This window comes from Onychomys torridus, chromosome 4 (genome assembly GCF_903995425.1).
Source record: "Onychomys torridus chromosome 4, mOncTor1.1, whole genome shotgun sequence".
NCBI classification, from domain to species: Eukaryota; Metazoa; Chordata; class Mammalia; order Rodentia; family Cricetidae; genus Onychomys; species Onychomys torridus.
Window position 1 is genome coordinate 114785594 of NC_050446.1, and position 57848 is coordinate 114843441.

Sequence of the window (57848 nt, forward strand, 5' to 3'; positions counted from 1 at the left end):
ACAAAAGAAATATGGGTTAATTTAAATGTAAGAGCTAACTAGTAATAAGCCTGAGCCATCAGTCAAACATACATAATTAATATAAGTCTCTGAGTGACTGTTTGGAAATGGCTGCAGGATGGGGCAGGACAGAGAAAAGCCTCCAATACACACCAACTCTTTGTTTCACTGATTATTTGCATGTTTTTATTTGTTTGTTTCTACTTTATTGATTTCAGCCCTGAGTTTGATCATTTCTTGCCATCTAATTCGTTTGAGTGTCATTTCTCCATCTTGTTCTAGAGCTTTCCAGTGTGCTGTTATTACTAGCATGAGATCTTTCCAGTTTTTTTTTCTTTTTAATGTAGGCAGTTAGTGCTATGAACTTGCCTTTTAGAACCACCTTAATTTGTTCCATAAGTTTGGGTATGTTGTGTATTCGTTTTCATTCAATTCTAAATAGTTTTAAATTTCTTAATTTCTGCCCTGACCAGTCTTCATTCAGTAGTGAGTTAGTTGTTCAGTTTCCATAGTTTTGCAAGCTTTCTGTTGTTTCTGTTTTTGATATCCAGCTTTAATCTGTGGTGGTCAGCTGAAATGCAGGTTGTTATTTCAATTTTATTGTATCTGTTAAGACTTTCTTTATATCTCAGTATGTGGTCAGTTTTGGAGAAAGTTCCATGAACTGCTAAGGAGGTATATTATTTTGTGTTTGAGTGAAATGTTCTGTAGATATCTGTTAGGTCCATTTGGTTTATGATATTGTTTAGCTCCAGCATTTCTCTGTTTAGTTTTTGTATGGATGACCTGTCTATTAGCAAGAGTGGAGAACTGAATTCATCCACTATCATTATGTGATAGTCAATATGTGATTTAAACTGTAGTGATGTTTCTTTTACAAACTTGGGTTTGGTTCACAGATGTTAAGAATTGTAATGTTCTCTTGGTCGATTTTTCCTTGATGAGTGTGTAGTGTCTTTCCCTATCTCTTCCAATTAGTTTTGTTTTGAAGTCTATTTTGTTGGATATTAAAATGGCTACTTATATCTTGGGTCCATTTGCCTGAATATCTTTTCCATTCTTTTACCTAGAGGTGGTGTCTATCCTTGATGGTAAGGTGTGCTTCTTGGATGCATCAGAAGGATGGATTCTTGTCTTAATTAGGGTTTCTATTGCTGTGAAGAGATACCATGACAACGGCAACTCTTATAAAGGAAAATATTTAATTGTGTGGCTCACTTACAGTTCAGAGGATCAGTCTATTAATGTCATGGTGGGAAGCAAGGCAGCATACAGGCAGACATGGTGCTAGAGAGGTAGCTGAGAGTTCTTACTTTTTGATTCACAGGCAACAGGAAGAGAACTGAGACACTGGGTGGTATCTTGAGCATATCTGAGACCTCAAAGCCTGACTCCACAGTGTCATGCTTTCTCCAACAAGGCTATACTCACTCCAACAAAACTTCACTTTCTAATAGTGCTGCTTCCTTTGGGGGCCATTTTCTTTCAAACTACCACAATTTTGTTTTCACATTCATTCTGTCCATCTGTATCTTTTTATTGGAGTATTGAGACCATTGATGTTGAGAGTTATCAATGAGCAATGTTTGTTAATTCCTGTTGTTTTGTTGTTATAGTATCTCTACCCCCCTCCCCCCTCCCTGATTTTTCTGGTCTGAGAAAAATTATTTATTCCTTGTGTTTTCTTCTGTATGATTAAACTCTTCAGATTGAAGTTTCTTTCTAGCACCTTCTGTAAGCCTTGATCTGTGCATAGATACTGCTTAAATTTGGCTTCATTATAGAATGTATTTCTTTCTGTATCTATGGTGATTGAAAGTTTTGCCAGATGTAGTATTTTTGGCTGGAATCTATGGTCTCTTAAATTTTGCTGAACATCTGTACAGGCCCTTCTGACTTTTAGAGTCTTCTTTGAGAAATCAGATGCTATTCTAATAGAACTGCTTGTATATGTGACTTGATCTTTTTCAAACAAATTTCAAACAAATATTCTTTGTTCTGCATGTTCAGTGTTTTATTATGTGCTGAGGGGACTTTTCTGGTCCAGCCTATATGATGTTCTGTATGCTGCATCTCCTTCATTAGGTTAGGAAAATTTTCTTCAGTGATTTTGTTGAAAACATTTTCTGTGGGTTTGACCTAGGTTTCTTCTCTCTTTATTTGTTTTAGTTTTGGTATTTTCATAGTGTCCTAGATTTCTTGAATGTTTTGTGTCTAGAATTTTTTAGAGTTAACATTTTCTTTGACCGAGGTATCCATTTCTTCTGTCTTTTCTTCAAAGCCTGAGATTCTCTCTTCCATCTCTTGTATTCTGTTGGTGAGGCTTGCCTCTGGGCTTCTTGTTTAAATTCCTAAATTTTTCATTTCTATATTTCTCTCAGTTTGGGTTTTTATTTATTCTATTTCCATTTTTAGGTCTTAAACTGTTTTACTCATTTCCTCCCTTTGTTTGTGTTTTCATAAGTGGATTTATTTTTCCTTGTCTTGTACTTCAGTTGTGCTGCATTTCCCAGGCCTACTGCAGTAGAATTGCTAGGCTCCCCTGGGTACATAATGTCTTGGCTGTTACTGTGTTCTTACACTGGTGTCTAGGCATCTGGTTTGGGATGATTGTAATTCTAGATGCTGATATCTGGCAGATTTTTTTTTTAATGATATACTTTAATGAACTGGCAAATAAATGTTTCACTGACTTTTATAAGCTATTTAACAGCACTGTGCAAAGCCCTGATTTGTAGTTAAGTTGGAGAAAAGTATGGGTAACCTGACTGGTGTCAGATGTGGTAGGCAGACCAGTCCTGTGAGACTGAGTCCTTCAATTTATAGAGTGTCAGGTTAACTCTGGGTGGATGGTCAGGTTAACTCTGGGTGGATGGTGCCAGAATTGAATATAATTGTAGAGCACCTAGAGTTGGAGAGTTTGTTGTTATGGAAAAACTTCCCTCACAATTGGTATCAGGTGTCAGGGACCAAGATGTCAGGAACCAAACATGAACCATGGAAAAGTACTAGCTAGGCCAGGGAACAAGTTATAAGCCCACTGCCCTTCTCCAGAGCAGTAACATCTGTTTACTAACCAGAGGCTCCCAAAGATAAGAAGACATCCCACAGTCAGGTGCCATGACAACCAAACATAAAGAGCATTCCATGGTCAGGTAGCCTAGCAACAGAATAAATGGCCAGTGACCTTAGCCGACATCTTGCAGTTGCACGATCTGCATGTCTCCCATGTCTTGCATCCCTTCCATGTTCTGCATGCCCCTTTTCCCTTCCCTCCTTCCTGCCCTTTCCCCTCCTGTGATATATAAGCCTTGCTGAGGAAAATAAAATTTGCAGCTGGATCAGAATCCTGTCTTGCTGTCGTCCCTTGTGTCCACTGTTCCTTTCATTTGCTCCCACAGGTGGGTCGCCCCTGTTGAAACCCCGCTCGCGGGGCAATCAGGAGTGTTTTGTGGGTAAAGGGAAACAGCTTATTTTACTTATTTTATTTCTATACCTTTTTCATAATCCCAGTTTTTTCTTTGGTATTATTTGGGATAACTGTTATTTTAGTGTTTGAAAGATCTTAGAAGCCAGCTAGGAATCCTATTTACATTTTTGAGAGCAATATACAGGCAGACTCCTGGGTTCTGCAAATACAATGGTGAGCCAGCCAAAAATTGCTCTGTGCTCCCACAAGAGTGTGTGTTATGGTACATATATGAACAGATCTTCCTCTTATTCCCAATTCAGCAATTCTCTCTGTGTCTTCTGAGATGTTTGACATGTTCCTCCTTAAGCTATGTCTTGGTTTATGTCTTTCACACACCAGGGCTTGAGACAAGAATTTGAAGGCCAGTTGGAGACAGAGTACGCAGGAGAGGGAGTGGGAAAGAAGTAGGGAAGGAAGCCAGTAACAATATGTTAATGATAAGACTTCACCAGGTGGACAAACTGAGTTCCTTCCTGTTTAGTACCTCAGTAGATGTTCTACAGAAACTCTCTGTGACACAGCCCACTGAGTGACAAGAAAAGTGAGGCATTTCTGTCCCTTCCTTAGTGGGGGTTGTTTCTGGAATATCATCTCCATGACACTTCTGGTCTGCTCTTCTTGTGACTACCTGTGCCCTCATAAGCAGAGAAGAATATGAGCACAGGAAGGAAAGAAGCCCAGGATGCAAACAGCTGCCCTGTGATGATGCTGAGCCATGCTTAGGGCAGACGGTTAAACCACCGGTGCTTCAGACACCATCCATCTGCAAGAAGAAGAACTCGCACAGAGAATAGCAGCAGAGGAGAAAACAGGAGAGGAAATTGGCATGGAAAGCCTGTGTAGCTCACAGATCACAACAGTATTTGATCACTGTAGGTAGAAGTTTCTGTCCTACAAGCCCAAACTTCCACCTACAAATGGTGCTCAAACATCCTGCACCGACATCCACTTAAAACCCGAGAGAGCTTGGGAAAGGGCTCTAGATACACAGAAATAGAGCCAGGCACAGCTTTCTAGTCTCTCATGCTGGCCACAATGTTGAGAAGCATCTCCCAGCCACTGTCTGCAGACTTGAGCCCTGTCACCAGCCTGAGCCCAGACAGCACGCCATGAGCTAAGTGGCTTAGCAGGTTCCAGCAGTCTCTCACGTGGATGATGGTACAGAGAGGCATCTCCTGGCAGCTGCCTGTAGGAAGAGCCAGCCACCAGGCACTACCACCATACACTAAGCTAAGCTACACTGGCAGTGGCTGGCATAGAAGTTTAAGATTTGTTTCATGGGGTCAAAAAACAATATAGATGCTCATTAAAAACAGATCCAGACAAAAAATCCTCTGAATGGGTTACAGTGTGTTAAAAATATACATAGGCTCAGGAGTGAGAAGTGGGGGGAGTGTGTACAGTCATAGATTACCTTTAAAAGTTTCTATATGTTTAAGGAAGTGTGTTAATGCAGCTCATTAAAAATGTAATACATAAAAACAAAACAAAATAAAATGTAACACATAATTAAGAAATACAGATTAATAAATAGTCATCTATAATAATCAAACTTAGTCATGTTAGATATGTTTTCAAGGTTATACATAGATAGATATATTTAGATAGATAGATGGCCTTCAAACACTTCAAAGACCTACAGAATATGTCATTTAATATGTTTAATAACCTAAGGCTTTTCTGACAGTGAGACACATCTGCTCCTGACAGCATCAGTTTACTTCAGAGTAGATGATGAGCATCCAAGAAAATCCATATGGAGTTTACTTTCCTTGTGGCAAAAGTTAGCCACTGGGCAAGAAACTGCTCTTGCATCAATTGCTGACAGTATGCTGTCCAAACTGGACCAATAGGATGCAAAACAGCAATTGCCAAACTTTGTCAAGATAAGGTAGGACAGTCCTTCAAAATTTCCTACTTCTCAGAAATGTCTTTCAGATATACTAGGCCTGTAGGCCAAAGTTGGATGCCCCAATGTTACAGAAGAACCTAGCATGACTGTCCAAGCAGCCAGATGTCCCTGTCACTAGGTAACATTTCACCCTTCTAGGGTCTTTGACCAAATTAAAGGCTAAACAGTCATCAAAGGTTTTCCTTAGTTATGATAAAAGGTAAATTAAGTATAAAACTTTAGAGTCACAAAGATAAGATAAATTCTCTAAATTTGCCAAATACAAATGGACTGGATATTGTAACTGTAATTCTTACTTAATAACTGTTTTGTTGTATATAATTTTACTATGTTAAAGTTAAAACCTTCCTTTTTAATTAGACTAAAAGCGGGAAATGTGGAATATTTCTTTACACTGTGTGAATATATGTTGCTATAATTGGTTTAATAAAGAAGCTAACTGGCTAGTAGTTGGACAGGATAAGGTTATGAGAAGAACCAAACAGAGAATGCTGGGAAGAAAAAGAGGGTGGAGTCAGAGGAGAATTGAGCAGATGCTGAGAGAAGCAAGATGGATATGCTGTAATGAGGAAAGGTACTCGGCCATGTGACAAACCATAGATAAGAAATATGGGTTAATTTAAATGTAAGAGTTAGCTAGTAACGAGCCCAAGCTATTGGCCGAGCATTTATAATTCATATTAAGTCTCCATGTTGGTTATTTGGAAGCAGCTGCTGGGGCAGGAAAACTCCACTTATAAATCACAATCAAAACTGCACACCCCATTCTAAATTATGAGCAAATCAAGTGGAAAAATGATGCCTTTCTTCCTTCCTCCTTTTATTTTTCTTCTTTTATATTTTAGTCATTTACACTACAATGACTCAAAATGTGATTTCTTTTTTAAGAGCAAGGATTTTCCAAAGAAAGTTGTAAAGTTTAATTTTTGCTCATTTTAATACCTTTGAAAGTGCAAAAGTGAAAACAGAGGAGATAAAGTGAAAACTATTTTCCATGGTAACGTGAGAGGAGGATAGACTAAGAGTAGGAAACAGTTCCTTTAAACACATTCCTTTAAACCTAGCCCTTCAGAGGCTGAGGCATAGGCCACTAAGTCAGCTTGGGATACAAAGCTATAGCCTACCTTAAAAATGAAAACAAGGGAAACAAGAAAGAAAAAAAGAGAATGAGAAAGGGCAGTGGTAAGGTTGCTATCCACTCTCTGAGCCATGGAGTCCTTATCCGGAGGATGCTTAGGTTGAATTCTGGTTTTCCCAGAGAAGCCAGTGAGGCTCAAGATGTGGAAAGCTGGAGGCTTCAGGTGTGTTGTGCTTCTAGAGAGGCCAGCACCTGCTCTTTCCCTCGTCACCTCAGCTGGAATCCATATTTTTAAGTTTCATGTTTTTTTCTTGTTGGTAACATACTATTGTTAGGATAGCACATTTATTTTTAATGTGGGTTGATACTGTTTCTTCAAAAAAAAAAGATGTGTCTAGAGGAGGTGAATAATTTTCTATGTCAATCATTTATAAGCAAAATAACTCTGGGAAAATAATTTCTTCTGGCCAAGCAAGGAATGAAGGGAAGTCAGAATTGGTGGAGAAACTTGTGACTCCTCAGGAAGCAAAACTTAGCATGATACCCCAGTTTCCTTCCCCCATCCAGCCTCCATTTTATTACTGACCCTTCCCCCTCTCCAATGAGTTACTTGTAAATTACAAAAAAAAAAAAATGAATTCTTGATACCTTACACTCCTTTTGTAAATGAAATAGTGTGGCCTAGTTCTGAATTTGTGAACCATTATAAACTTACAGTTAGGTTTTCTTTTCTTCCTTTCTTTCTCCCCCCTCCCCCTTTGGTTTTTCAAGACAGAGTTTCTCTGTGTAGCTTTGGAGCCTGTCCTGGAACTCCATCTGTAGACCAGGCTGGCCTTGAACTCATGGAGATCTGCCTGCTTCTGCCTTCTGAGTGCTTGGATTAAAGGCATGTGCCACCACCGCCCAGCTATCGTTAGGTTTTCAGTTGGGACACAAACACACCGTCTTTGGGCTTCAACAAGAGTTTTCTCTCCACCTACACTTTGAGTAGGGAGGCCTTGTTCATTCAGAGGTGAAGCTGTATCCCTGCACAGTGTTTGTGGCTTCGTAAACTCAGCCAACAGTCTCATTTTCCTAAGCAAACTGGAAAATGGAGAGGCGAAATGACCCAAACCATAACATTGTTCTTGTTTCTAAGGTCAGAGCTACTCAGTACTGCTCAGCCACAGCTCACATCTCAGTCCGAAATTTTCAAGGACTTCCGGGCAATGCAACCGGACAACTCAAGTCTTGGTTTTTGAGGCCTAAGTCAGAATTAAGGAAAGGAGCCAAATGCCCCTAATTTGTAATCTGGGAGTCTGAATGTCCTGGGCTAGAATTGCTGATGAGTGGCAGGGTGTTATGTCCTGAAGTGGGTGGGTGCCACCAAATGTTTTTGGAAGTTTCTGATCATTGTTGCATTTTCCACTGTGATAAGACAGATAGACCTCTCTCCTAAACTTCAGCTAAGGGAGAAAGGGTCCTAAGGGAACCACTGAGGATGCTTAATCTGCCAACTTTATGTTAGAAAACAAAACCAAAACAGAAGAATGCTTAACAGTCTGTAGAAAGGAGCTGACAAAGTTTCCCTTTGAAGTAAGCTTTCTTGAGGTGGTGGTGGGGACCTGGATCTGCGGTATAACGTTTGAAACATAGAGGTCATAATGGATTTGGATGTGACACAGCCTAATGATAGGGAGAGGTGAGGCATGTGCCAGAGGACAGAACAAAAGAAAATGAAAGCAAGCGAGAGAAACCAGACTGCCCTTGGAGTAAAAAACCTGTCTACCGGCAGCAGGGGTAAAGATGCAAACTTCTCCTTTCAGCAAAGAAGCAGGATGAATAACAACATGGAAAGATCGGTAGCTTTTCTAAATACTAGTAACAAATGTTCTAAGAAAGAAATTGGGAAGACACTCCCATTCACAGTATCCCTAAACAATTAAAATCGGAACAACCCTAACCACGGTGGTGAAAGACCTGTATTACACTGACTCCTTGTTTCCGTCTCTGCTTTGGGGAGATGGGAAACAGAAGCTAACGGGGTGGGCCTGGCCATTCGCCACACTCCTGTCCTCTCTGTCAAGGTTCCAAGCTATAGAAGACTAGCCGCATTTTGTTCTAGACACATTGTTCACATTGGTCAGTCCATTCTGCTGAACCCTCCAGAGATAGAACTTGCTCTCTGGGTAGCACCAGAATACAACAGTTCTCCTTTAAACACCCTCTGCTAATGACTGTGAGGATAGAAAGAGGGGTATGGGGACCCACAAAGGTTTCCTAGTGAGATCCGAGCTTGCTTTACCCAGCAGGGCTGCATTAAGGGATGGCTTGACCATGTGTGTGGTTACCAGGTGATTGGAAGGGTTTGCATTTGGCTGTGCTAGGGGGAGGTCTTTTGCCTCACCCCTTGGCATTCCTATAAAAAACCCTTTAGAAGAGCTAGGAGGGGGCTGATAGATATTGATCTGGGCCCTCCCGAAGCTATCCTGTGTTTCTGTTTGTTTCTCTCTTCACTATATTTCTATCTAACGTTTTTTATCCCTCTCTTCTCAAGAGTACCCTGGGGAAAATGTGGGAGCTGGTTTCCCACAGAGGAAATTAAGGAAACATAGGAAAGGAAAGGCTCACTCTCACCAGCTGAAAAATCAAGACTGTCAGCACAATTAGCAACATGTTCTCTGAAGATTTCCTATGTGTAGACGATATTATTCTTATGTAGAGATACTTAACATTAAATAACATTAAAATAGCAATCAGCCATGCTAAGGCCCTAGTGTGTGTGACATTTACTCCTTTTTCTGATATTTTCAAGGAATCTCATAAGACTTTTGTTTACAATAAAAATACCCTTTCCTTTGAACCCAATGCTCTAGGATATCCTTATCAGTAGTAATCCTACCCAACACACCCCAAGAAGGATCCCATGATCCCCTTCAAGCCCTTAGTCACCCTTCAAATATGGGAATTCAGAATCCACCAAAATCATTTATGGGTCTATGTAAAAACAATGAAAGGGGAAGCTCACATCCACCCTCTTAACTCTTGCATTTAAATTTATGTGAAAAATCTATTTTAATAAATTTCCAACTCTGCTGCATACTGGCTCATCCTGAAATCCTTTTCTTTGAAGTTAGGAATCCTGACAGCATCTGAATGGAGGTCTCGGAACTTCTGAGGCTGCAGGTGGCAGCAGCATAGAGCTGGGTCTCAGGCCCTACAGCTATTGATTTGCACTATCTGGAAAAGAAAGCTGATCATTGTTCTATGTCTCCATAAAACAGGAAGAAAAAAAACCATTCACTTCACAGACTGTCTGGGAGGATGTAGGCAACTAAGCCAAGAAAATACAAGTCCTACTGTGGGGGCACCGACAGTTGGATCTTCTCTCCACTACACCATACATTGCAAGCTTCCTGAGGATGAAGACCAGAGAGAACTCATCGATTTCTCATGTTCTTGGCAGGGTACCTGGGACACAGTCAGTGCTCAGTGGATCATTGAGTTGGAGGAGTGAGAAGCACAGAAAGCAGCTGTCCTGCCTCTATCCCCTCAGACCTTTCAGTGCTTTGAAAGTAAACCTGTTGACTTTGACTACCTGCAACCTGTTTGCCCAAGGCAGTGGTTCCAACCTGTGGGTTGAGACCCTTTGGGGGATAGCATGACCCTTCACAGGGGTCACCTACCAGATATCCTATATATCAGATATTTACAATTCATAACTGTAGCAAAATTACAGTTATGAAGTAGCAACAAAATAATTTTCTGGTTCTGTGTGTGTGGGGAGGGTCACCGCAACATGAGGAACTGTACTAAAAGGTTGAAGCATTAGGAAGGTTGAGAACCACTGGCACAAGGGCTTTGTCTAGGGCACCACCTGTGTGTGTGGGAGCTCAGGCAATTAATGTCCCCCAGCAGAGCGAATCTTGTGTTTTCTAGGCACTAAGATGACCTCAGCTTGCTCGGGGCTCATCATCCTGATCAGATTTGCCTGCTGTCATAAAGACAGTGACTGTCTGTCATTACTTTTCTCTTGGATTCTAGTGAGAGTCTCTCTGTACATTGCTTGTGGGGCTGTGTGCTCCCTGCTAAATGATGTGGTGAACAGTACAAAATGCTTTTTTTTTTTTTTTTTTTTTGCCTTGGTGGGAAAACGCCAGTGGCTTTCCAGAGAGAGGCTCTTTCTCCTTGGTCTGTCATCTTGAATCTGCCCTCAGTGGTGGCACCAGAGAAGAGGCCCAGAAATGGACATTTTGATGACTTGTACACTACTAGTTTGTAAAGCCTGTTTTCATGTTCTTCTAGGTTCTCTCGTCTGTACTGTTCTCCACATCGCTTAAAACAACAACAAACTCTTGTTGTAACTGTATTGGATTATAGCATACCAACATGGATCTCCTCTTCCTGGTACTCAGTCTCTTGGCTGGACAGTCACAGGGCACACAAGCCATGCTGATTATCAATTCAGCCTCTGTCACCCCATTACAAAGTCATTTGAGGTTTTGTTTGTGTTTGCTTTTGTCTTTTGAAATAGGCTCTCCTTACGTTGTCAGTGATGACTTTGATCTCACTATTCACAGCAGATAGGCCACAACTTCAATGCCTCAGTTTCCCAAGTGCTATGACCACAGGTTTATACCACTGTGTCTAGCTTCTTCACCATGAATTTTAAAAGGATATTCAAAGCTACCACTTACTCGTTTATTTTTTTAAATTACCTTTATTTTGATGTGTGTGGGTGTTTTGCCTGCATGTATGTCTATGCATCATGTGTATACAGTGCCCATGGAGGACAAAAGAGGGCATCAGGACCCCTGGGACTGTAGCTACAGATAATTGTGGGCTGTCCTGTGGGTACTGGGAATTGAACCAGGGTTCTCTAGAAGAGCATCCAAATGCTCTTAATTGCTGAGCCATTCATCCAGCCCCAATCCTACCATTTATGATGTACCCCATAGGTGCAAGACTCTGCTACTCTGTTTACACACATTATTTCATTTACGCCCATGTCAATTGTCTAAGATAGGTAATATCCCCTTGTCCTATAGATCAGGAAACTAAAGCTAAAGATTTCAAAAGTAGCTAGAAAGTTACAGAGCTAGGATTCAAGCCCAGCCTTCAGCAGAGGTCATGGCCTTCTGCTCACCCACCAACCCCCCTTGCTTGGTCTTAGGCCCCTGGCTTGCCTGTTGGGAGCCAGAGAATTTCCATTGGTGCCCAGGAAGCTGACGCCCTCTTCCATTTGTGCCACACTTCCCCTTCCCAGGCATGGCCTGCTGTGGAGTACAGTTGTTCATTAGAACTTCAGTTTGCTCCCAAGATCATCCCCATGGAATCTATTTGTGTAGTGTCTACCTGTCACCGTCTCAGGCATCTGTAGTCCCACCTTCTCCGAAGTCACCCTTCTCTTTACTTCAGTATGTGTTCTAGAGGCAAGACACCCAGCCTGCTCTCTCAAAAGGGGAGGACATCTTTGTTACCACACGAAGATGGTGACCTTTATGGAGGTCAGAACTAGATGACCAAGATGACAACTTTGTGGCAAGTCTTAGATGACTTGTCCTCAGCATCCCGCTATGGTCCCCTTAACTAAGCAGGAAGTCTGGAGTTGTTTTCTCTGGGGCAGTTCTTAAGCTTTATCCACTCTCCATCAAGCCTGTGGGAAATCTGCGGCAGCTCTTGATCTGGATGAGGAAATTCTTTATTGGGTGAGGATAGCTTGGCATAAACCTGTGAGCAGGTTTCCTGATGGTGCAGAGCCTACCTATGGCGATTTCTAAGCAAGAAGATCAGCACGGCAATGATTAGGCCAATCACAAATAAATCCCAGTATGGTCCAGACGGTGTTGTCCAGTTTCAGCCATTTCCATCTCCTGGTGAACTGCTGGCAAGAGGCATTCAGTCAAAAAAAAAAAAAAAAAAAAAAAAAAAAAAAAGGAAAACAATCCCAGCACCTCACTGTAGTCAGACCATTTCCCCTCACAAACCTACCACTACCACCCTACCCTCAAGCCATCCCCCGGCTCCCTTCCATCTTAGAAGATGTGACATATTTCAGGGTAGCGCCCATACACAGCCTGAATTACCACCATTAAAATAACCACAATGATGCATAAAATGTATCTGGACAAGATGGTGGCACTTGTCTGTAGTCCCTGCACTGGGAAGGCTGAGGCAGAAGGGTCTCAAATCTGAGGTCAACCTGGGTTACATGGTGACTTCCAGGTCAGCCTTGATGATATCATAAGGCCCTGTCTAAAAAAAATTAATTTCTACTCTTAAGAAACACAGCTCTCTGTGGCATCACTTGCCGCCTGCCATCTGCTCAGTCTCAGATTTTGATGGCAAGAGCCGTGTTTTGAACAAGTAGATGTAGCACATCCCTGCTTACTCTGAACATGGAGTGTGCGGAAAGAGTGTCTGCTGAATTAATTCACTGGTTGTACTACATAGTGTCAACACATACTCAACAAGCAGAATTGCTGTGTGGTAAGTACAAGACTTTGCATTCTACTTATCAAAGAAAAGTTAACTAAAAAAAAAAAAAAAAGACTCCCTTGGTAAGCCTCATCACTTTGTCCCAGAGTGTCTTATTCAAAATCTACTTGAGACAAACTTACATTAAAAAACAGAATATCTTGGAGCAAATGCATAGTTTCCAGTTTCAAAAGGGCAAAGAACACAGGAATGTGAGCATCTGGGCTTGTCTGAGCAGCCATGTCATACAATCTTCTGGCCAGGTGAATATCCTAGAAAGGAAGCAGTCCATCCCCATCAGGTACAGATACGTGAGAACCAGAAACTGTTGTTAGAAATGCCACAATTTCTGTTTGGTAGGCAGAATGGGTCCACAAAATTCTCCATACCCTCATACCCTCATCATGCCTGAGCAGGAGAGGGAAATAAATTAAAAGTGTGGGAGGAACTCAACTTGCCATACTAGATGTGGGGGTCACATGGGAAGAATCAGAAGCAGCTCAATGAGCCAGCAAGGCAACAGGGGGTTTGGTCTTAACACTTCAGGGAACTTAATTCACTAACAATCTGAATAAGATTGAAAATGCATTCCTCCTCACTGCCTCCAGTATGGAACTAGTCTTGACTTTAGTCATATGAGATCATAAGCAGAGTCAGGCCATTTAGACTGTTGATCTAAAGAGACCATGAGAAACTAAATGTGCTGTTTTTAGAAAGGACATTTGTGATAGAAAACTAACATAGGCCTCAAAATCCTTTCTTATTATTACCCTGGATTAGTTAGCTCCTACTTGTGAGCAAAGAACTTTAGGTACTTGTAAGTACAGATCCCTGAAATAAGTGTAGTTAGCTAAATGATAATCACATAATTCCATAGTATGAATCATGGAATGTGATAATCTATTTCTCTCCAGGTTCTTGACAGTCTTGGACTATCTGTTCAAAACTAAGTTTACTAAGATGCTTACTGCACAGTAGGGTTTCAATAATTCTTACAGAATGAATGGGTAGGCTATTTTATCTCCCAGGTTGGAATCTGATTCCTGAATGATATGTTACCGTATTCTTTTGGGGCTTTTTCCTCATTGAATTATGCCAAGGTAGAAAATTATTTTCTTTATTTTCCAACTACTTATGGCTTATGTTTTTATTTTTATTTTGCTTGCTTAACATTGATGAAAAGGCTTCTAAGGAGTATACCTTTAAAACATTTTTTTTTGGTTTTTTGCAAGACAGGGTTTCTCTGTAGTTTTGGAGCCTGTCCTGGAACTTACTCTGTAGTCCAGGCTGGCCTGGAACTCACAGAGTTCCCAAGTGCTGGGATTAAAGGTGTGTGCCACCACTGCTCAGACCCTTTAAAACATTTTTACATTTATTTTGTGAGTATGCATGTGTGCGTGCATGCGTGTATGCGTGTGTGTGTGTGTGTGTGTGTGTGTGTGTGTGTGTGTGTGTGTGTGTAGAGAGCTGCGTGTAGCCGCACCCTAAAGATGGCTCTGGCTTCTACCCTCTGCCTTCCCAATGGCAAACACTCTTTATGGTAAACAGCTCCTTATTTGGCTATGGCTGGATTCGTGTGCTGCTGGCATATGTGTGAACCTGTGGACAGTGCCCACGTGGCTGCTTGGGGTTGGCAGCCCAGCCCTACTTAGGTGCTGGGAGAGGCTTGCCCCAGGAGAGAGAAAGAAAGACAATGCAACTAACCAAAGGGTCCTGATTAAACTGTATTAAGAAGAATCCCAGTGTTGCGTCATCCTTGCTGGTCGAGGCGGGCGCGACAAGTGGTGGCCTCCTACGGGGACAATTACCACGTCTCTCTCCGGATTCAGAACTTATTACAGTCAGGCGGTATACCGGTAAGTTCTCAGGAAAAAAAAACTGACAAAAGCGGGTTTTTACGCTCACCTGTAGACAAAAGGGGAGCGGGATAGGGCTGCGACAATAGCGGACGGGTAATTCAATAGAGCCGCGAAAAGAGCGGACGGGTAAGCAAAGTCAACAAGGGAAGCCTGCTGCAGGACTGTAGCGGACGGGTAATTTGCATAACAAAACAAGCAGGTAAAACACAACCAGCAGGTGAAACAAAACAAACAGGGAAACCGGAGGGCTGGAGCAGTTCTACAGAGGCTCCGAGAAACCTCCGAGAAACTTCTCAAATTGAGGAAAGAAAAAAAAAGTATACTAACATGGGCGCTTCTTCCTCGCACCCAATTTTTCTGGCTCTTAACGAGCTGCTTCTCTCTAAGAAATTGAAAATAAAAAGAAGCACTCTAGCACGGTTTCTGCAAGAGTGTGATGTAATTGCTTCTTGGTTTTGCAATTTCAGGAAGCCTTACAGCCTTCCTGGGAGAAATTGGGAAGAGACCTAGGTTTGGATACTGGTGCAGATCGCAGTATCATAGCTAGCAAAGATTGGCCTTGAGGTTGGCCTATACAGGCTTCCTCACAAACTTTGCAGGGACTGGGTTATGCCAGTGTTCCAAATGTTAGTGCAAATTTGTTAAATTGGCAAGATTCTGAAGGTCACTCTGGCGTTATGCAACCCTATGTCCTTGAGCTTCCAGTGTCCCTCTGGGGGAGGGATCTTATGAAATCCATGGGCTTTCAGTTGAGCAATGAATACTCCAAAGAATCTAAAAATATTACGAGAAACATGGGGTGTCATCCTGATTTTGGCCTGGGAAAATTTTTACAAGGCAAAAAGGAGCCAATACAAACAGTACCTAGGAAACCCAAACAAGGGTTGGGTTTTTCCTAGGGGCCGCTGAGGAGGGCATTCCCATATCCTGGGTAACGGAGGAGCCAGTTTGGGTTCCTCAGTGGCCACTCTCCTCTGAGAAATTACATGCTGCATATCAATTAGTGAAAGAGCAATTGGAGGAAGGGCACATTAAACCCTCCCTTTCTCCCTGGAATACACCCATATTTGTCATCAAGAAGAAATCAGGAAAATGGAGATTGTTACATGATCTTAGAGCTATAAATGAGCAAATGAGAATTATGGGACCTGTACAGCATGGTCTTCCATTGCTGTCAGCCTTGCCTGAAAATTGGCCTATTATTGTGGTAGATATTAAGGACTGCTTCTTTTCCATTCCACTGAATAGCAAAGACAGTGAGAGATTCGCTTTCACTTTACCGTCCACTAATCATGAGGAACCTGATAAAAGATATCAGTGGGTTGTATTGCCACAAGACATGGCCAACAGTCCTACAATGTGTCAATTATTTGTAGCAACTGCTTTAGAACCTTTGAGAGCACGTTTTCCTGGCTTGAGATGCCTCCATTATATGGATGATATACTGTTAGCAGCTAAAGAAGAGAGCATTCTTCAAGAAGCATATAGCTCACTTGTAGAACTGCTAAAGCAAAAGGGACTCTATATTGCCCCTGAGTAGGTGCAACAGAGCAAAGTTGTCAATTATCTTGGCTCTAAAATAACTAATCATCATATCATGCCACAAAAGGTAGAGTTAAGGAAGGATCATCTTTGCACATTGAATGATTTTCAAAAATTATTAGGAGATATAAATTGGATAAGAGGAAGTTTAGGAATGGCCAATTATGAATTAAAACCATTATATGATATTCTAATTGGAGATGCAGCCTTGGATTCACCGAGGCAATTAACCAATGCAGCCCGAGAAGCCTTAACAAAATTAGAGGATAGGCTACAAAGAGCTTTTCTTCAAAGAGTGCAAAATAATGATGATATTACCCTGTGCATTCTGCCTACCCAGTTACAACCTACGGGAATTTTATGGCAAAAAGGACCCTTGTTATGGATTTATACTAAAATCTCACCTGCAAAATCAATTGAGTATTATCCTACTGCTGTAGCATTACTTGCGCAACAGGGTATTCAGCAATGTTTACAATATTTTGAGACATCACCACAAATGCTAGTTGTTCCTTATGATTCTACTCAAGTCAAGGTATTATGTGCTGCCATAGATGATTGGGCAATACTACGTTGTACCTATCCAGGACACATAGATTGCCATTATCCTAAACATCCACTATTAACTTTCTTTAAAGAACATCCTGTAGTTTTCCCTAAAGTAACTGCTTCAAAGCCCATTCCAGGAGCAAGTGTTATATTTACAGATGGGTCTAAGACAGGCTGTGGTGCTTATATGGTGGATTCTAATGAACCTGTAAAGCATCAATTCTTGCCAGGTGCACCTCAACAGGTGGAGCTTTCAATAGTTCTTGAAGTTTTCAAGGCTTGTCCATTTGCATTTAATTTAGTGTCAGATTCTAGTTATGTTGTTAATGCTTTGAAAAGCCTTGAATGTGCAGGGCCCATCAAATCTTCTAGCCCAGTTAGCTCATTGTTTGGCCAATTACAGAAACTGATCTGGCAACGTAAGAATCCCTTTTTTGTGCAACACATCCGCGCACATACCAGTCTGCCAGGTCCATTGGCTAAAGGCAATGATATAGTGGACCAATGTACTAGACAGGAATGGATGGATGTTTGTGGCTTCTGCCATACAACGAGCACATGCTTTCCACAAAGAATTTCATGTTAATGCAAGGACATTACAACAAAAGTTTTCTATCTCACGTGCGGATGCACGAAAGGTGGTACTAGATTGTTCCCAATGTGTCATTTTTCATCATCCTTCTAGATTAGGAGTTAACCCTCGTGGTCTGCTCCCCCTAAAAATATGGCAAATGGATGTTACACACATCTCTGAATTTGGACGTGTCAAATATGTACATGTATCTGTTGATACCTATTCTGGAATCATTCATGCCACCCCAATGGCAGGAGAAAAAGCCTCTCATGTCATTGCTCATTGCTTAGAAGCTTGGGCAGCATAGGGTAAGCCTCAACAGTTAAAGACAGACAATGATCCTGCATATACTGGACAGAAGTTCGCTTCCTTCTGTCAACAGATGAATGTGCAACTTGTACATGGCCTACCATATAATCCATAAGGTCAAGGCATTGTGGAGCATGCTCATCACTCCTTGAAGGAGTTGCTTCAAAAACAAAAAGGGGGAATAGGCTATGGCCGTACCCCTAAGGACAGACTTTCTCTTGCATTATTTACTCTGAATTTTTTGAATTTGGATGCTTCCAATTGTTCTGCTGCATATTTATCTAAAAGGTTGTCTAGTTATCTTTTAGGCAATTGGACTGGAGAGTTCGATAACCTGATGGACCAGCTGAGAGTGGCTATTGTCACGGTGAATTCGACCCGAGTGGATACTGGACTGGTGGAGGGACTGTCTTCCTGGATTGCTACAGCCATGGATCACATGAAGGAGTGGGCAGGAATAGGAGCCCTAGTAGGCTTACTGGTGCTCACCTCCCTAGTATGCTTGTGGTGCATTTGTCGCATTAGGATCTCACAGTGTTGCCATGCGGCCATGATTGTCCAAGCCTTTATGGCCATTGATGCAGGACAGTCCCCCCAAGCCTGGTTGGCTACTTTAAAAGATATTTAGGCACAGGATGCGAGGCCTGCGCACTGCACTTGAGGTTATGATACGCTGACCTCAAGAAGAGCAAGTCTGATTGCATGTGGGTTGGTACCCTAACTCCCACCTCTGTGAAAAGGGTATCGGACGGGTCTAGTGTTCTCTGGGTGGACGATGCCTGGACAAACATTAGTACATGTTCCATTTTAGCAGAGATCAGACCTCTACTCTTGCCTGTTGCTTTGTAAAACAAAAAGGGGGAACTGTAGAGAGCTGCGTGTAGCCGCACCCTAAAGATGGTGCTGGCTTTCACCCTCTGCCTTCCCGATGGCAAACACTCTTTGTGGTAAACAGCTCCTTATTTGGCTAAGGCTGGATTCGTGTGCCACTGGCATATGCGTGAACCTGTGGACAGTGCCCACATGGCTGACTGGGGTTGGCAGCCCAGCCCTACTTAGGTGCTGGGAGAGGCTTGCCCCAGGACAGAGAGAGAAAGACAATGCAACTAACCAAAGGGTCCTGATTAAACTGTATTAAGAAGAAGAATCCCAGTGTTGCGTCATCCTTGCTGGTCGAGGCGGGCACGACATGTGTGTGTGTGTGTGTGTGTGTGTGTGTGTGTGTGTGTGTGTGTATGTGTGGTGTGTGTGTATGTGTGGTGTGTGTGTATGTGTGTGTGTGTGTGTGTGTGTGTGTGTGTGTGTATGTGTGTGTGTATGTGTGTATACTATAGTTCCCAAGTGGAGGCTAGAGGCAACTTCCAGAGCTCTCCTTCCACATGTGTGTCACACATTGAACTAGATGTCTTTCTGTACACTGTGAATTTGTGTGGTTCCCATTGGATAGTAAATAAAGCTGCGTTGGCCTATGGCAGGGCAGGATGGAGCCAGGTGGGGAAAATGCAAAAGAGATAGTGAGGGAAGAAGGGTGGAGTCCAGGAGCAACAAGATGCCAGCAGACCGGTAATGCCACGGCCATGTGGCAACGTGTAGATTAATAGGAATGGGTTAAGATGAAAGAGCTAGCTAGGAAGAAGCTGAAGCCATGGGCCATACAGTTTGTAATTAATGTAAACCTCTCAGTAATTATTTTATAAGCAGCTGTGGGACCTGCAGATGGGAGAGATTCCTCTGGACTGCTGGGCAAGGCGGGACCAGAGAAACTTCTGGCTACAGCGATCAGGCTTGGTGGCCAGCTCCTTTACCCACTGAGCTGTCTCCCTGGCTCGGGAGTATTACTTTTAAAGTGTCTTTCCCAGAACTGTGTTTTGTTGGGCATCTATGGATTATGGAGAGTTTTTTCTTTTTTCCCCAGAAATTCACTTTGTTTTTGGTTCTGGGGATTGAATTCAACACCTCATACATGCTAGGCTACCAAGCTGCATCCTCAGACCCTGGTGTCTTGTTTAGGCTTCAATGACGTGTGAGCCCTCGGGCCTCCACTAACCCTTTCCTTGTGTGACGTCCCCTCGGCTGTGTCCTGCTGATCTTTTGTTCCTTTCTCTGCATTCCTTCCCCCCCTCCCTGACCCCCTACCGAAGCAGGGTCTTACTGTATGACTCACGCTTGGCCTTGAACTCACAATCTTCCCAGACAGCAGCCTCCTGAAGGCCGGGATCACAGGTGTGTACCACCATACCTGGCTCATTCCTCAAAGACTTCTAAAGCTTCGAGGTCTGCTAAATAAATTTGTTGGAAGGAAAAAAATGCTCACCTAAAGTACTTAAAATTCAAGATATTGGGACAAATCTTCCTAGCAAGAGAGAAAACAGACATTGTAAACTGTAGTCTATGTCTTTAATTCCAGTCTATTCAGTGTGTGTGTTCATAGGCCAGTGGGGTGCACCTTCTAAAGCCGTATCAGCCCACATGTGGAAGGCATATTAACTCAAATGACATGGTGCTGGGCAGCTTTTGTCAATAATCAAGGTGTTCACTTACTGTTTTTTGGTTTTATTATTATTATGATTTGTGTGTTTGTGAAGGTACGTGTCATGTGTGAAGGCATGTGTGGAGTCATGACAACTGGTGTTGGATCGCCTTATATTTTAATGTGAGTTCCATGTTGCCAGACACAGCAAGTGCATTTACCAACTGAGCCACCTCATTGGCCCTTGTTTTTGATTTTTGAGATAGGATTTCTCGTAGCCTAGGCTGAGGATGACCTTGAAGTCCTGATCTTTCTGCTTCTTACCTCCCAAGTGCTGGAATTACCTGTCTGTGATTCTTAAACTAATCATCATCAATTTAATTAATGATTAATTAAATTAATCATTATTAGTTTATTTCTTGAGGCATAGGAGTCTCCATTCATTTATGTGATCTGGAGTTTAAAAATGGCAAGAAGTGCCTATAAGTAAGATGGGCATACATGCTTTGTTCAACAGACTTTGAAGTTCGGAGAGGGGTGAGATGGGATATGAAAAATCTTCCTTTAAAATTCCAGAAAAAGAAATTTTTGCATGCTTCTAGCTTATAAGGGCAACTCAAATAAAGGAATTTTCATTGCTAAACTCTGGAAATGACTCCTCATTCCTTGAATTTACTTAGCAAAAGGTTCACACCACTTTTTTTTTTTTTTTTGATATATGTTGTTTTGAGGATATCCAGGACTCAGTAAACTAGTCCATATCGAATACCTAATCAACTTAGACATAACTTGTCCTCTGTACATGAGAGTTTACTTTAAAGTCAGTGGTTCAGGTTAGGTGAACCAATCTCTGACTCTTCTCAAAGAAGATGGATGTTCTAACTAAAATATCAGGTGGGCCACAGTACTGCTTAATGTGCTCATATGTTCAAAATGGCTTCTTACAGGCCCAAGAGGCAGACTTCTCTGACAAGGAAGCATGACATACAGGTTCTCCAGGCCCAAATATTTTAATATCACCAAAGATTTCCTATACTAAAATAGACCATGAGAATAGAAAAGTGGTTGCTTGAGTAATTTATTTTCATTTTCTTATGATTGTATTTCTCAGAAATTAGGGGAAACTGATATTATAGAACTGAATAGGAAAAAAAAATCACCATAACCCTCCAGTGAAGTGGGAACTACTGATAATATTTTATACATATTCTTCCAGCAGATGATATGCTTTTCCCAGAGGACATTGCAATCTCTTTGAAGATTATTTTGTTTTGTCCCTGACCCCAGAGCCAAGCCCACTACTTCATAATGTGAACAATCACCTGGTAAATATATAGATGAGTGAATGAAAACCAGGCCATAATATGGCATTCTAGAAGTAGGTATCTTTTAAACCTGGGAATATATTGAAAGAGTTGAGGGGGAGGGATATATTGCTTAGAATATATTTAGAAGGAAAATGGTATATGAGGCTGTTGTTATCAAGAACAGTTAAGTCAAAGAAGGCACTAAATTTAAAGAAAGAAGTCTAGGATTTATAATACCAGTAAGGTATTTTCAGTTTGTGTGTTTGTCTATCTGCATTGCCTTCGGGGGACAGTAAAGGAAGTGGCAGTTTGAAGGAGTTACACTTTATCCACAATAACATAGTAGTGGTAGATGAATTAAGTATTCCTTAAGGTAATGCTAACACTTGTAACAAATACACCCCCCAATTCAGGGACATAATACTGAAATGTTTGTTTTTACTTTTAATCAACACTTAAATGTGGATGTTCCTGGGTGGTGGAGGATTTTCTTCACTGGTAATTAAGGGACTCTTTCCATTAAGTGGTTCTGCATTTCTCCAGAGCCTCTGCTTCTGTTGTGTTCCATCAACAAGGTGCAAAGTGACTAGGAAGAAGCTCCATTTACTTACTGACCGCCTTAGCACAAGTGGCACCTTTCACTTAAGCTGTTGAGGAGGGGGACACATGGATGCAAAGGATGTTGGGAAAAGTACTCTAACAAGGCAGACATTCCTCCAAAATTGTTCTAAAGGCCAGAGATTATAATATCTAGTGGGCAGAGGTATTTCTGGTATAACTGTAATGGGAGAACATCAGAATTGAAGGCACCGCGTAGCCTTTGCAACAGACCAACATGATAAAAAATTCAGATCTGATCCAGAGTAGAGACACTTGGAATAGCCAGTAGGAATGGACAACAAACAGGCTTTGTTCATGGTTAAGCTTCTGAAATAATTTAAAAATATAAACTGCAAAAGAGTCTCATAGTAATTTTTCAGCTGAATGCTTGCGTTTTTTAAGTTCCTATCCTCAGTTCATTTTACTATCCTTCCAGCAAAACAGCCACCATCTTCATCAGGTGAGCTGAGTCTGCTGGCGGACGATCCTTGCATCTGGGCTTGTATTGTTGATACTCCCTCACAGCAGGAGTTGGGGAGGCTCATTGGGCCTTCAATTTCTTATCCAGCTGCTTCTCACAGCCCTTTGTAAGTCTGTCCTATTTGCACGTGGCCACAGGGAGGCGCTAGAGTATACAGGCTTGGGAAGCTCAGGGGAAGGGGTCCATCTTTTCAGCTATGGAGAAGCCAATGTCCATGCTGGATAAAACCTGCCAACGTGGCTGATTTGGGGTCACCCACTGTCCTGTCAGTAACTCCTGACTCACGTTCTGTAAGTGAAGCCCTCCCCCACCCCCGTCCCATTAGTTTCCCAGGGTGAACTTTGGAGGAACCATTCGTTCCTCTGTTCACATCTCTGGCAGAGAAGGGATTTGAGAAACGAGGTGTTGTTCTATCTTCCTACAGCGATGCAGTGAGTCCCGACCCCGAGTTTATTATCAAGCAGCCCAATGAACTGAGGGGCTTCTCAGTGAGGCTGTTAGGATAAGTTGTCTGCCTTACCTTAGGAGCTTAGGACCTTAGGTCCAGCTCCAGCGAATGTTCCCAAAGACAAAAGAGGGCACCAGAGGCTCGTATTTTCACACTGACTCCACAAGAGTTGATGGATACCTCACTTTCATTCCTTGGATTCAAGATTTTACCAAACATGATTCCATCAACCTTCTTATATTCTCAGAGACCCTCTGCAAGTGACTCCTTTTTCTCACTGGTTTGCATGAAGATTTAGGGTAACAAGAACTGGGAAATGCTCTCTGAAGAAATGGGACAGTCTGTGATGATAAACACTAGAAATGCCATGCTCCTAACACCTTTGTAACAAGTTTGGGGCCTGAACTCGCTGGGATGCTTATTTTTGAAAATTAGAGTCACTTCATTAATTTGCCTGAGATGACAAAATTAACAAAGTTTGCCCTAAACACTTGATGATTTTTTCTAATTGCTAAATGAAGAGATTAGTAGGACAGAACAGAGTGATCTCTCATCAGCTAAATCTAAAGTCCTGGTGGAGGTCAAGTGAAGCTCCTGGTTTCTTTCTTTTTTTCTCTCTCTGTGGTTTTTATTTGCACCCCACCCCCACCCCTGCCCCACCCCCACCTCTGGTTTTTAATGGAGATGCTTTCTGTCAAAACAACAACCAGAGGAACAAATGAAGAGATCTGTAAGACCTCCAGTGAGGAAAGTTGATCAGTCTGATCACAGTGAGCCACCTGCGAGGGGACCCTGGCAGGAAAGACCAGAAAAGGGGCCAGAGAGAAGAGCCTGTGGCTCTATTTCTAGTGTGGAAGGGGGGTCCCAACAGCTGCTATCGGAATAGTGAAGAAAGTGCACAGCACAGAGGTTCACTGGGGGTTCTGGGGGGAGCTAAAGCCTCTGGGTGACGTCCAAAAGCTGGGCCCTGGACAGTATGTTGTTCTTTCCTGCCATCTTGGCCGCCTGTCATGAGAAGATGCTCCATTCTGTCTCTGGGGGTGCAAGAGAAAATGGTCTCACTGTGGTGAGGAGGTGGCTGTTAAGAGAGAGTCCTGTTTTGAATCACCCTAGGTAGGAGAGCTGACTTAGTGAACACACTAGGTGGGGTCATCTGTATGTACACTTTCTGTAAACAAGGCCTTTCTTGGGTTTTGGTGTTTTCTAGGAGGAATTATGAATAAAAGCGGGGATCATATTGAAACCTTAGCAGCTGCTCAAATCCCCTTCTGATCTAGATGACATCATTCCACATACTGTTTAACTCCAAGGCCCTTTCACACAGGATGGTTCATTCTCTTCTCTAAACTGGGGGTAGGCAAGGTATCGTTAGTTCTGTTTCACTGACGTGGATGGCAGTGGGAAGTGGAAGGTCAATGAATGACATCCGGAGAAATCCCCAACTGAGCCACTTGCTCCTGTGCCTTTTACAAACAGGTAGCTCACGTCTGTTAGGACTGGGAAACTGGGCTGGATTTGGAGTTGGCAGGAGTTTGGAGGCTGATGAAAAATGATCAGACAAAAGCAGACTGCAGGGAGGTCAAGACAGTGGGGTCTGCATCACTCGTCAGTCGGGCCTGAGAAGCCTTTGGCTGTGGACAGCATGGCTGGGCAGTCCTCAGAGAACTCCCCACCAGTGACTCTCAATCGCTAGTCCTACGGGACGGAAGAAGGGAACACAGAGAGCCATTAGTGTTTTAGGAATATTTAGGAATAGAAACACCATGGAGAGAAACATGCTTTGTTCTAAGAATGACTCCTGTCAGTCCCATTTTTTTTCCTGAAAATGTTGGGGATCAGATATGCTTTGCATAATATTCTATGGAATAGTAGTGTCTCCTCATTTTCAGCTTTGCTTTTCTTTGGTCCAATTTCCACACCATTTCCGGGCTTGGAATAAACGTGCATTTGTTGCAACTGAGCTGATTTGCCATGGGTGAGAGTTTGCTGGCATTGTTTTCTCACTCCAAATAAGGTCTTTATTGCATTTTACAAAACACAGACTTTCTCACGAAAACTGCATTGATGGCTTGCTGCTGTCTAACCAGCTCAGCTGGGGCTGTGAAGGCACCACTGGGGGTTTTCCCTCTGCTTCCTATTAGCATCAGCTGAGAATCATCTTTTATCCTCTTACTTCCGTTAAAAGGGACGATTCAGCCTTAACAGGAGAGGATTTCAGGAAACCTAATTGGAAATCAAATTGCTCTCTCATTGCCGGAGCTCCTCACACATCCGAATGCCGACCGTGACAGCTGTGCACCACCTCTCTGGTTTTAATACTATAATTTTAGGGGGGGAATGGGAAGGGACACGGTGATTCAAATGCCACCTGGCAGCACTGTTCCGAGCAATGAAGGTGTGCATTCCTTACCACACGTGAAACCAATGAGTAGGAAGGCCTTGAGGATGCTGAGAAAGGAGCTTCCCACTTTTTCTTTCTTTTTTTTTTTTTTTAATTTTAACGTATTGATGGTGAAAGTAAAGATCTGAAGTGTGTTGTCAACAGCAGTGTCTCATTTTAGAAGAGGAAAGTCAAACATAATTAGTCGGCACAAAATTAATTTTGCCCATGGACTCATGGAGACACAGGTCCCATCTCAGGCTAGCTCAGTAAACAACTCAGCAAATGAATGACTAAAGCCGGAGGAAGAAAATTGGTTTCTAGAGTAAAATTATCATGTTTCAAACCACAGTTCTGGTACCATGGAGACAGAGACAAATTCCTAGGGCTTGCTAAACTGAGGGACTTTGAGACTAATGAAGAAAATGAATTCTCAGAAATGACCTCTACCAGCAGTATAATTTGAAGTGCCCTCTGCTTGACACCCTGGTACCTCTCTGCCTCTGTACCCAACAACACAACTGAAGCATATCGGATGAATAGTCATGGATATGGTCCAATTATGTGCCTATTTTGATCTGTTTTATACCTTGAATGGCGGCTCGGTTCCATAGTAGAAGTGCCATTGGATACATCTTCTCTTTTCCCAGAATTTTAGCCTTTTCTAAAAGAAAAAGAAAAAAAACTATTCCATTAAAAAGGCTTAAATGAGGACATAGTAAGCCATTTTTGCATATGTATGGTTGGGGAATTTTGAAAATTGTATCTTACTAGATTCCAAAATGAATGCTGAATTGCTTTGAGCTACTTCGTATCCCATTTCTGCAAGCAGTGCATACTGAATAAGAGAAGAGTCTACGTCACCATCCTTATAGGCAAAGTAGGCTGTCAAGAATTTCTCAGCCCAGTGGCCTAGTTCACAGACACCTTTATAGAGCTGAAGATGGAAAGAGAGATCAAACAGGCTTGTTAGCTTCATCCCACACAGTGATCTGTGATCCTTATCCCCAGCTTCCGCTGGCTAAGCAGGCAAGAACTTTTTCTAAGATTGCCTGGCTTTTGAAAATTATTTAGAGTGAAGAATTAATACATCTATAGGCACACAGATTCTCAGGGTAGTTTTGTCTTTAGCAAATTGCTCTCTGGCTCCTTTTAATTTGTGTAATAAACTTTCCTGGCTTGGAGGCTATCTGATGGATAAGAATATCAGTTTGGAGGGCTTTGCTGATGATAGTGTCATTTTACAGGCACTGATGCTCTGCATGGAAGAGGCTACAGCTGGTGTGGAAATGAGAAGGAAGGGAAAGTCAGTGCCTGAGGGTATAGGTGACATAATGGGAGGTGTGCAGAGTTCCATGGGGACAAATGTCAACTTAGCTGAATAGCCCTTATGTAACCAAAAGAGGTTAGCCATACATAATTCATTAGGAAGTTGGCAAAGGAACAAATCTAAAGATAGATTATTAGCTGGCAGCTTTAGAGATGAGTTTCAGAGGGACCAGATTGCAACGTAGAGGTATTTATACTGGTGCAGCGGACATATTTAATAAATCAATGAAGGGCATTACGGTCCTAAAAGCATTCTTTTGAAAAGTACATTACTGGCTCAGGCTGAAAGAACCCACTTTCTCAATTGTCACCCGAATCATCAAAAATCTAAAGACCTGTTTTCTGGGAAGGAGTGGGCTATATTTTCTAGGCTAAATCAAGCCTGCCTTTCCCAAGTAGTGACTCCCAGTCTCACTGGGAGTGCCAGGTTGCTCTGGTGGTTTGACTGAAGGCTGAAATAGAGCTTCTAAACTGAATCCAGGGGCTAACTCTGACTGTGCTGAGGAGCCAAACTCTAGAGAGGAAGGGGTCATTGTTCTCCTTCTCTCTGCCAATTTAAGTCACGCTCCTGTTTTTCCCTTCTGTCAGGTGGTGGTGTTCATTGCCAACTGCGAGAAAAGAGGGCTAAAACAAAGACAACGCCCTACTCCGTGTGACTAATGGAAGAGCTGTAAAGAACCCCGGGTTTACCTCCACGGCTGTTCTGCATGATCTTAGCACCCCTGTTCCAGATGCGTGCATCTCGGCTAGGTAATAGACGGCGAGAGGCTGCCCACTCTAAGAGGCCAAGCAACAATATTTGAAGACGAGTTTATAATCCTTCCATACTCCAGAGCCAGCTGCAAATTAAAATTCCTTTAAGTCACTCACTTAAAAAATGTTCTCTGGATATAATGGTCATAGTGATACCCACAAGTCTAAACAGGATGGGAAAAGACCAAGAACTGTAAGTAAAACTACTTTAGGTTCACTATTTTTGGGACAAGTGGCCGAGTTACTCTATGATTTTAACCCAGTCAGAAAATTAAGAAAGAAGGACTGTTCAGTTTCATATGCATAAGGAGACTACGAAGTGTGTGCTTATGGGAGTTTCTCTGTGATCGTACCATCACTCTGTCTCTGTCTCTGTCTCTAACACACACACACACACACACACACACACACACACACACACACACACACACACACTACATACATGTAGATCTTATCCAGCCACAAACACAAAACAGGCAAATTCCAGGTCCAAGAAGAACAGCCCTGTCTGAGCTCATGATTGGAGGAAGGAAAGGCAGAGGCATTTGGTGCTGGGCAGTCAGTAGATCTCTAACAGGAGAGGTTCTTGGCGCAGTTCTCTTGTTACTGTTATTAGCCTCTTTCTGAGTCATTTCCATGTAGGGACTTTACTTGCAAAAAAGAAGGACCTTCCCTGGATCAGCTTTACATTCCCTTCCAGCCCCAAAGGTTTTTGGCTTTCAACAGCAGTGCCACACAAGAATTAAGCTGGAGCTGTGACTCAGCCTGGCATGGTGGCACACACCTGAAATCACAACACTCTGGAGACTACGGAACGAGGGCCAATGAGTCTAAGGCAGCTCAGACTACATAGTGAGACTCTATGTCTAAACTGATAAGTAAATAAATAAAACTTGAAAAAAATTAAAAAGAGCAAAACTTCTGGTGACAGGTCACTTGGAATTGAGTCTCAGCCTGTCTGTGTAGTCTTGGATAAGATGTGTGGCCTTGGTATGACTCAGTCTGCTTAGCTGTAAGCTGTGGGATTCCCATAAGTTGAGAGAGTACAATGACCTGGAACATGTAAAGCCATTACTATTACTTTTTCCTAGACACTCCAGCAATAGGACAGATCTAAACTGAGGGCTTGGAGTGAATTAGGAGAACACGATGTCAAACATATAATACAAAACAGGCCCTCTAGAGCTGGACCACAGTGGCAAATGTCAGCAGACTTCTTGACTAGATGAGATCTACTTGAGAGAGTTGGCTGTTGTCCAGGCTCCATCTCTGCCATGATGGACTTGATGAAGGCATGTTCAGATGTCTGCGATTTGTCCTGACCACTCACTCTTTCAATCAATGTCCATCACTGTCTGAGGCCCCTTCCCTGGACTTCCTTGCTTTTGCTCTAAGAAGGCAGTATTTTTTGCCTGTGAGCTACCTGAGGGCGGCTCCACCTTATCTTCCCTCACTTGTCCCTCCTCCTCACCATCCTACCCCAAGTTTATGTACCTGTATTTTCACTTGCCTTCCAGTGCTGCAAGATGAGAAATCCCACTTCTCTATCAAGACGCTGAGGCCTCCACCTACCTGGGATCAATCCTATCTTAATGCCACCAACTTTTCCCAGAACCTCCTCTTATCAATTATAATTATGTTCATGTCCCTCATCATGTTTTAAAAATTCCTTCTTGTATGTTGTTCCCTTCAGTTCCTTTTCTCTCTTAGAGATACATTTTGGAAATAATATTTTTCTTCTTTCTCATCTTGCATTCACACCCTAACCCACTGCCAACCGGTCCTCATTCCAATAAATACAATAATCTCACCAAGATTCTCCATATTGACCAAGCAATAAGGGTACTGAATCATTTTTCTTTCCTTCCCTCCTCATTCCCCTCTCTTCCTTCTCTCCTCTCCCTCCTGCCTTTTCACTTCCTCCTCCTCTTCTTTCTGCCCTTCCCCCAACTCTCTTCCTCCACCTCCACTACTCTACCATGAGACTTTGTGCTACATTATCAGTAAAATGTACACAGTATCTGCAAAGTTCTGTCTTTTTGCCCTTTTGGATCCCTGTCAACCCTTCTCCCCTTCCAGGATTTTGTTCTTTTTGACAGCCATGCTTTTTTGGCTTATCCTTTCAAGATGCCAAAAGGGATCACCAGATTTATGAGCATAGCCATATCTCCTTTTTCTCACAGTCTTTCTTTTCCCTTTGCAAGCTCAACTACTCTCAACTTACACCTATACGTTTATGTGTCAGATCTTTCTCCTCAGCCTTGACCTCTCTTGTGAGTGCCATCGTTACTTCTGCATGTGTATGTATGCTGCTATCACAAGAACCTCAAAGTTATATAGATATAATTTTATGTGCATTGATGTGGAGGTGTCAGATCCCCTGGAACTGGAGTTATGACAGGTGTGTGCTGCCATGTGGGTGCTGGGAATTGAATCCAGGTTCTCTGGAAGAGTAGCCCATGCTCTTAACACTGAGCCATCTCTCTAGCCCTCGAACCTCAAAGTTAACTTAGTCAAAGGTGGGCATCCTGCCTCTGTATCTCCTCAGCCTTTCAACTAATGTCCAAGTCTTTAGGTTTCATTAAAGCTCTCTTTAAACTGATGCCTTAATGTTCTTTGCAAGCCACTCACAGCAACCATTTGATGCTTGTTCTATGAGAAGATTTACTAATGCATCCATCCTTCTAAGTAAAGTAGCCATATTTGTGGTACCTACAGTAGCACATGTAGCCTAGCTGGAACTGTGCATTAGGCCAGCCCTTCTCTGCAGCTTTCTGGAAGTATTTAAGTGCTTCACAATAATTCTTCAAGATAATTACACTTACTACTCAAAGTTATATGCATAACTCCATGGTAACAACCACTTTCCAGCTTAAGAGTACTGTCAGTGTCCTATAGGCTAGTTAAAATAGCACCAGAAATATAATACATTTTCATTATTATATTAGATTCCTAAAGAAATCATTATGTTATTTCATTATAAATTGTATTTTTCTATATTGGTAGTTGGTTTTTTTTTTAGATGAGGGAAGGTCACTCAAAAGACATATTAAGCTAAGAAGATAAATTTCTCTATCAGTCAAATCTTCAGGAGGCAGCTGTTTCGAAAGCTGGTTTGACCCTGTGAGTCTCAGACACAACGTGGATGCTGTTCTCGTCACAGGTTTGTTCCTCTGTCTCTTTGGCAAAGATTTTACTGAATCATTTCATTCTCTGTCAGATATACTAGTTTGTCTAATCAAACAATAAAAACGAATTCCTGTACATGAATGCACAATCATTAATGTTAAAACTGCAAAAATGCTAGAAATATGTTGAAGGGATGGCAAGGTTATTGAACTTACCACAGGAACACCTTTTTCATGAAAGTAAGGAGACCAAGTCCATGAAGACCAATTGCATTGCCCTAGAAGAATTGTAAAAATCTGTGATAAGGAAAATTACTGCAAAATCAATTCAAGTATTTCAAATGCACCCAGTAAGAAATGGCCAAGGCCATCATTGAGGAGGATGGCAAGTCATTCGGCCTCTCTAGGCCCTTTCACACCTACCTTTAGTCACCCCTCTGACTAGAAGAACAAAACAGAAGGAAATGGAAGTCAGGTTTTTATTTCATTCTTTCATTGAGCACTTAGTGTTTGCTTTGTGGGTGATTCCATAAGAGGGACTGGGCAGAGTAAAGGTAAACTCTGTCTTGGGGGTCATGGACTCTTGGGTTCCGAGCCATATCAAAGAAGTGGGTCACCCTTCCTTCCTTCCTTCCTTCCTTCCTTCCTTCCTTCCTTCCTTCCTTCCTTTCCCTCATTTCAGTTGGTTTTGTTTGTTTTAGAGTTCTTACCAAATAGCCCAGGCTGTACTCAAACCTACAATCATCCTGCTTCAGTGTCCCAAGTGCTAGGATTATAGGCCAACACCGCCAAGCCCCGTTATGTGAGTCTTATTCCGTAGTCATGCTGAATGTAGTGAGTCTTGAAGTAAAATAAGTTGAGAATGTTGTGGACAGATAAAAAGGGGGGTACTTGACTGTTTGGTTGAGTCTAGGAACATGGGAGAATCAAGGTACCATGGTAGTGACATTTGAGCCGAGACTTGAATGATGGATTCATTTTCTAGAATGGGAAGGTCTATTCAAATGATTGTTACCTAATTTGTCCAAAGGGAGTTGACATCAATAGCCAAATAACATTTCAGGACATTGTATTTCAGTGCAACCACTGCTAACAGTTAATAATTTATTATTATTTGCATATATTCTGTTATGTGGTGTATGTTTATTCAAATTCAACTGCTCATGACATGACAAATATCTGCCTGATGCTAAATTACTATTTCTTTTTCTAATTTATACTTAGAACTCTAAAAATGGGGTGCTGTCAATATGGGGAAGGCAGTGCTCCATGAGCACATGTTCTGGTATATCGATATTTAGTGTATCAGTACTAGGTGAAGGGTGAGCCTTAAAATGACAGGCCATATGGCTCATGGTAAAGCTCTTTGGTGTGCAAGTACAACAACCTGAGTCATAGCCCTGGGACCTGTGGAAGCCATAGTTTCCTGAAAGTGGTTCTCTGATCTCCATATGTTGTGGGATGCATACACATGCATGCACGCATGCATGCACACACACACACAGTGACTTTCCAACACAGTTCCATCTTTTCTTCTCTCCCCTCATGTCTTTTGCCCTCTGGTGGCTGTGTAAGAAGCCAGAGCTTGGCCACTTGGCCTTTGTTCAGCAGATCTGTTCATCGATCTGTTTTATAGGCTAACAGTTTCCTCAGGAAGTTAATTCTGATAAAAAGCTCTCCAGTGTCTCCTCACAACCTAAATTTAGTTCTGTGGATGCAGCCAGAGCACGCCCCCATGTCCTGGGAGAAGCACAGAAGGAGAGAAGGCATATTTTAAATACCATCTCAAGAATCCCAGCTTTGAGCCTGTGCATTTCAAAGGACTGAATATTATAAAAAAGTCCTTTGGATATTCCATCAATATTAACTACATGGCATAAAAGCCCTCCCTGTTTGTTTTGTGTTGGGCATTAATCCTGAGGCCTGGAACCACACAAACATTCTGTAACTGGGCTACATCCCAGCCCTTTTTTCTCTCTTCCATCCACCTGTGGTTTCTAGTGGTCACCATTACTCTGCTCTGGAAACAATAAGACCTATTGTGATGGATGTGGCAAAGTCGAGTGAGTCTATTATCTAAGAAGCGTCATTTAAACGTTAAAAAAAAATGAGAGGGCAGGGAAAGAGAGGAAGGACAAAGGGAAAGGACTGTAACAGCCAGAGCAAACTTGCTTTCTCTCACTGGTAACTCAATGGTGGTGAGCCCAGAGCACCTATTTAGAATCTTAGCACGGAGTGGCCCACTCTGACTTCTCCATGCTCTGTGCTGGTGACGTAAGGAGTCGTGGTAGGATGCTGCCCTCTGAGTGTGACAGCCGTTACCTTCATCAGAATGGCTGTGGTTGCTTGCAAGAGACCCTCACAATCGGGCCTATTGATGTTTCATCATAGAAGAAGGAGGAGTCAGTAGACTCTGTGAGATTCCAGATGTTTCCTTTGACACCCTTCTTTCTGATGTATGGAATTCTGCTTCATTTGCAGATCTTGTGGTTTGGGGTCTCCCTGGAGTGTATAGCTTATGCAGCTATGATGAAGCCATTGTCTGTGCTGCACTGAGGTTTCCAGTGGGGTGGCAGCTCTGGGGTCATCCATGTTCCTCTAAGTCAGTGGATCTCAACCTCTAAGTCATGACCCCTTTTGGGAGTTGAACAACCCTTTCACAGGGGTCACCTAAGGCCAACTGGCATATCAGATATTTACATTACGGTTCATAACAGTAGCAAAATTACAGTTCTGAAGTAGCAATGAAATGATTTTATGGTTGGGGGTCAGCACAGCATGAGGAACTATATTAAAGGGTCACAGCATTAGGAAGCTTGAGAACCACTGCTCTAAGTCACCCTTGCCCATGCTCTATAGGTAAGCCAGTAAACTTGCTGGTGTGCCAAGCTGGATGTGGTGGAAGCATCCTTCGCTCTGTCATTGAGTCCTACCTGAGGTGACTTGACTGGGACAAGTGTAGAACAGAGGAGAGGGAGGCAAGCCAGAGGGGACCTGCCTTGTCTCGGGACAGCAGCCGCTGGCTAGTTCTCTGCTCCTGTTGTTACCACATAGGACAGTAATCCTGCTCAGCTCTTGCCATTTTAAAAGCAAATTCAAAATTATATTTTCACTTGCCAACATGGTAACAAGGTTTAAGGGAGGTAGATCTCACATGGATTATCACGATCATGAACCACAGAAAGATTTGACTCTCTGTGGTTTGATGCGACATTTACTGATTTGAAAAGCACTTTGTGGGCTGACCAAAACATATGTGTAGCCATCTTCCCAGTACACAACTTCCATGTTAGGGCTTAGTGTCCTTGATTAGTTAAGGGACATGAACCTCGGGAGCAGATGGTCATTTAGCTGACATTTAATGAGCCTTAGCAAGAGGCTAGGACCTTGTCCTCCTCAAGTTGAGGGGACATAGATTCCAGACCGTAGAAAAGAAGCCAGAGGGCAGAAAGCTCTAGATGCTAGAGTAGAGAATACAACACTAATCCAAAAGAAAGAGTTTTGTGAGCAAGAGGATGTAGGGAGGCTTAGTGGAGGGAACAAGGATCGAGCCCTGCTCAGGATGAGTAGAACTTAGAATGAGGACTACAGGACAGAAGGGTGTGATAAATGTATGAAGACAGGGTGGGGCCTGGTGTGTCCTGTGTGAGAGAACTGAGACAAAGGAGTTTGTGAACGGTACTTTTATGTCCTGGTACTGACAGAACTTTAAAGCAAATTAAATAGTACCCCCTCCCCACCCCCCCCCCCTTATTTTGGAGACAGGTTGCTCAGGTTAGCCTTGAACTTGATATGTAACTCCTGATTCTCCTGCTTCCACCTCTGGAGTGCTAGGATCATAGGCATGTAACACCACATCTGCTTTATTCAATGTAAAGATCAAACCCAGGATTTTGTGCACATCAGACAAGCAGTCTACTGACTGAGCTATAGCTAAATACCAAGAACATTATTTTATTTTTAAGTTGCAAAACAAAAACATGTACGAGAACTCTAACAAGTTGTTCGGGCAAAAGCTATGGAGTATGGTTGTGATCACCTAATGCTATCGAGAAGAATTACCTTCAGTATAGTTTTAGACTTCCTTCATAAAGAAGAATGCTAAGGTTAAAGTATAACTAGCCTGGTCACTGCTGGTTACAAATCCTTTAGCATTTGGGGAGCAGAGTTAATTTATGCCCAGCTTCCTGGCATTATTCCTTCAGGGTGACAAGTCCATATTATTTGCCAGATTATAAAAGATTGTCCTCAGTTACCTCCTTTAAGCCTGCCCTCCCTTGTCTCCCTAATCTAGTGGTGTTTCAGGTAACTGTCTCCTTGAGCAGTGATTTCATACAAATTACAAGGGAGAGGTGCCAAGGACCAGCCTCTCAGTCAATTTACCACAAGAGCAGCAGCCACGGGCTGCTTGTCATTCCTAAACAGGCTCCTAAGGCAGTGTACAGCTTGTAAAAACAGAGAACAGTTGAAAATATTCTTGATCCAAATGCTTCTTGGTTTTGCCAGTTTATAGAATAAAATCATAAGACAGGAAAAAAAAAATGCTTCCTATTGTGGGTGCCAGAGAGTTAATCTGAGCATTTCCCAAGACTAGGCCAATGGGTGTGGGATGAGGTCTTTCTTTGTATAGAAAAGGGATTCTGGGTAGCCTACTGAGTTTGCTCCAACAGACACCAGCTTCACTGAGCCTACAGCAAAGATATTTTCTTGGGTTTTGTTTAGTTTTTTTTTTTTTTCTTTCCCTTTGACATAGGGTCTCATTACGTAGCCCTGTATGGTCTTGAATTCACAGTGATCTGCCTGCCTTTACTTCCTGAATGCTATGATTAAAGCCATGTTCGGCAGCAGGAGATAGATCATGGATGTCCTCAGGTACTGGGGTGGGAAGAGATGAGCTTCAGGACCTTCAAAGACACTAAAGTCCTCAGATTCTGGACCTCTCACATGTGATCACAGACTATTGCATGTAGCCTATGCACATCCCTATACTTTGAATCATCTCTATATAACACAACAAATACAACCTCAAGGTGATGTAAATGGTTTTTATACTGTTTAGAGAATAAGAAATGGCAAGAAAATGTCTGTACGCATTCTGTTATAATTTTTGGATTTATGATTAGTTGAATGCATGCATATGGAACATGGTATACAGAGGGTCAACTGTCACACCCTTTCTGTATTCCCTCATAGCTGCAAGCTATTCTGCCTTGGCTATGCTTTGAGGTTTACTCTACCTAACTAGATCCAGCTTACAAAAGACAACTGTTAATGTCCAGCAACTGTTATATGCCAGGCAATGCTTTCATGGTTTGTAATAGGACAACATCAGGCAAATCTTATATTCTGAACTTACTGATAGGGAAAGTGAGGCACAGAAAAGTTACATAACTTATCATGTCCACACTTGGAGAAAGTTGCAGGAATGATGCTCAAGCCAGAGAATCGTGTTCTTCATCACCTTTCCTTGGCCACTGCCCCAGCAACCTTCCACATGGGCTGCTGGGGCTCTAGCCTTTAGATAAACTGTCCCCGAGGAAAGCTGGATGGTGACTACATTTGTCTTAACCTTACTGCAGTTAGTGATTAGTGTGTCCTCTCCACTCCTACCCTACATTTCCTGTTCCCAAGACATGGCTTCCTCTACTGCTCAGGGGAGAGGGAAGCTGCATTTCTGTCTAGCTTCCTGCTGGCTCCAGCAAGGGTGGCTGAGTCACTGCCCTTTTCATTTACCAAAAGACAGAAGACAGGCCATATCCCTCCATGCTCCACCTCAGTACTTTATTGCTGATGATATACTCCTCTAGGACACGAAAGTCCTTTCTTAGGCTTATTGTCAGGTCCAAAAGAAACTCTGGACCAATGGCTACCCGTGGTGCCTAATAGTATACCAAAGGGAGTGTATTAGGTTCTCTCAGTTTATTGCAAATACCCATTGCAGAGTCCATGCTGGCACCCTGACTCCTCCCAGCTCTTCTCACCCCACCCCTACCCTAAACTTCTCCAGCTCATGGCTTCCCTCCCCACCGCTTCTCATTCCCATATAACCCTGCCATTCTGGCCACATGCTTGCTCTCTTGATCTCCTTTTGTCTTCCTGTCTTTGGTCTCTTTCTAGGTTCTCCTCGCTCGCTCGCTTGCTCTCCCCTCCTCCATGTCTGCTCTGGACTCTTCCAGATGCCTCTGGCTGTACTCTCCCTCATATCTACAGTAAAAACTTTCCCCTCAACCGGATCTTGGAGTGGTCATGTCCTCACTTTATACACTTATCGTAGGGGCTTAGGATTTTGAAGTCAATTCTTGGGCATCAGTCTGCTTGAAATAGAAGCCAGTTATCTTATATGTTCAAGGTGGTGGGCTGAGAGTGTACCTTGCTGGCCGCCATGGAGAAGTATTTGAAGGCAGTGGCATTATTTTGTGGTGCAGCAGTATTTCCCTCTAAGTACATCTATGGATAAAAAGAGGATATCAATAGGAAAATCATTTAAAAGTGATGCACTTATTTAAAAACTAAACAGCAATAATGATCGCCAGAGCATTGTGAGTACAATAAATATCACTGAATTATACATTTTAAAGTAGTACCCATTATCTTAGTTTTATGTCAAGTAAGAAAGCAGAAGAAACCAATGTCACCTACTACACACATACTAGAGTGATGTTGCCCCAGGACAAATGGACCCTATTTATGTTTTCTCATATTTCTTGCATCTAAATTACAGTCTGTAGCATTTCTAGAAGCAGGGTACTCATTCCCATGGTAACTAATGCAAATCAGCTACAGGGAGCCAAAGCAGCCTGTGGAGTGGAGAAGGCAGTGTCTTTATGGGAGAGAATAGCCCCTCCCAGGAGGCATAAGGACCGATTTTGACTTTGGTTGGTGTAGAACTGTTTCTCATTCCAGGATCTGTACCAGTCTCTGATGACATCTAGCCTGTTACCTGTTGGGTCTCATAGCTACTCTCTGCAGAGAAGTTCAGGCCAAGTGTATTGCAAGGTTCTGTGAGTGCCTCAGATAAAGGCTGAGATACTAATAGGCTTCTTCCTGTCATCTCCAGAGTACCACCCACTGGCTGCAGCTGAGTGCCTCTTCAACTGCTGGTATAAAAGGGGTCTTCAAGTGTGCTCACACCTTACCCTGCATTCAACTAGCTGCACTCGTCAATTCTTAGAGTATGTGCACACATGCATGCACGTGCATCTGTGTGTATGTGTTTTATTTATTTATTTGCAGTGCTAGTGATTGATTGGTCCTTGTACATACTAGGAAAACACTTTGCCACTCAACTACATCTCAAGTCCATTTCTTAGGTGTGTGTGTGTGTGTGTGTGTGTGTGTGTGTGTATGAGTGATATGCATGTGTAGGTCCAGAAATCACATTGAATGTCTTCCTTGATGGATCTCTACCTTATATAATTAATTATTGTTATTATTATTTTTTTTGCCAGGAGTAGTGGTATATGCCTTTAATCTCAGCACTCAAGGGGCTTAGGGAGATGGATCTCTGTGAGTCTGAGGCCAGCACTTGGTTTATGTAGCAAGCTTCAGGCCAGTCAGGGCTACATTTTGCATGTGCATGTGTGCATGTATGTGTGTTGGGGCGGCCATATTGCTAGCATGCATGCCACAGCAGGACAGTTTTGTTAAGTTGATTCTTTTATTCCACTTTCACGTGGTTTCTGATGATTGAATTCAGATCACCAGAATTTCCCAGCAGATGTCTTACCTGCTGAGCAATCTTACTGGCCCTTCTACCTTACATTTTTAGGCAGGGTCTCTCACTAAGCCCGAGACTCACTGATTCAGCTAGACTACCTGGCCAATGAGCTCCAAAGATCTGCCTGCCTCTACCTATTCAGAACTGAGGTTACAGACCTGCATAACCATGATAGGCTTATTTTGGGTGGGGGAGGGATAGTGGAGATTGAAGCCCAGGTCGTTATGCTTGACAGCAGGCCACTTTATGAATCAAGACATCCCCTAGTTCCCGTGTTTCTTAGCTTTTAAGGAAATATCAAGTACTGATGAACTAGAATGTATCTTTCCTATAAATGCCATGGCATTTGCGCTCCCAGCCTTTGCTGCCTTTAAAAGGTAGTATAGTGCCTTCTGGAGAGAAAAGGAACAGTATTATTGCCAGTCACAAACACATTCTACAAACTGGCTCTTTGAACCAGATAACCAGATTTTATTCATTCAATATGCATTCAAAAGTATCTATGAAATAACCACTTTGTTTAAGGCACTCTTCCAAGTGTTATTTCAACTATAAACCTGAAGAGTGGGAGAATGTGTGTGTGTGTGTGTGTGTGTGTGTGTGTGTGTGTGTGTGTGTGTGTGTTCTCAAAATAGGGCAAATATATTTTATATACTTACGTATATTTATATAGTTTAAATGTAAAACTTTTTTTCTTCTCACATTTGGAAAAGCTGGATAGGCATGTGGCTTCATAATGAAAGTGAATCTCAGCTACAGATTTAAATAGTCCAGTATTTGGAAAAGTAGGCTTCTATGGACTTATTTTGAGACAGTCTGTACTACAGTTGGCAGAATCCTAATGTTTATAAGGCAGAATAAGGCAAGACACACCCAGCTGCTTGTTGAGACCTTGTCTTTGTGTAGAGGTCAGCTTTAAGACAATTTCTTTTGAATCAAAATGAAGGAGATCAGCAAAGCCTCTGATTTCTCTAAGTAATAAGATTAAACATTCTAGAATAATCTTATCTGCATTCTCTCGGCCTCATCTTGACTTTCTAGAAAATTCCTGAGAAATTAAAGTGACCAACCACAGAAAGAGACCTAAAAACAACTCTTTGTTGTCACATTTACACACAATTCATCTGTTTGAACTCAATGAGTCTATTCTTTACTAGGTCTTAACTAGATTAATATGCAATTATCTGCTCCCTCCCAAAGAGAAGAAAATATTTAGGGACGAAATATGGACAAATCTTTTATATGAAAATTGGCTCAAAAAATGTTGCCATTTTATTTGAGAGCTATTTCCATATTGCTAAGTCAGTCTTCCTTGTGGATGTAAGTACAGATGCACCTTTGCTGGACTTCAATGCATCATCTCTTTTAGTCTTCATTTGTACTTTAGAAAATTTGACTGACATCTGCTATATGCCTATTGGTGTATTAGGTATTATAGGTCATTCATAGATGAACAAAATCATGGTCCCTTAGATTTCATATTGCTATAAGGTGCACAGATGAAAAAAGACATCAATGATGATCTATTGTTGACCCTGAATATTATAGTATTAACCTGCCAAGTAAGATTTTCCCATTGGTGAAATAGTGGCATGACTGTTGGGGGTAACAAACACCTTTCTGATTGGATTTAAGGCCAGCTCTACAGGAGAAAATTCATGGCTGATTCTGTTAACTTGACCAAAAGCCTACAGCTAGAGAGGTCATAGGCCCTAAGAGAGAACTTATTACTTCCTTCATTTTGCTAAATGGCCATATTATCAAACTATTTTCTAAACAGTTATGTTTCTATACCCATAGATTAGTGCTACTGTTAACCTTGGCCAGAGAAGCCTCTTTTTGAAGTGAGTAACAGAACAGAGACTCATGGTTACCAAAGGCGTGTAAATAAATCATTGTTAAATGCTCAGCTCTAAATGGAACATCTCTATCATTCCCTATCCCCCACCCTCTACCCACACTGGCTCAAGGTACACGGTGGCAGAGGAGATGGAAAGAATGTGTGAGCCTTAAGAATGGGGAGAAGAGCTGTGAAATGCTGTCCTCTGGACATGACATGGCTGTTTCTCTTATGAACTCACAGCAGCTGTGGTTATCTGCACAAGAACTGTATAAGATCAAGCCAGTCAACATTACAGCATGGGATGGCACAGGGCCTTGTATGGCCTTATTCCTGGTTTAGGAGCTATTGGTAGTTTAATGTGTTGGGGAGTATAGAGTTAAGTTTCTTTGAGGGTTTGGCCACTGGGAAGTTGCTAATACCCCAGTGGATGGCTCCACAACCATGTGAATGTAGGTAGCACTAACTGGACTTGGTGTTATTTATACATAGAAGAATTTATAACTATCTCTATTTATGTATACATGAAGAGAATGTGAAGCGAGAGAGGGATGTATTAGGGGGAGGGGTCTGGAAGAGTAAGTGGGATGTGAAGTAGATATGTTGAAGATATATTGAATACATGTGTGAGCATATCAAAGAATAAATAAAATTATTTTAAAATAAAGCATGGTTCCTACATTTGCTACCTGACAATGATGCTGAGAAAAAACAAAAACAAAAACAAAAACGAACATATGTTAATAGCACTGAGTAGGTGAGATAAAAGGAATGCCCCCAAATAATTAGATGGGTAGAGAATGGGAGAAGAATATGGGCTGTACTGTTTCCTAACAAGTGTTTATATGGCTTTTCTTTCTAAGTTCTCATACTATTATTATGAAGGAAGGTACTGTTAATATATGGTCCTATTTAATGACATCTAAAGTCATGCACTCAGTATATATATTCCATAAGAGGACTGAATACATTTTCTATGTCCTTGGAACTCTATCTTCATGGAATAAAGGGGAAGGCTAAAGTGATAGAAGCCTCACTATATTAAGGCAGTCAGAAACCAGAAGAGTGTCAAGAGAAAGAGAGTCTTCATTCCTTTGGGAATGTCTAAACTGCCTAAGAAGTCATCGTTGTTTCAGTGTGGCCAGAACAGAATACCCCAAATCTAGGGCTTATAAAAGTAAATGAAGGCTTTGACCACCAAACTAAGGATTTAATTTTAGAAAATAAACATCATTAGATATTTACAATCATTGGGAAATCTTGAAACTAAAAATCTCTGGACTAATCTAAGTGTTAGTTAGGAGAAAACTATGTGTGATTTGCCAAATTAAAAAACCACACTGGTTTTGAAAAAGGGCTTTTTGTATGGAGGCTCTTCCTATCCAAATACTAACCAGACCTGGCCCTGCTTGGGTTCTGAGACCTGGTGAGATTAGGTACATTCAGGTTGGTCTTGTCATAGACTCTGTGGGCCAGAGCTAAGCATACACCCAAATAAAGGTGTCGTCTGTGCAAGTCACATTATCTCTAGGTTTGATTTCCTTGTTTAGATTCTCCTCCTCTGTGTTCTCCCAGGACCCTGGTCTGTCCCCCTACCAATTTATCTGTTTGCCTCCTTCACTGTTGGATCCTCTGTACTCAGCATAGTGTCTTTATATATTAAGCATGCATAAAATACTTTTAAAATCAGTGAATGAATATTTATGAATCTTCAAAACAAGGGACCTGGACTTTAATCTTTATGAGACATCGTGGCCTAAGTATTATGGTCCTAAAATCATTTCAAAGTCCACTTTAGTAATTTGGCTCTCAATTAGTTTGCAGTAGAAAGTTCTGGAAAAAAAAGTTTCATTTCTGGGAAAAAGATAATTTGAACTTTTAAAAGGAAATAATCTACTCAGAAGCAAGTCCTAGAGTCCCCAACCCTTGTGAACTTATGATTCCATAAAGTTCATGAGAGTTGGCAGCTTCTCATATAGCTCGTAGTGATAGGGCTGATTCTACTCCACTGTCAGGCTTCCTCTACTCCACTGCCCTGACTCTCCTCACTCCAGTCATGGCTTCCTCTGCTCCACTGCCCTGACTCTTCACTGTCATGACTTCCTCTGCTCCACTGCCCTGACTCCTCACTGTCAGGCTTCCTCTGCTCCACTGTCCTGACTCCTCACTGCCATGGATTACTTCACTCCAGTGTTGTAGCTTACTCTACTCCAGTGTTGTGGTTTTCTTTACTTCACTGTCTTTGCCTACTTGGAACTCCAGTTCTATTTAAATTTAAATCTGATGTGATTGCTTCTGTTGTGTGATTGCTTCTATTCTAATTTTTTTTCCAGAGCTGGGGACCGAACTCAGGGCCTTGTGCTTGCTAGGCAAGCACTCTAACACTGAGCTAAATCCCCAACCACTTAATTTTTTTTTTTAAAGAGACAGGGTTTCTCTGTGTAGCCCTAGCTGTCCTGAAACTCACTCTGTAGACTCAGAGATCCACCTGCCTCTGCTTCCCTAGTGCTGGGATTAAAGGTGTGCACCACCACCACCACCACCACCACCACCACCACCACCACCACATCTAGCTGTAAAAAATGTATTTAACATCACATGAAACTGCCATGCAAGTCACTTTGGTGGATATACAGAAAGATATCCCATGAAGGCAGTTTCATGTAAAACCAAGCTATTGCTCTCAAGAATTTTGATGGTTTGGAGGTGTAGTTCAGTTTGTAGAGTGCTTGTGCTTGCCTAGCTTGCCTAAAACCCTGGTTTGATCTCTAGTACTGCATAAACTGGATGAGGTGATGCATGTCCCAAGTAATTCCTGCACTTGGGAGCTGGAGGCAGGGTAATCAGAAGATCAAGGTCATTCTCAGTTACATAATGATTTTGAGGCCAGCCTTGGCTATATGAGATCATGCCTAAAACAAACAAAATAGAATAATTATCCACCCGGCCATCCATGTATCTTTTAAATATTCACTGAGCAGAGCCACAGATGTAGCTCAGTTGGTAGACTGCCTGCTTAGTATGCACAAGTTCTTGGATTCAATACCCAGCACCACTTAAACTGGGCATGGTTATATGTGCCTGTAATCTCAGCACTCAGGAGGTGGAAGTAAGAGGATCAGAAGTTCAAAGTCATCCTCAGCTACGTAGTGAGTTTGAGGCCAGCCTGGAGTACATGAGACCTTGCTTTGAAGAAAATTAATGAGCATTTATCAATTGCTCATTCTACAATGTACGTTTTAATCAGGATAGATCTTACTGCCAGAGGCAGAGTATAGTCTAAAGTTATATTGACAGCTACTTTCTTTCTCAGTAGAATAATGGTTTGTGTCACAGCTAATGGAGTGTTATTATGAAAAATAGCATGTCTCGGGCATTGTGTTAGGTAACATGTTGGTCTATCCTTCAGGAAAACTGTGTAAACTGGTAAAGTTTTGAAGTAAAGCTGGTATTAAATTTCTACTCCCCAACGGGGAAGGGACAGTTCTCTATACAAAGCTCACTGAAAATGAAAGGACTGGATCATGATGGTGTCACCCTTGTGTAATGACCAGGGTCATGCTTCCTCCCTCTTTAGCAGACTAATGACAATGAATGACAGGCTCTGCATTCAACCCGTTTTTATTATTTTTATGCTGCTTACAGCATTCCAGGACAATGGAGGAAGCTGAAAGGCCTTAAGGGCTGTCACTGGGTGGACTGTGACGAGGACTGCCCTTTCCTTTATGCTTGGGTGGCCATTGGCACCTAACAACTTCATCACCATCCACTTTTAGTGGTGTTTGTCTTTTCTTTTTGGGATAAGGATAAGATGAAACTAGATAGATCATAAAATGATTAAATCTTAACCCAGGAAAGAAACATTTTGTGAGCTGAGAGAAGAGTGGTGACATCTGTGACTCTCTAGCAGTTTTGAAGGTCAGATTCTGAATGCTGGCTTCTCCTAAGACTCGATTCTGAATTCCGCCGGTTTGCTTATGGCATTCTACATGGGTAAATGCCAGGGATTTACTGTGCAGGCTTTAGCGTAATGGATATTTTACCATATTTTAAAGTAAACTACTCGGGGTCTTCAGTAACAATTTAAAAATCAAACATCTCTCTGTTTGCTTTTTCTAAGAAATTATTAAAGGAGGAGGAAGATTAAGCAATTTCCCTCTAATTACCATAAGAAGCTAGAAAGCATTTGTGATCATTACTTTTGGCTCAAACTACATGTGAAAGCAAAGTGTGAATCAGTTCTAATGAGTAAGTCAGATACTCTTAAAACAAGGCCATTAACATCAAAAGCACCCAACAGAAGCCTGGAATCATCTGAGTGATTATTAGATTGATACTAGAGATGATGTTTTCAGCTATGGCATGGTGCTAATGACTGCAGTCTTTCCAGGAAACCCTTGAACCCTTCAAATTTGAAATAAAGAAAGAATATTTGGAGCCGTTGCCATTGAGATACAATTATTTTCAAATCACAGAACACAGTAAAACATCACTCACACCTTTCTCTTTTATACATCCATGATAGTTATGATAGAAAGGATTTTCATATAATCTGTGGTAAAACTGTTTTGAATTGTATAGTTAAGAAGTGTGTACATTTAAGTCCAATGACTTAAAAAATTTACATTTGTATGTGTGTGTGTGTGTGTGTGTGTGTGTGTGTGTGTGTGTGTGTGAATAAGCATGTGTTTTCAGTGTTTAAAAGACCACTCCTGGTAGACAGTCATGTCCTTTCACTGATCAAACTCAGGGTTCGGACTACAGACAGGAACCTTTCTCTGATGAGTCATTTTCATGGAGACTACTCTCTCTCTGTACACAGACAGACAGATAGACAGACAGACAGACACACACACACAGATTATATATTCTCTCTCTGTACACACACACACATACACACACAGACACACAGACACATACACTAGAGAGAGATATTATATACTCTCTATATAATATATACACAGTATATATAATATCACATGTATTATATATAAGAATATTGTTATTTAGTCACGTTTCCAGGTTCTTTAGGTGCATTTCTGTCCTCCTAGTTTGCAGAAACATTTCTGACAATCCATACAGTGTTCCTAGATTAGGCTAGTTCAAACAGCAAGCCAACAAAGATGCTCCTGGCCAGCCCTATTAGAGAGCTGTTATCAGGATGGTCTGGGGCACAAAATCTCTTCAACTGGCTGTTCTTTATACAATAAATCAATGAATGAATGAATGAGTAAATCGATTCCTAGGGAAGTTGCTAGAGGTAACCATGATAGATAGCTTCAGCCTCAATTCAGCTGCAGTCCTGGAGACTTCCTACTCATCCGTATACAAATGATCTGTTTCCTAATCCATAAGGGGTCAGCCTGAGATTAAAGGAGTCCCAGGATGTTAGAGAAGGGGTAAGTGGGCTTTGCTAGAGGACTTTTACCAAGCAATAGTATAACATGTCACATTTCAACAGCATGACTGGAATTTGCATATCAGGTCAATGTCAACCTCTGTTGGTTAAGTTTGTTCACACGCACATTCTCTCTTCTGGTCACCAAACACACACACATACTGGACAGATAACCTCACTTTTACATCTAAGGTAACTGAGACTCAGAAAAGACACATCCCAGGGTTGGGGCAGTGTTGGAACCCATGGATAAAACAAGGACTGGCTGACCTAAAAGACAGAGCTGTTGAGGTGAACATTGTCACACACCAGTATGCATTAATACCCTTTAACATTTGCTAAGGATTCTTGAAGGTATTATTTACTTCTTCCAGCAGCTTTATGAAGTGCACACGTTATTACCAAGCTCCTTTTTAGGTTTGAGAAAACGGAGATTTCAAGACATAACTTCTTTAGGGATACCCAACATGAACACAAGATGGAAAAGCTATTAGGATGCAGAAGAAAATGTACACTAATACCCATCTCTTAGTATTGCTTAAGGTAGTCCACCTTCCTAGGAGTCTTCCCTTAGCCACAGTAACTGAACTGGGATGTTATGTCTCCACCCAGGCCGAAGACTCCACTCCATTGACCAGGAGTCTTTTCTACTGTAGCAGGGGCCTGGTATTCTTTCCATGTATACCTAGATTACACTTACTAAGGTTTTGTTCAAGAGTTTTTAGCCTGGGTTTCAAAGACAGAGCTCCAGAATCTAGCTACATTGCTGTGTACTAACAAGCCTACCATGTGATTGGATTTGTTCTGTCTGTCTGTCTCTGGTATTATCTTAATTAAGGTTTCCATTGCTGTAAAAAGACACCATGACCATGGCAGCTATTATAAAGAAAACATTTAATTGAGGAGGCTCACTTACAGTTTCAGTGGTTCAGTCCATTATCACCATGGCAAGAAGCATGGCAGCAGGTAGACAGATTTGGTTCTAGAGACATAGCTGGGAGCCTACATCTCATATGCAACAGGAAGTCGAATGAGACACTGGTGGTATCCTGAGCATAGGAAACCTCAAAGTGCACCCCCACAGTGACACACTTCCTCCCAGCATGCCCACTCCAACAAAGCTGCACCTAATAGTGCCACTCCCTATGAGATTGTGGTGGCCAATTACATTCAAACTACCACAGGTATCAAAGATATACTGGTCTTATATAAGTTGAGAAGTATTCTTTATTTTAGAAGAGATTGAAAAAAAAATAGCCAGGGGGGGGGGGGGGGGGGGGTGGCACATGCCTTTAATCCCTGCACTTGGGAGGCAGAGGCAGAGCCAGGTGGATCTCTGTGAGTTCGAGGCCAGCCTGGTCTATAAAGCGAGTTCCAGGACAGCCTCCAAAGCTACACAGAGAAACCCTGTCTTGGGGAAAAAAAAACAAACCACTGGCTGTGCAAGCATATGGACCTGGCTTTGGTCCTCAGAGCCCACATAAAGGGCCTAGTCCCAGCACTGGGGAGTAGAGTCCCTAAGGCTTGCTGCTGAGCTAGCCTAGTGTGCTTGGTGAGGTCCAAGCCATTGAGAGACCCTGTCTCAATAAACAAACAAAACAAGATGAGCAGTACCTAAGGGACAAAAATTTCCTTGAAATAAGAAGGGTCTGTAAGGGCGGTGGTGGCGCACGTCTTTATTCCCAGCACTCGGGAGGCAGAGGCGGCAGATCTCTTTGAGTTTGAGGCCAGCCTGGGCTACAGAGCAAGTTTCAGGACAGCTAGGGGCTACACAGAGAAATCTTGTCTCAAAACACCGGTAGAGTGGGGGTGGGGGAGAAGGTGCCTGTAAATTATACTCATAACCATCCTATGACGTCATTCACAGTGATTGGTCAGTGTTGGGGAGTTCACAGACATATCCCAGGAGCATGATCTGGATGAACAGCCCAACAGGATGCTTTATAACAAAGACAGTCTTGTGTACAGGCCCTCTTGTTCTTCATTATAATGAGCAATTTATGTAACAGGTGCTAATTTTGTTCCTTCCTCTTTCAGAAACTGTTTAAACTGCCAGAATTTTGATATTGCGCTGAGATTTGCATCTTTAAAAACCATGCTTTCCTGGTAAACTTAGGTTTTTACACTAAGGATGACAACATTAACATTAAACATAAATCTAGAAAATTTATACTGCCTCTCAGAATTGCTACAGTCCATTTTGGTTTTATTTCCTTTAACTTAGACAAAGCACATTCAATTTTCCTGTGAGTGGTCAGTTAATAGTTCTTACAATCTATACCAGATGGCTCCAAGGGTGTTAGTCTTGAAGATGGCCTTTAATCTTACAAAGAATTGGAGTTTCCGTTATACCAGCATACCCACCCCTTCGAAACATTCTAAAAATCTAAAGGACAAGTGGATTTCTTGCTGTTGTTGCTATAAATAGAAAAATGACTGCAGAGTCCACGAACATTTCAAATGTAATTATGGGCAAAGTGAAAATGAACTGTCTTTCCAAGGAACTGTCTTCTTAAACAGTTAAAGTTATACTTTCAGGTATTTTTTTTCCTAGAATAGTCTGCCTGAAGTACATATAATGAAACAAACCAACACTAAACAAACTAGTAAAAATACAAACTAGTAAAAACATCTTGCACTTTTATTCATAAGTTAGTTCTACATGCAAATTACTAAGCATGGAAAAAAAGTTCACAGCTTCCAATCTTTTTTGATAGAAAAGTAAGTTATCTCAATAGCTACTTAGATCTGCCTCCTGCCTTCAGAGAGATTAAGGCACTATACATATGTATTTTTTAAATTTATTTTTAATCTTTACACAGAAAAATGGACACCATTTTTTACATATATTGTAAATAGTCTCCTAGAAAGCTAAATTAGAGTAACACTATACTTGTAGGAAATGAACTTCATACATTATAAAAATCTCACAAATTCTATAGTTCACATAATTATGACAAATCTGTGGAAATACACAGTATAAAATGTGAATTATTTACAATTAGAACAATTATGTAAGGGGAACATTTTTTAAAAAAATTATGTGTGTGACTATTTTGCCTGCATTTATGTTTGTGTAGGCATTATGGGCACACAATGCTCATAGAGACCACGACAGGCACTGGATCTCCTGGAACTGGAATTACATATGGCTGTGACCCGCCATGTGGGTGCTGGGAAGCAAATTTAGACGCTCTGCAAAAGCACCTTTGTTCTTTATTGTTGAGCCGCCGACTCTCCAGTCCCAGTGAAGAACAACTTAACGATGGTCAGAAAAGGATATTTTTTCATACTCCCGAAAGGTGGCTTCAGCCCCATTATCCCTTATACTACTTCTGTGTACTGGAGGAGATCACAGAGACAGCACCCAGTTATTTGACTCTGTTTTTTTTCTGGCTTGGAATTGCTCTGTTTTGTTCTTCACAGATTTAATCAGCAAAGACAAGGCAGGATCTACAGGCCGCTTCTGTGCCGGCTTTCCCGTGTCCTGCTGAGCTCCCTCTACTGCTTGAATAAGTAGCTCTTCTTTGCGTTCTCCCTGCCGGGCTTTCTCCTCAAGAATTTTTTCCATAGCTTTTGTTTTCTTGAAATTAGGATCAGAAGGATCCAAATTGAACAAGTGGGAAGTGTACATTGCTTGAAACCGTGCGTCACTAACATTTACCTGCAAATCCAAAAGGAACAAATAGGTAAATAAAGGCAAAAATCTGTTAGTTATTAATAAACAAGTGTATGCACTGTGCAGTGAGGCATTAGAACCATTTCTACAATTTCAAAGAGTTTTTTTTTTTTACTTTGTTATTTGAGACAAAGTCTGTCTTTTAATTCCTGGCTGGACTGGAACTTGCTGCCTTTGAACATAGGGTCCTCCTGGCCTAGGCCTCCTGAGAGCTGGGATTACAGGAATGTGCCACCATGTCCAGGGTAGACTCAATGGACTCTTAAGGCTTGCCCTTCAATCACAGTGTGCAGGGTGTGCTGCTGTTCTCTTCCCCCAAACCAATCTATCTGAAAGAGAAGAATAGTGGCCCATGTGTATAGTGGTCTCTAACTTGGGTAATTACTTTGACTGATTAGAGAAGTAGTTCCCAAGGCTTCTGCTCCATGCTTAGCATAAGATTGACTTCTATCCATCATAAATAAGTCAATTGGGACACTGTCTATCTGCCTGAGTTTAAGCAGTCACTGCACTCTCTGTAATTTTAAGAAATTTTACACTTGGTATAAAAAAAAAAAAGTAGCTACTAGCTGAACACAACGGTTTAGTCCTTTTGTAGTGAAGGAACACCCTCCCCATCCCTGACACATACACAGGTTGTTTAAAAGGTTGAACAATTTGCTTCATCCTAGAAATAGAGAACCGGGTTATGTTCTTATCTGAAAAACAGGTGGGTTTATTTTTGTTTATAAATTAATTTATTTCGGTTTGTCTGTGTGTGGCTATGCATGTACCACATCAATGCCAAGGACAACTTGTGGGAGTTGGTTTTTGTTGGTCTTAATGCAGCGGTGCAATGTTATTCACTAAGCAGCGCTGTTACCAAGCGAGAAAAGCCACTGTCAGAGTTTTATTAGAAGGGAAGGACAGAAGAGAATGTGATGAGGCCTATGGAAGACATGTTCAGGGGCAATGGGGGTAGGGGTGGGGGTCGAGGAGAAGAAGAGGAGTCTGTGATCTGATTCCCCTGCACATACACATATGGGCTTATGGAGCTATGCCACACATGTGCATAGATTGCGTGATCACAGATTGCGTGATCACACTGCGTGCAAATTACGTGACCATGCAGCACACAGATTCCATAGGGCCTAAAGCCCTGGAATGACTAAATATCTGAACAGCACATGTGCAGTCATGTAGCTATGGGAGTGGCCAGGAATTCTAACAGTTTCCCTTTTCTACCACGTGGGTCCTGGGGATCAAACTCAGGTCTTGGGTGTAGCAGCAAGCACCTTTACATTCTGAGCTATATCCTGCACATATGTGTGCATACCAAGTGCATGCCTGGTACCCATGGAGGTCAGAAGAAGGCATCAGATCCCTTGAAACTGTACATTTGAGTTGCCATGTGGGTGCTGGGAACTGAAATGGAAGTCTCTGCAAAAGAGTGAGTGCTTTTAGCCACTGAGCCATCTCTCCAGCCTCAAATATGGAATTTAGTAATGGCAGCCACCTGTAGAGTTATTCTAGGGACTTCATGAACTAGGAAACTGTAGGAATGTAGTTACTGCTTGGCACACAGTCCTATAAGAGGCCTGCAACTGTTCCGTTATTGTCTGGTTATACATATAGATCTCAAGTTCCTTAGCAGTTATGCCGACACTATGACTTTGTTTTTCCTTTTGTGTGTCTGAGTGTGCGGACTTCAAAGGTAGATGGAGTCAGGGTGATAAAGTATGAAAGATTAATCTGAAAGCTGCTAGAATGTTACTGCATCATTGATTCTCTGTGAACCGTGGGACAGTCTTCTTTTGATAAACTGCTTTTTCTTCCCATGAATAGAAAGCAACAAACTCGGGCTAAGGATATAGCTCAGTTGGTGGAGTGCTTGCCTAGTATGCATTAAGTTCTGTATTTGCTCCTCCACACAACATAAGAGCAGGCATGGTGGTTCAACTCATGCCTGCAACTGAAGTACTTGGGAAGTGGAGGGAAGAGGCTACCCTTAGCTTACAGGGAGTAAGAAGCCAACTTGAGCTATATGAGACTCCGCCTCCAAACAAACAAAACAAAAATAACCCAATGGAGTAGTCTGAATGAGAAATGTCCCCCCTAGTTTTAGGCATCTGTATACTTGGTCCCCAGTTGGTGGTGATGTCTGAGGAAGTTTGCTAGGTATGGCATTACACTGAGAACAGGCTTCGAGTGTTTTTAGTCTCACCTCATTTCCAGTACACTCTCTCTGCTTCGTGACTGTCAAAGATGTGAGCCCTCAGCTTCTTCCTGCCGATGCCACCATGCCTGCTGCCTCCACCCTGCCATTATGCGCTCTAACCTTCCGGAACCATAAACCAAAGTAAACTCTTTCTTCTCTAAGTTGCCTTGGATATGGTGTTCTATCACAACAGAAATGTAATTCACCCCCCCCCCCACCCCAGTGTTTTCTACAGTAATAACAAATCAAGAAGCTGGAAAGACGGCTCAGTGGTTGAGAGCACTTGAAGGAATCCTGAATTCAGTTCACAGCACCACATGGTGGTTCACAACCGCCTGTAACTCCAGTCCTGGAGATCCAGGAAGAGAGTACATCTTTTAAAAAATTTTTTTGATTCCAGTTACATGCAGGATACTAGGGAAATGAAAAGTTGTCTTCTGAAACATTATCTCATCAGGGAATCTCACAGCAAGTAGGAAATATCTCTTAAGACAGTCTTGGTCATACATGCCTTAAATGTCAGCATCAGGACATGCCTGGGTACATAGTGAGATCCTGTCTCAAAACAAACAAACAAACAAACAAACAAACAAAACCAAAAACCAAAAAAAAAAAAAAACAACCCAAAAAACAAAAAACAACAACAACAAAGCGAAATAAACAGAGCTTTTTTTTTTTTTAAATCTCTTGGGAATATACTATTGCAAGAAGCACATAAGGATCAAATCTATTAGCTCACACAAAAACCAAGACTCTAAGTCAGATGTGAGAATTTTATAGTTACAGAAAATAAAATAATTGTATCTACTCTCCTTTTTTTTTTTTTCTCTCCATATCTGAGGACCGAACCCAGGGCCTTGCGCTTGCTAGGCAAGTGCTCTACCACTGAGCTAAATCCCCAGCCCTGTAATAGACTCTCAAAGAATCTTTTGTTGTTTTGTCAGTTAAAACATTATGAAGAAAACTGATCATGCCCAGAGACATTCCTGTCCACCAACTGAATTTGTCCAAAATATTCCTACCTGCTATTTCAACCTTTTTAAAAATAACTTATTTAAATTTATTTTATGTGCATTGGTGTAAAGATGTCAGATCCCCTGCAACTGGAGTTACATACAGACAGTTGTGAGCTGTCATGTGGGTGTGCTTCAGGTCCTCTGGAAGAGCAGTCAGTGCTCTTAACCACTGAGCCACCTCTCCAGCCCTATTTCAACCTTTTAAAAACTTCATTTTATGCTCATGTGCAGGGACACACATATGCACAAGCACCACAGTTCAGTTTGTGGACAGTCAGAAGACACTTCTTGAGACTGATTCTCTCCATCCACTGTGAGGTTCTGGGGAAGAAACTCAGGTCCATCAGGTATGTGGGACAAACACTTCTACCTTCAGAACCATTTTGTCAGCTCCAACTTTAACCTTTAAACAAATTCTATAGTCTTGAGCTAACCATGCCTTAAAAATTGTCCATTATTTGTTCTTGAACTGACTTCAAACTGGGCATGCTCAGTAGTGTATTCCTTAATTGAGCATGCTTAGGAATATGCCTACCTCTATGAATGTGTAGGCTCTCTGAGCAACAGCCTCATGCTGAAGGGAGCACCGCTTTAGAAAAACCTCTGTGTAGTACTGATCTGCTGCAGGTAATAAATCTCTCTCCATTTTTTTTTTTTAATTTCTTGGCTATTTTTGTTCGTCCCTTTTCACTCACCAAGATGTAAATCTGTATTTGCTTCAAACCCAGGTCCTCTGCAAGAACAGTAGGTGCTCTTAACTGCTGAACCATCTCTCTAGCTCCTGCTTCTCTTTTTTATTATACAGTCCCCAAATGACTCAAATGTCATTTACACAGTATTAATTTCAGCTTACTACCTTACAAAGCTTTTATAGTCACCCTGTTAACTGGATGATTAAGCTTTAAAATTCTAATCACCTAACAGCTGTGTGACTCTGCAGTTACCACATAAACTTTCTTTTCCATTGCCAAACTAGGAGGCAGACTGCAAGTTCTTTTAGCTCATTTTTTAAAAATTTTTTTAACGTATATTTATTTATTTATTTTTTAAAGACTTATTTGTTTATTTTGTATACAGCATGTATGACTACAGGTCAGAAGAGGGCACCAGATCTCATTACAGATGGTTGTGAGCCACCATGTGGTTGCTGGGAATTGAACTCAGGACCTCTGGAAGAGCAGTCAGTGCTCTTAACCTCTGAACCATCTCTCCAGCCCTTTTAGCTCATTTTAAAGCACAGGCTTTTGACTCTCCTCTCAACTCAACCTTTTTCTTTTTGTCTTTTTCAGCCCAAGGCTAGCTGTTTTGGGTATGACATTTGGAGCTTTTTTGGGTTTGTGGTTCTAAGGATCAAACTTGGGAACTCATTCAAGCTAGACAAGTACTCAGCCACAGAGTTACATCCCATCCTTTAACTTCCCCACAACCCCACTGTGGCACTAGAGACTTAACCCAGGGTCTTGTTAGACAAGTACTCTATTTCTGAGTTATATCCCTGGCTTTCAACTTAAAATTTAAAACATCTGGCTTTTTTAAAAGTTATGAGCAAAAAACATTTTGTGAATGTATTTCAAATAATGAATGCATTGACAATAAATGGAAATAAAGAAATAGCCAAAAATAAATACTGAACAGGTTTAAGATGTCTGAAAATGAAATGTTTGGATCAGGGCTACCTAACAAAATGAATACACAACTGATTCAAACCATTTTGTTTCTGAATAAAGGATGAAGAATTCAATAGTCATCTATGCTTGTCCCTGATGTCTGTGTAAGCTTCCAGTGGAAGACAGCAACAGATCGAGACTACAGGAAGACGGGGAAGGACAAGGCTAAAGAGCAGACACGAGGGTAAAACTGGAACACTGCTCTGAAAGTGGAGGAAGACAAGGTGGAGAGAAAGATGTACCCCTGCTCCATGGCCCAAGGCAGGAAGAAAGGCTTGCTGGATGAGGCAGAAAGGCTCTTGCTGATACTTCTCTGTACTCCATTCCTCCTTCTCAAGAGTAAGGATCCCAATCCCAAGTGTTTCTAACAAGAAAGGCCTATGACACTCACAGCTTTACCACCGGTGCAGTAGTCTTCAGAAGGAATCTTCTACATCCCATATTAATATTGAAATCTCTCACAAATCATCTCCAGTTTCACAGTTACTAATCAAACCAGCAAGAACACTCCATTTCCAGTCTTCCTCAGAGACTGGCTTTTACTCATTATTAGTCACACTCAGCCATTAACAAAATCCCCTTTGTCTCCATTGGCACTAATTTGAGTCCTCCGATACAAGGTGGCCTTTAAGGATTCCTTTAAGAAGTGAACTGGTGGGGCTGGGGATTTAGCTCAGTGGTAGAGCCCTTGCCTAGCAAGCGCAAGGTCCTGGGTTCGGTCCTCAGCTCACGGGAGGCAGAGCCAGGCAGATCTCTGTGAATTCGAGGCCAGTCTGGGCTACAGAGTGAGTTCCAGGAAAGGCGCAAAACTACACAGAGAAACCCTGTCTCGAAAAACCAAAAAAAGAAGTGAACTGGTGAACTTTTCTCCCCCACAGTGTAGCCTTCTTGCTACTCATTGCCAATTCCAGTCCATGAGATGATTGAGGACTCCTTAATGCCCTCAACTTTCTTTCAAAAATTGATTTCCCTCTCCTTCTTCTCTCTCCTGCTCCCTGTGCTCGCTCTCTCTGGTTGAAACAGGCTCTCGCTCTGAATACTTTCAACTTTGAATATGTATGTCAACATCCCATACCACCTACTCTCTCCTTCTTATTCTAAGCACCATGCCTATTAATAGAATTATCAATATGTGAGAAGTTATGTAAGAGATACACTTAATTTGTCTGTTTATTACAAATTGTCTAATGAGGCATGTTCACTAATTAGATCATTAGATAATGCTAATTACATGCATCACCTTATCTACCAAATTTAAGAGTTAGATAGGAACTTTAGGAACAGTATCTGGTAGAAGATACTACTTCACAAACACAAAAATAAGGAATTACAGCTTTTTCAAGAATCTTGTAATTAATGTTGCCCCATGCCCTAGCTAATAAGGTTGGTTTACTACATTTCCATAGGAACTAAGTATCAATAGAAGGAGTAGTTCATCTTAGTCAAGTTCATGGACAACGGGTTTTCCTCTGACTGGAGCCTGCTATCTATTTCCCTCTGGACTTTGATACGTGGTATTCTGTGGTTTACTCAAGTATAATATCATAGAAGACCATAGAAGAAAGTTCACAGTAATTGTTACTGAAAACCTACATTTCTTAAGATAATTCTACCAAAATACACATGACATGAAATGTACCTTCATAAATGTCTCAAAAACTAAGTATTATTTGTCCTACTCTTCAAATGTGTAAACCAATGTTAAGAAAGAGTAGCTCAATTAGCTCATACACTACATATAATATGTAAAAAGGCCTCTTTCACTATTATACTCAAATGCACACATAGGCACACATATAACACATGTTCACAGTAAAAATACCCTAACAGGAGCTTTCAAAAACACAATTTAGGTTTGCAAGTTGGCTCAGTGGATAAAGATACTTGTCACATACAGACATGACAACTGGAGTGTGATCCTAAGAAGCTACATGCTAGAATGGAGAAAAATGACGCCTGCAAGTTGTTCTGTGACCTCCACATACACACATGCATGCGGGCGCACACACACAGTATATATATATATATATATATATATATATATATATATATATATATATATATGTATGTATAGAGCTTTTAAAACATTTTAAATCGAGGTGTTCAGTTCTCTAGGAAAACCAACTTTACTCAACTCAGGAACATGTGAAAAGTCCATACCTAATAGTGATGATTCCAGGACATTGGCACTCTTACTACTGAAGGCACTATAAACTGATGTAACATTTCAGGAAAGAAATCTGACAGCGACCTCAAGACACAGAAAGTGCCCATACCCCTTCCTAGTATTTCTATTTGGGGAGGCTATTCTATAAAAAAACCTATAGGTTATTTATAACATCTTAGACGCCTGGCACCTGAGCGTTACCATTGCGTTTCTGTCAGTGGTAGTTTTACCAGTGTGTGAGAGGACCGCCCACAGGCTGCTCCGAGTGTCCGTGACAGCTGTGTGAAGAGGAAGTCACATAACTGACTACTGCCTAAGCCCGAATGCCAGCATCTGCTTCTCACCATGCCTAGGTGCTCTTCCCTGGTCTTCTAAAAGGTGGGAAATGCTGTTCAAAATACGTTTTTTAAATGAAAAGGCCAAAAAGAGCAAGCCAAACTGAAGAGCCCTTTGAAAGGACTGATATTTGTAGCCTTTGAAAATGTTGTTTCTTTTCAATGCCCTAAGTCTACTGCAGTGATAGATCAGAAATATGGTTAAGCATTTGACAACAGAAAAATGGCAAGTGGAACCAGAACTTACCTAAGCTATAGCTGAGTCAGGGAAGTAGAACTATATATTGTTTCTTGTCATTATTCAAGAAAAAAAATACAATATGACACCTGTTACATGGCCTTTACTTAGTCATTTAGAGATGATTTTAAGTATAAAAGATGATGTGTATAAGTTATCTGCAAATAACAGGCCATGTTTTTGTACCTGTAGAAGATCCTGGAATGAATTCACCAAAACCAGTAAGAGATTATCATATGTAAACAGCAATAATCCATAAACATCACTGCTTGCAAAAGTACATGCAGATTTACAACTCTCGGGATGTGTGTGAGTGTAAATGTATATTGTAGATGACAATTCCTGTTTATGCTAGCTTTTTTCTATCCTTAGGTTTGGCATTTTAAAATTTTCAGTGTACTACTCTATTAGGCCACATTTCTTTAACTATAGCAAAACTGAGATGAACACTCAATAACAGGTATTTTGCATTAGTGAAACCTCATGAATTAGTAAACAGTAAGGGCCAGGCAAAGGTAGTGTATGCCTATAATTCCCAGCACCCAGGAAGCAGAGACAGGTGGATCTCTGTGAGTTCAAGGCCAGCCTTGTCTACAAAGCAAGGACAGCCAGAGCTGTTACACAGAAAAACCCTGTCTGGGGGGCAGGGGCAGGGAGAGAAAAAAGAAAGAAAGAAAAGAAGAAAACAGTAAGGGCTACAGGAAAAGGGATCACTTGAGGATCATAGGTTTTTTGTTTTTTTTAAAGAAATATAATAATGAGAAAACATGATACTTGGTTTCAATTTTCTATATTCTAAATTGAGGAAACAAACCTAAGAAAGCTCTATTTTTTTATAACTGAACAGGAATAATCTGTACTTAGTAAAACCAAGAAACTAAAACAAATGTAAGCTGGAAAGAGTGTAACCACCCCCAGCCCCCCTCTCCCCCGGGCCTCCCCAAGGA

At 41.7% G+C, this 57848-nt stretch overlaps 1 pseudogene; it reads right to left on the minus strand.

Annotated features, from left to right (window-relative positions):
• Window positions 1-12201: 12201 nt before the first annotated feature.
• Window positions 12202-42301, minus strand: LOC118581907 (annotated as a pseudogene).
• Between the last annotated feature and the right edge of the window lie 15547 nt (window positions 42302-57848).